The sequence below is a fragment of the Lipotes vexillifer genome, unplaced genomic scaffold (genome assembly GCF_000442215.2).
Source record: "Lipotes vexillifer unplaced genomic scaffold, Lipotes_vexillifer_v1.1 scaffold532, whole genome shotgun sequence".
Classification (NCBI taxonomy): domain Eukaryota; kingdom Metazoa; phylum Chordata; class Mammalia; order Artiodactyla; family Lipotidae; genus Lipotes; species Lipotes vexillifer.
In genome coordinates this window covers 536095-604057 of record NW_006798027.1, presented here as the reverse complement: position 1 = coordinate 604057, position 67963 = coordinate 536095, and the positions used below count along the sequence as shown (strand labels likewise).

General features: G+C 40.1%; 2 protein-coding genes and 1 pseudogene across 3 annotated transcripts in view; 2 read left to right on the top strand and 1 right to left on the bottom strand.

Moving 5' to 3' along the window:
• The first annotated feature begins 15010 nt into the window (after positions 1-15010).
• Positions 15011-62474, top strand: BTBD1 (BTB domain containing 1). Of its 2 annotated transcripts, XM_007470061.1 has the most exons (9): positions 15011-15105; positions 16199-16531; positions 26857-27013; positions 31200-31305; positions 40518-40715; positions 50795-50987; positions 57513-57600; positions 61274-61420; positions 61930-62161. In XM_007470061.1, exons 1-9 carry the CDS (start codon positions 15011-15013, stop codon positions 62086-62088), a joined length of 1476 nt encoding a protein of 491 aa, XP_007470123.1. In that variant the 3' UTR covers positions 62089-62161. The 2 variants fall into 2 exon arrangements, with proteins under 2 accessions (XP_007470123.1, XP_007470124.1); XM_007470062.1 differs by lacking the exon at positions 15011-15105 and having other exon boundaries at positions 16128-16531; positions 61930-62474.
• LOC103071270 (heterogeneous nuclear ribonucleoprotein A1 pseudogene) lies at positions 34877-35833 on the bottom strand (annotated as a pseudogene).
• A 5359-nt stretch (positions 62475-67833) lies between the features above and the next one.
• The window catches only part of CUNH15orf40 (chromosome unknown C15orf40 homolog), a 5834-nt gene continuing 5704 nt past the window's right edge, over positions 67834-67963 (top strand). The window contains exon 1 of the mRNA XM_007470059.1: positions 67834-67947. Coding sequence (XP_007470121.1) covers positions 67834-67947 — 114 coding nt within the window. The remainder of the gene's footprint in view (positions 67948-67963) is intronic.

Sequence of the window (67963 nt, the reverse complement as noted above, 5' to 3'; positions counted from 1 at the left end):
CACTCCTCTCTATGTCACATTGAGTTAACTTGGTAAACTTAAAAGGCAGTTCTCTCCCCTGTCCTTGAAGAGCCTCTAGTGATGAGAGTCAAGTGCAGAGTCCCTCAGAGAAGGACAAAGAAGAGGCAGCAGACCCACTGAGCATCCAGGTAACCCACCACCACTCAGCAGAGACCCTGGCAACCATGCACAGTGGGGCGTAGTGGTGAAGCCCATGGTGAATGAGTCTAGCCTAGGGAAGCTGGGACAGGAGCCCAAGAAAAGACAGAGGGGACAGTCAAGGCGGGGAAGGTGGGGAAGCGCTCAGGGAAACATGCCCTGCTAAAGCCTGAGGGGACATGAAAGCTGACAGGACAGTGGAGAAGGAAGAAGGCTGAATTGCCCTGTCCTGAGCAGGAAAGCAGAACATGGGAATTCTAGGCTAGAGGAGGTCAGTAGGGGGATGGAAAGATGGTGGGAAATCAAGCTACTTCAGACTAGAGGTGACCCTCTACCTGTTTGCTTTTTATTTTTTTTTTTATTTTTAATTTTTTTATTTATTTATTTATTTATTTATTTATTTATTTTTGGCTGCATTGGGTCTTTGTTATTGCACACGGGCTTTCTCCAGTTGTGGTGAGCGGGGGCTACTCTTTGTTGCGGTGCGGTGCGCAGGCTTCTTATTGCGGTGGCTTCTCTTGTTGCAGAGCATTGGGCTCTAGGCTTGCCACCTTCAGTAGTTGTGGCACATGGGCTCAGTAGCTGTGGCTCACGGGCTCTAGAGCTCAGGCTCAGTAGTTGTGGTGCACGGGCTTAGTTGCTCCGTGGCATGTGGGATCTTTCCTGACCAGGGCTCAAACCTGTGTCCTGTGCACTGGCAGGTGGATTCTTAACCACTGAGCCATCAGGGAAGCCCCTGTCTGCTTTTTAATTCCTGGGGCCATGCCTCTGGGAAAGCCTTCTCAGAAACCCTTGACCCTAAATGGGGAGGAGATGGTGGTTTTTAGGGCTTAGTTCAACCACATCTTTCTGAAAAGTGTTAATGCTCAGTTGGAAACAGGTGAAGTGTAGGGAGAAAATTACCCTATGGGCTCAGAGGTCTTAGAAATAAGTCTCTGCTGTTAATGTTATCATAGTGAAGTCTGGTGAAGTCTTGGACTGGTTTAAGGTTTATAAGAAGGGTGATCTTGGACCCTTCTGACTTTTACCCCTCCCCTCTTCCCTGGAGCTCAAACTCTGGTCACAGGCATAATTGCAGCCTTACGAGTAAAAGATTTTATTTCACATGCTTATCAGTCTCTGCTGAACACGTGAGTCTTTTTCTGCCTTTAGTTTCTTGACCTTAGCTTCTATTTATACGCACAATACTCATCCTTTCAAATACAGGGTAATCCAATAGCAGCTACTTTTTCACGCACTCCTGAAACATAAAAATCCTAAGGACATAATAATTGCCTTTTATATTTTTTAAAAGTCTTCTCTTTCTTTAGCATTAAATTAATTTCCAAAATAGAACTCTTCCTTCTTCTTTCTCCTGACTGCCTTTTCTAGAGTTTTACTAAATGTTATTTAGCCAATAGCTCTTTTTCTTATAAATCCTCCCATTTGTTCTAATTATAAACTAGGACACATGGTGACATATGTTACTTTCCTAGGCTGAATTCCAGAAAGCGATGACAAGCAAAGAAAGAAGAACTCCATAAATAAACTGAATTTAGTCTACAGGATGGCAAATTGCCCTTATTGTTGCTTTTTTTTTTAATCCAAAAAGAAATTTTATTTCTAGCTGAAGCAGGTCCCAGTGGGTTTCCCCCTCCTAATAAATTATTAGCTTCTTTGAGGAAAGTAATATGTTCTAGTCATCTTTGTAATGTCATCTCCAGTGACTTTCACTAGGAGTATGCAATGAGTGTTGAACTGAATTAAATTGCATTTAGTCAAATGAGAGGTGATACCTAACAGCATTTCAGAGGAAGACAAAGAAATAAACTGCATCTTATGATATAGACATGCTGGTGTCCTTGCTATAACTTACCAGTTAACCAATTCAATAATTGTATGCAGTCAAACCTCACAATATTTTTACCTCTTTCTTAATCTCCAATAAGAAAAGTAATATAAAGTGTGTGGAACCACTCACAGTCCCATCACCCTGCAATGTATCAGATTAACAACAGTGGTTATAAATTTTGTCTTTGTTATACATGTAATACAGATATTTAAAACAAAATGGTATACTCTGAGCCCATAGGACAAAATGGTACGCTCTACATCTTGTTCTGTAGCCTGCTCTTTCACTCAGCGTTATGGGTTGAGAAGACGTTCTCATACCAGTAAACATTCCTTAATAGATATTTATTGTTCTGTCATATGATTATACCACAATTTACCTAACCAATCATCTGTCTTGGGTGTTTCCATTTTAAAAATTTATTATAATGCTTTGATATCCTTGTTGTTGTTGTTGTTTTTAGTTCTATATTCTGCTCTTATTTCCTCAGGATAAATTACCATAGGTAGAATCGCTGGGACGAAAGATACATAGATTTTAAACTGGAACACACATTTCTGAGTCACTGTTCAGAAAGGTTATACTTCTATGCATTCCCTGTTCATGTCCTTTTTCCATTTATAAAAGGGGATGAGGGACTTCCCTGGTGGCACAGTGGTTAAGAATCTGCCTGTCAATGCAGGGGACATGGGTTCGATCGCTGGTCCGGGAAGATCCCACATGCCGCAGAACAACTAAGCCCGTGCGCCACAGCTACTGAGCCTGTGCTCTAGAGCCCACGAGCCACAACTACTGAAGCCTGTGCTCCACAACTACTGAAGCCTGCTCGCCTAGAGCCTGTGCTCCGCGACAAGAGAAGCCACCGCAATGAGAAGCCCGCGCACCGCAACGAAGTGTAGATCCCACGCATTGCAACTAGAGAAAGCCTGTGCGCAGCAATGAAGACCCAACTAGGCCTAAATAAATAAATAAATAAATAAATAAATAAATAAAAAGGGGATGAGTGGGTAATTATCTTATTGATTTGTTAGGGCTCTTTATTTATTAAGCACACTGTCCTTTTGTCATAAATTACAGAAACATTTTTTCCTCATCTGTGTCTTTACTTTTAATATTAATAGCTTTATTTGTAGATGGACACAAATTTAACATTTTTATGTAGTCAAATCTGCCAGTATTTTTATTTTATGGATTTAGTCTTGGTGTTATGTTTAGAAAGAAATTCCTGGTCTTCCCTGGTGGCACAGTGGTTAAGAATCCACCTGCCAATGCAGGGGATGCAGGTTAAAGCCCTGGTCCAGGAAGATCCCACATGCCGCAGAGCAATGAAGCCCATGCGCCACAACTACCGAGCCTCCGCTCTAAAGCCCGCAAGCCATAACTACTGAGCCCACGAGCCACAACTACTGAAGCCCACGCGCCTAGAGCCTATGCTTCACAGCAAGAGGAGGCATCGCAATGAGAAGCCCGCGCACCACAGTGAAGAGTAGCCCCTGCTCACCGAAACTAGAGAAAGCCTGCGTGCAGCAATAAAGACCCAACATAGCCAAAAATAAAAATAAATAAATAATTTTTTTTTAATTTCTAAAAAAAAAAAGAAATTCCCCACCTCAAAACCAGATCATTTCACTTGCACTTTATTGTGGTTCCTTTTGTCTTGTTGTTGTTCTTCTTCTTCTTTTCTTCTCTGTTATCAGTCTTCTTTAATATATAGATTTATTCTTTCAGGTGTATATTTTGGAATAGAGAGTGAAATATAATCTACCAATAAATGAATGTATATATGTAATCGAGTCTCTTTCTGGACTTGCTAGTCTGCTGTATTTATCTATTTCTATATCAGTAATGTATAATAAATAGTATTTATTGAGCACTTACTTGGGCTGTTCTAAATGCTTTCCATATATTAATTCATTTAGGCCTTATATCAACTCTATACAGAGGCAGATTTATCATGAAACTAAGGAAGCTTAAGCTTCAGGGCCCTTCACTTGCACAAACCTCATCCAAGAGTCTGGGAGGGGCCCTAGCAATATATTCACACAATGTTATGTTTTTGTAAAATTTGCAAAATAAGATATGTTAATGACTGTTGGTTCTGGTGGTTCTGATAAATCTTCCATCGCAATTTCTCTATGTCACCAGGAGGCATTGGAATGGCCTCTGGCCTTAAGGAGAACCTGAGTCAGGGATAGATTTAGTTAGGTTTAGTAGGATATCCTTATGTGGTTTTATCAGTCACTTTTGCTAGATGCCCACTGTAGGAATAGCTTCCAGGAATACGTCTACTGCCTTTTGTGCCAACTTACCCAGCATCATGACACAAAGGTACAAGCCAGAACTCTTATTACAATTTAAATGGATTTCCTGGGACCCAGCCCCAGAGGTATGTGGGCAGTGGAAAAAAACAAGGATAAAAATAAATAACAACAGATTTCTGTGGGAAATTTTTCCAATCTATCAAAATGTAAAACTGCAAATGGAAGATCTGGTTTTTATTAATACCTGGTCAAGAAAGAAGTCCTCTCTTTTTGGGAATATTCTTGATTATTCGTTGGTTACAATGATAGCTAATCATAGCCTTTTGTGACATGAATCACACAAAATATAATTTATCAGAATTCCTGGGTTTGTTGGACACAAACGTCTAGCAGTACTGTAAATGTCTGTTACAGCTCAGAGAGAGAAGAAACGACAGAGAGAGGTTCCCAAGTTTCACAATAATGCTTAGAATGTGCATATTATCAGTAACAGGTTCTGAACATGCAAAAACTTCTCTAAACAACCAATAATAAATTTTTTGATCCTGTTAAAGGAAAAGCATAATAATTTTTCTGTTCTCTCTCTAGAAAATGATGTTCCAAAATCATTTTCATGTCAAGAGATAAAGAGTATGAAGACAAAACTACAGAGGGAAAGTATTATAGAAGTTTTTCAGGCAGTTACTTAATTTAAAAGATTATGTTATTTTCTGGATTTGTGCTGTTTGTGATATTGGTCAGCTTTTTAAAAATGTGTGATTTCTTATGATTTTTTTCTCATTATAAATACTTTTCTAACTAATTTTTCTAATAATCTCAAACATATAGAAAAGTTTGAAAGACTTGTGCAATTAAGACCCATATACCCCAATTTTCTATCTGATTTTGCATTCTTTTTCTTAAAAAGTACCCCCCTCCCCCCCACACACTATTGTATTAGCTTCAGACTCCTAAAACCTTGGTCCACTCCTGACTCTGTGATATGACTTTTATTGATATAATAATAAATTTACAGATGAGGAAACTGAGGTAGAGAGAGGTCAAGACCAACAGTTGGATAATACATCGTCACATAGGATTTTTGCTATACACTATAATGCCTACTAAATTTTGTATTATTTCAGCTGTATAACTCATTTTATTTTTGTAATCTTCCTTTTTCACTGGACAATATAACTTGAATTGCTGCCATATTAGTACATATAATACTGCCTCATTCTTTCTAATGACTTCCATTATATGAATATATCACAAATTTAACTAGTTCTCTCTCTTTTTTTTTTTTTTTTGCGGTACACGGGCCCCTCACTGTTGTGGCCTCTCCCGTTGCGGAGCACAAGCTCCGAAAGCGCAGCCGCAGCGGCCATGGCTCGCGGGCCCAGCCGCTCCGCGGCATGTGGGATCCTCCCGGACCGGGACACGAACCCGCGTCGCCTGCATTGGCAGGCGGACCCTCAACTGCTGTGCCACCAAGGAAGCCCTAACTAGTTCTCTCTTGATGGAAATTCAAATCTTTTATTACACAAATAAAACTGTCATGATATCCAGGTACTTCTGTCATTTCACAAATAAATGAGTATATTTGAATCAGATAACTATCCAAGAGGAAAACTATTGTGTCAAAGGGTATTTGGAGATGTCTTTTTGATACTTGGGTCAAGATGTCCATACTTGAAGAGATAATTGCCAGTACCATTTCTTTATATTGAACTACCTTCGAATTACTACGTGAATAAATTTTACTTAGTTGTGGTTAATTATGCTTTTAATTTGTGCTAAATTTGATTTGCTGTTACTTTGAGATTTTCATATTATATTCATATATGAGATTGGCTGATAGTTTTCTGTGAGTTCTCTTGGTTAGGTTTTGGTATCAGAGTTAAGCAACTTCACAGTATGAATTTGGAAATCTATCATCTAAGCTCTCATTTATTTAGCATCTATTCTTTGAACATTTGAAGGCATTCCACTCCCAAACTGCCTGGCATGGAAGGATTTCCACAATGTACTAAGTGAAAAAAAGCAAATTTCAAAACAATATGTGCAATGTGATACCATTTTTATCTTTTAAAAAATTGCATTTAGGAGTATGCGTATCTATATAGATGGATGGATGGATGGATAGATAGACAGATTTAGATAGACAGATGATAGATGGTAGATAGATAGATAGATAGATAGGTAGGTAGATAGGCAATGTTTTCAAGTATACAGGGTAAAGTTTAAAAGTGTACATATATAAAAAAAGTGTACATGTCAAACAGATAATGGTGGTGACTCCCACAGAATGGTTGTACAGGAAAGAAGGGCAAGAATTGTTAATCTTTGTAAGTTTATATATTCTTTCACAAGTTTTTTACATTTTATTTACTTTTCTATTGAAATATAACTTATAGATAGTGAAGAACACAAGTCTCAAGTATAAAGCTAACAAATGTTTACATGTGTAAGCTCCTATAGCCGATTGTATTTTCTAAAGGTGACTTAACAATGTCTATAATCCCATGTGACTTTCCCACAGTGTGACTTGCCACTCCCCCATCAAGTGCAGAGTCTATGTCTCCTCCTTTTGCACCTGGGCAGGCCTTTGTGACCACCTCAACAAACTAAGTGTGGAGGTAATATGCTGTGTGACTGTCAGGGCTAGGTCATAAGAGATAGAGTCTTTTCCTGGCTCGCTCTCTCTCTTTCAGGCCACTTGCCCTTGGAACCACCATGCTATGAGGAGGCCCAGTCACATGGAGAGGCTCATGTGGAGAGAAACCAAGGTCCTGGGCCCTCAACTCCAACTGAGCTCCCAGCCAACAGCCTGCACCAACTTGCCAGCCACGTGAGTGAGGCTTCTTGGAAGTGGATCTTCTAGCCCTCAGTCAAGCCACCCTAGATGACTCTGGGCGGAGAGACAAGAGCCTTCCCTGCCAAGCCCTGCCCGCAATGCAGATTAAGGAAAAAAAAAGAATTGTTGTTTTAAGCCTCTAGGTTTTGGACAGGTTTGTTAACAGTAATAAATAACCAGAACAACAGCCCTATAACTACCACTAAATACAGAATATTTCTGTTACCCCAGAAATTCCCTCATATACCCTCCCAGTCAACAACCCCCCAAAAGCTAACTGCTATTCTGACCTATAGCCCTGCATATTAGTTTTGCCTATGGTGAAGTTTGATACAAATGAAATCATAATATATTCGTTATGTCTGGCTTCTTCTGCTCAACATGTTTTTGAAATTAATTCATATTATTTCAATATTAGGGTTTGCTCTTTTTCATCCATTGTATGAATATACCACCATTTATCCATTCTACTATTGGTAATTATTTGGTCATTTATTATGAATAAAGCTGCTATGCACATTCATGTATTTCTTTTGGTGGGCATAAGTACCCTGCTGCATATATACCTAGGAGTGAAATGGCTGGGTCATAGGATATAGGTATGTGTAGTTTTAGTAGGGTGGTGGTTTTAAAGCATGTCCATGAATTCTTAGATATTACTCCATCAAAAGGTGGGGGTCTGTGTCCCCCCTCTTTGAATCTGGACTGGTCTTAGTGACTCGTTTGTAACCAATAGAATGCAATGGATATGACCTTGCATCCTTGCATGACGTCTGAGGCTAGATCCAAAAAATTATGCAGCTCTACCTGGTTTTCTTGGGGCACTTGCTCTGGGAAATTTCCAGCCAGTATTTCTTCAAATACTGTTCTGCCTCATTCTCTATTCTCCTTCTAGTACTCCATTTTTCGTTCTGTCTCATATGATAAATAGACACATTCCTTTCTGTATTTTCTGTCCTTTTTTCTCTCTGTATTTCAATTTGGACATCTACTGACTTGTCTTCTAGTTATACTAGTCGTCTGTTCTGCTGTGTCTAATTTGCTATTAAACACAAAGTGTTTAGGTATTAATTTGTTATAGTGCTTTTCAGGTCAAGAATCTCCACCTGACTCTTTTTTCATGGATTCTAGCTCTCTGGTGAAATTCTCCATCTTTCGTCTATTTTCCTCATCATATTAATCATAGTTATTTTACAGTCCTCGTCTGATAAATCCAATATCTGAATCATCCATAGAACTGATTCTGTCGTCTATTCTTTCTCCTTCTCTATCTCTCTCTGTCTCTCTTTTTTTTAGCATGCCTCATAATTTTTATTTTTTTCCCAACAACACTATAGAAGAAAAAATGTTGAATCTCCAGATGACATATCTTTCTTCGAACAGGATTAAATTTCCTTACAGCAGCTCTACAGATCACCTTGAACCTGTCAAAGACAGGTTTTAACCTAGTTAATTTTTCTCTTACTACTAGTGTGTAACCCTTACTTCTAGGTCATGTCCTTATGGGATCTCAGCCAAAGTCCCTTGTAATCACTAAGGCTCCTCCATCTTGGCGGACCTTGAACTACAACCTCTGTCTCCCCAACACTGCAGCACATGTGAAGTCTCTCCTTGTCTCTGTTCTCTCAGCTGCTATTGTTTCTCCTTGTCCATGCAGAACTTAGAAGTTATCCAATAGCATAAAGTTAATTTGTATGAAGATTTTGTGGTTCACTTCTTTGTAGTTCCCTCCTTTCCAGGACTTTGCCCCAACTACTCTGGCAGTTTCATAGTCTGTCTCTTGAGTTCTTTCTGCTTGAGAAATAAGCAACAAATTAGAAAATGCCCTCAGGGAAAAAGCAGGAGTAAATCTCATGTACTTCCCTTCTCTTAAAGACCCTAGTCCCTCAAATCTTATCTGCATTATTTATTCTTTAATTCTGACAAAGACTCTCCTTGACCATACTTTAGTCAGGCTCCTCTGAGCCTTCTCAGATGTGCCTCAACCTCGGCCCCAGGCCTGTCTTTGGCCTCTGCCTAACTCAGTCTTAGAATCCTCTGAAGGCTCTCACCCTTTATCTGATTACCCTCAATACCCGATCAAGTTTCTCACTCCCTACCCTTGATATCTGATTACTCTGGCTTGCCTTCAGCAAAAATCCTAAATTAGTTTAACAAGAATCTCCTTACCCTTGATGTTTCCTTTTAGTAATTTTCCATTATTGACCCCCTCATTTTGCTTATTGGCTATAAATCCTCAGCTGTCATTGCTGTATTTGGAGTTGAGCCTGATCACTCTCCCCTACTGCAATGCCCCCATTGCAATGGACTTGAATAAAGTCTTCCTTACCATTTAAAAAAGTGTTTTGCAAATGAACAAAGAAAACAAAGCTAAAGAAACAGACATAGATACCTGGAGCAAACTGGTGTTTGCCAGAGGAGAAGGAGGCAGGGGCTTGAGTGAAATAGGTGAAGAGGATTAAGAGATACAAACTTCAAGTTATAAAATGAGTAAGTTACAGGGGTGTAGAGTTAGAGTTAATACTGTAAGGTTAATTAAATTTTAATTAAGAGTTAATACTGTAATGATTTTGTATGGTGATAGATAGTTACTGGACTTGTAGTGATCATTTCATAATGTATTTAATTGTTGGATCACCATGTTGTACACCTGAAACTAACACAATATTTTACAGTCAACTATATTTCAATTTAAAAAAAAAAGAAGAAAAAAAAAGCAGGGCCTTAGAAATTTTGGTTCTTTTTTCCTTCCCTGTTTCAAATTCATGTTATGGTTTTGGCTGGGTAATGGACAAGAAGTGTCATCAGTGGGCATGTTGCCCAAGGTGGGCTGACTGGTGGGACTCTGTCCAAAGGTGACCATGTTTCGATTCTGACACAGAATGATGAATAGGTCACAGTGGCTTTTTTTTTTTTTGGGGGGGCGGGTATGCGGGCCTCTCACTGTTGTGGCCTCTCCCGTTGCAGAGCACAGGCTCCAGACGCGCAGGCTCAGCGGCCATGGCTCAAGGGCCCAGCCGCTCCGTGGCATGTGGGATCTTCCCGGACCGGGGCACGAACCCGTGTCCCCTGCATCGGCAGGCGGACTCCCAACCACTGCGCCACCAGGGAAGCCCCCACAGTGGCTTTTTTTGTATTGTATTGTATTTGTTCATTTTCTTTTATTTATTTTTTAAATCGTGGGATCTCCCCGGACCGGGGCACGAACCCGTGTCCCCTGCATCGGCAGGCGGACTCCCAACCACTGCGCCACCAGGGAAGCCCCCACAGTGGCTTTTTTTGTATTGTATTGTATTTGTTCATTTTCTTTTATTTATTTTTTAAATAAATGTATTTATTTTAAATAAATAAATAAATGTGTGGGTTTTTTTAAAGACATTTGTTTAGGCTGTGCTGGGTCTTAGCTGTGGCACTCGGGATCTTTGTTGCGGCCTGTGGGATCTTTGTTGCGGCCTGTGGGATCTGTGTTTTTTAGTTAGTTGCAGCATGTGGACTTAGTTGTGGCATGAAGGATCTAGTTCCTGACCAGGGATCACACCCAGGCCCCCTGCATTGGGAGCACAGAGTCTTACCCACTGGACCACAAGGGAAGTCCCTTAAAAAAGTGTTTTAAAAGGTTTCTGTTGTTGTTTTGAGTTTTAGGAATTTGTCCATTTCATCTAGGATATCTAATTTTTTGGCAAACAATTGTTCACAGTACTCTCTTATAACCCTTTTTATTTCTGTAGCATGTAGTAGTGTCCCCAATTTCTTTTTTTTTTTTGCGGTATGCGGGCCTTTCACTGTTGTGGCCTCTCCCGTTGTGGAGCACAGGCTCCGGACGCGCAGGCTCAGGGGCCACGGCTCAGGCCCAGCCGTTCTGTGGCATGTGGGATCTTCCCGGACCGGGGCACGAACCCGTGGCCCCTGCATCGGCAGGCGGACTCTCAACCACTGTGCCACCAGGGAAACCCCCGGCCCACTTTCATTTCTGATCTTAGTAATTTGAATCTTCTCTCTTTTTTCCTTAGTCTACCTAGCCAAAGGTTTATCAATTTTGTTGATCTTTTCAAAGAATCAACTTTTGGTTTCATTGATTTCCTGTACTGTTTTTCTGTTCTCTATGTTATTTATCAGTGCGCTAATATTTATTATTTCCTTCTTTCTGCTAGCTTTGAGTTTAGTTTGTTCTTCTTTTTCTAGTTCCTTAACTTGTAAAGTTAGGTTGTTGATTTGAGATATTGCCTGTTTTTTAACATAAGCATTTATAGCTGTAAATTTCCCCCTTAGCACTGTTTTTATTGCATCTCCTAAGTTTTGGTATATATATATTTTTAAATTGATGTATAGTTGATTTACAATGTTGTGTGGTATATTGTGTTTTTTTTTTTTGTTGTTGTTGTTGTTTTTGCAGTACGAGGGCTTCTCACTGTTGTGGCCTCTCCCGTTGTGGAGCACAGGCTCTGGACGCACAGGCTCAGCGGCCACAGCTCACGGGCCTAACCGCTCCGCGGCATGTGGGATCCTCCTGGACTGGGGCATGAACCCGCATCCCCTGCATCGGCAGGCGGACTCTCAACCACTGCGCCACCAGGGAAGCCCGTATATTGTGGGGGTTTTTTAAGATTTTTTTTTTTTTTGATGTAGACCATTTTTAAAGTCTTTATTGAATTTGTTACAATATTGCTTCTGCTTTATGTTTTGGTTTTTGGTCATGAGGCATGTGGGATCTTAGCCCCCTAACCAGGGATTGAACCCACACCCCCTGCATTGGAAGGCAAAGTCCTGACCACTGGACCGCCAGGAAGTCCCTGGTATTTTGCGTTTTCATTTTCATTTGTCTCTAAGTATTTTCTAATTTCTCTTGTGATTTCTTCTTTGGTCTATTGGTTGTTTAAAAGTATATTGTTTCGTTTCCACAATTTTGTGAATTTCCCCATTTTCCCTTTGTTATTGATTTCTAACTTCATCTCTTTGTGGTCAGAGAAGACATGTCCCATGTTCACTTGGGAAGAATGTGCATGCTGCTGTTGTTGAGTGGAGTGTTCTGTATATGTCTGTTAGATCTAGTTGGCTTATCAGGTTGTTCAAGTCCTCTATTTCCTTACTCATCTTCTGTCTGGTTGTTCTATCCATTACTGTGAGTGGGATATTGAGGTCTCCAACTATTACTGTAGAACCGTCTATTTCTCCCTTCAATTCTGTCAGTTTTTGCTTCATAAGTTTTCAGCCATTATTTCTTCAAGTGTTCTCTCTGCCCCTTTCACTCTCTCTTCTCCTTCTAGAACTCTCACAGCGTTGTCTCTTTTATGAGGGCCTATAGTTCTCTTAGGCTCTGTTTGCTCTTCTTCAATCTTTTTTCTTTATGTTCTCTGCCTTGACGATTTCTATTGTCTTATCTTTAAGTTTGCTGATTCTTTTTTTCTGCTTGCTCAAGTGTGCCCTTGAATTCTACTAGCAAATTTTTCATTTCAGTTATTGTACTTTTCAGCTCTGGAATTTCTTTTTGGTTTCTTTTCAAGCTTCCTATCTCTTTATTGATACTTCTGTTTTGTTCACACATCATTTTCTCGATTTTCTCCACATTTTCTTAAGTTAGCCGAGCATCTTTAAGATAGTTGTTTTAAAGTCTGTCTAGTATATCTGCCATTAAGTCTTTTTCAGGAACAGTTTCTGCTGATTTATTTTTTTTCCTTTGAATGGGTCAAACTTTCCTATTTCTTTGTATGCCTTGCGATTTTTTTTGTTGAACACTGGACATTTGAATCTAGTAATGTGGTAATTTTGCAAATCAGATTCTCCCTTTTCCCCAGCATTTGCTATTTTTTGCTATTTTTGTTGTTTTGATTACTGTAAAATCTGTCTCTTTGCCAAGGATCAGCCTGAGGTATAAACTTAAGGTCTTCTCAGGTCTTTTCTCAGACTTTTGGCATGTATGGTTACTTTCTAATTTTCCCCATGAATACGGTTGCTTTTTAATATACTAGTCTTTAATACCTGGCTCCCCCAAAGGTAAAAAGTGAAAATGAAGGACGGGAGTGGGGGGGGTGGGGGGGTAGGGAAGGTGCTGGTCCTTTAAATCCCCGGGAAGTCACTTCAGCTAAAGCATCTTGCAACAATGGAGAGAGGTACTACAACAACCATAGCTGCCTCCTCTTTGTCTGTACATTTGTGTTCAGAAGCAGAAATCAGAGCACAGATCCCCAGTGTTTGGAGGATAGGTGCCTTTTTGCCCTCCCTGGCTCCTCCTACAAGCTGTTGACTGAAAAAAAAATGCACAACGTTAGAGTTGTGAGTTAAGCTTTATTTGGGGCAAAATGAGGACTATAGCCTGGGAGACAGCATTTCAGATAGCTCTGAGAAACTGCTCCAAAGAGTGGGGAGGTCAGTATATATGTAATTTTGGTGAAGGGGGAGTACATGCAATCAAGCACATATTTTTTGAAGTTTTCTGCTAGTCTTGTGAAGTTTACTACTAGTCACAAGGAGCAGACATCACTGTAAAGGATTTTAGTGCTTTTCTAGATATGAGGAGATACAAGAATTGGACTTCTGAAAATATCTAACTATCCGAAGACCTGTTCTGCCAGTTTTTCCCAGAGCACAGAGTGCCTCATTCCCGATCTCCACCCTGAACTCCTTTCAGGGGGTGTTGAAGGTCAGCAGCTACAGTGGCTCATAATTTGATCCTTATAGAGGTAGATGGCAAGTGCCAATTTGTAGGTGACAAAGCTGTGTGCAAGCTGCTCCAGGAACACGTGTACTGCCATGCAGCTGGTGGTGACGGATGGGTAGCTACTACTGTGCAAAGAGCTGAAGTTGACCAAAATTAACAGCGATTTACTGTCCAAGTCTTCCCCTAGAAGTTACCAGCCTTCAACAGAGTCCAGAGTTCCAAAATAAGTACATCAGACAGATTCAGGTAGTGGAATTGTTATTTAGGTGGGGATTCAGATTCCTGGTGCTTCCTACTCTGCCATCTTCCCAGATCCTCTATTTCACTTATTTTCATTGTTTTCATTTTGGTAAACAACTGCTTTTGGCTATGCTCTAGCCTTGAACTCAACTTTTGTGTTCCACAAGTTTTGATAACGCAGTGTCTTCATTTTTTTTGCTGTTAAATTATGACTTTATTGTCCTGTACCAGATAATGCAGCCTATACTACTTGTATTATTTTTGCTTTGGTACCTTTGAGGGTTGTTTTGAGATTTAAAATATGGTTAATTTTTGGTAATGGGTTAAAATACATTTTAAAAAATGCCTGAGTCCACACAGATACCAAAATTAGAGACAGAACAGGAAGAAGGAGGAAAGGGAAGGCTGTTAGATGCAGAGGGTCTCCAAGCTGTGCTCCAGGGGTACTACAGGAGCACCGGCCCTCTGGAGCGGTGACTTGGACGACACTGGGGGAGGGGGCTACGTGGAATCAGGTCGTCCCCTCCCACCTGCTTTGTCGGCCATGCCCTCTGGCCCCCTCCACTTCCAGGCGTGCGACTCCTAGAAGGAGAGCCTAGGGACCTGTCCTAGATACACGTGGGGGGCGCTGCAGCTGGCGACGAGGGGCCTGAAGGGAGGGAGAGGCGAGGGCTTCGGGGCCCGCAGGTCTGAGAAGGCGCCCGTGCCGGGCCGCACGTAGCTCACCGAAGTCCCACCACCCGGAGCACGGGGCTCGGGTGAGCTCGGTGAGCCCAGGGCGGCCCAGACGCCGCAGAGGTCACCGTCCCCTCCACGTCCGGCCTGGACGGCCACGCGCGCCTCCGCCTCCCGGCCCAGCGGGGACGCGCGCAGGGCAGCCCAGGGCGGGGCCGGCGGAGGCGCGCGGCTTCCGGAAGCGCCTTTCCCGGAAGGCAGGGAGGCGGTGCCGGCCTCGGGGGACGGCCTCGGCGATGGCGGCCGGGCGGCGGTAACGCTGTCTCTAGCCCGCAGAGCCGCGCCGCTGGAGGATGGCCTCGCTCGGACCGGCAACTACGGGCGAGCAGGTCCCGGGGGCTGAGGCGGAGCCGGGCGCCGCGGGGCCGCCGCCGCCACCGCCGCCGCCGTCCTCTCTGGGGCCCCTGCTCCCCCTGCAGCGGGAGCCGCTGTACAACTGGCAGGCGACCACCAGATCCTCTATTTCACTTATTTTCATTGTTTTCATTTTGGTAAACAACTGCTTTTGGCTATGCTCTAGCCTTGAACTCAACTTTTGTGTTCCACAAGTTTTGATAACGCAGTGTCTTCATTTTTTTTGCTGTTAAATTATGACTTTATTGTCCTGTACCAGATAATGCAGCCTATACTACTTGTATTATTTTTGCTTTGGTACCTTTGAGGGTTGTTTTGAGATTTAAAATATGGTTAATTTTTGGTAATGGGTTAAAATACATTTTAAAAAATGCCTGAGTCCACACAGATACCAAAATTAGAGACAGAACAGGAAGAAGGAGGAAAGGGAAGGCTGTTAGATGCAGAGGGTCTCCAAGCTGTGCTCCAGGGGTACTACAGGAGCACCGGCCCTCTGGAGCGGTGACTTGGACGACACTGGGGGAGGGGGCTACGTGGAATCAGGTCGTCCCCTCCCACCTGCTTTGTCGGCCATGCCCTCTGGCCCCCTCCACTTCCAGGCGTGCGACTCCTAGAAGGAGAGCCTAGGGACCTGTCCTAGATACACGTGGGGGGCGCTGCAGCTGGCGACGAGGGGCCTGAAGGGAGGGAGAGGCGAGGGCTTCGGGGCCCGCAGGTCTGAGAAGGCGCCCGTGCCGGGCCGCACGTAGCTCACCGAAGTCCCACCACCCGGAGCACGGGGCTCGGGTGAGCTCGGTGAGCCCAGGGCGGCCCAGACGCCGCAGAGGTCACCGTCCCCTCCACGTCCGGCCTGGACGGCCACGCGCGCCTCCGCCTCCCGGCCCAGCGGGGACGCGCGCAGGGCAGCCCAGGGCGGGGCCGGCGGAGGCGCGCGGCTTCCGGAAGCGCCTTTCCCGGAAGGCAGGGAGGCGGTGCCGGCCTCGGGGGACGGCCTCGGCGATGGCGGCCGGGCGGCGGTAACGCTGTCTCTAGCCCGCAGAGCCGCGCCGCTGGAGGATGGCCTCGCTCGGACCGGCAACTACGGGCGAGCAGGTCCCGGGGGCTGAGGCGGAGCCGGGCGCCGCGGGGCCGCCGCCGCCACCGCCGCCGCCGTCCTCTCTGGGGCCCCTGCTCCCCCTGCAGCGGGAGCCGCTGTACAACTGGCAGGCGACCAAGGCGTCGCTGAAGGAGCGCTTCGCGTTCCTCTTCAACTCGGAGCTGCTGAGCGATGTGCGCTTCGTGCTGGGCAAAGGCCGCGGCGCCGCCGCCGCTGGGGGCCCGCAGCGCATCCCCGCCCACCGCTTCGTGCTGGCTGCGGGCAGCGCAGTCTTCGACGCCATGTTCAACGGCGGCATGGCCACCACGTCGGCCGAGATCGAGCTGCCAGACGTGGAGCCCGCCGCCTTTCTGACGCTGCTGAGGTGAGCGGCGGGCACCGAGCCGGCCTCCCCAACCCCGCGGTGTCCTTGGGCATCGCTCTCCTTACCCTCCCGGCCTCAGTTTCCTCCCGAGTCTGTGATGCTCGGGAAGGGCGAAACCGAAATCTGTCGGCCGGGACGGCTGCCCGCCGGCTGTGAGAGTAAATATTAGTGTCTAGGGCCAATTAGCGTGCGTTTTCACATTCCAGTAGCGTGTTGTTGCCCACGCTTGGGAATTAGAGAAGTGGTGAGGACAGAGTATGGGTCAGGTTGTACTGATTGCCCATTTGCGACGTTTTAGGTTTTTGTTGGGGGAGAGGGATACTTGGGAAGTCTTGTAGATGAGATGACCTTTTAAATTTTTTTAAAATTTAGTTTTACTTTTATTTTATTTTTATACTCTTATGCCTTTTTCATTCGTGTTAGTTGTCATGATCCAGGACAGTGAATATCAAAAAAGTAAGTTTGGCTTTAGCTACCTTTTGTTCCTGCAGATAAGGTTATGTTTGCTTAAAAACGAATCTCCCTTTCGATGTTAAGAGTTTGCTTTTTGATTACTTGAGGATAGAAGATTGACTTCTGATTAATTTTATTTAATGGACGGGAGCTAATAGTTTGCCATTATTAGCTGTTATTCACGAAAGGCCATTTGGGAACGTATAGGTATTGTTTGCTACAATTTTACAAATGGGACTGCGCCCAGAGAAGTCAAGTAACTTGAAGAGGTAACAGAGCCAAGTCATACCAGAGGCCATGTGTGTTTCATTATACCAAGATGGTTTTATCTGCCTGAGTAGAATGTATCATTAAAATAGCAGTCTTTGTGGTACTGAGACAAAAACAGGTAGGTCAGATACAGATAAATACTCCACAAAGGCTCACAGCTCTCAGGAAGATCAAGAAAATTGAATACAAGGTTAACACAACACAGGTAGAAAAGAAATCTAAAATCCCATTAATAAGTGGATAAAGACAGGATAGATAACTTAGGGAAAAAAAAAATAATAATTAACAATGAGTGTTTAACTTCGATAGTAATTAAAGAAGTGCAAATTAAAAAATGTACTTTTCCTCTTCCATTAAACCCTCCAGTTTGTTTTTTTTTTTAAGATAACATCTGGGGAGCCCTCTCTGACAGAGGTGGTGGTAAAACAGTCTGGCACTGTAGATTGTTTTCCCCACAGGTAGGAGGTATTCAAGTACTGAAAATGTTCCCCACAAAAATATTTAAGGCAGGATTATTTATAGTAGTGAGGAAGTAGTCAAGCAGAGAGAATGCTTAGATAAACAGTGATAGGTGCCTTTGATGGAATGTAGTGTAGCAACTAAGTATGATATTCATGGAGACTAGGTAATAATATGAATGTGGAAAATGTATATAACTAGCATTTGAAACTGTGCTCACTATGATTAAAAACTGGGAAAAGAAACAGCAAATGTATACTTAGAGAAAAGGAGAGAAGGAAATATACCAAAATGCTAACCAAAGTTGTGTTGGAATGGTAAGATGATGTTGTCTTTTTTTTTTCCTCTGTTTCTCATATTTTTTGTAATTTAGTTCAATTACATTTATAAAGGGGGAAAAAACAACTCAAAAGCTAGGATCTAGATCATTTTGGTTTTTGGTTTGAAGTCAACCAGGAGGATTGGTTATAGCTCATTTACATTTTCTAAACTAGAAGTATTCTTTAATGAGCTGTTGGTCCACCTGCATTGTAATCACCTGGAGTACTTGTTAAATTTGTAGGTCTCTTCCTCCCTCCTTACAATATTGTAATATTTGGAGGTGGGATCTTGAGAGCATATTTAATACTCTCCCTAAATACTGATATGTGAGAGCCACTGATCTAAAAATATTGTTGGGTAGCTTTTTCCTTTAAAAAATATTGAGATTGCTAGGATAAGAATGTAGAGGGAAAATGCTGATTTCATATTTTCACTGAAGCTGTTGATCAGTCAGTCCTTTCCCATCAACAGAAAATAAGTGAATTAATCTGAGTCCTTGAAATTTTCCTATTTTCAGCGTAGTCATGGTATTTGTCCTTCAGGTTCTAGTCATTGTTCTATTCTGAAAGTGATTTTTAAACTTAGGTTATTTAACAGCTGGTTATGAAGCATAGGTGCTGTACTTACCTGTTATTGTGTGACAAAAAGATGTCTCACAGTACTTGCTGAGGTGGAGAAGCAGGTTAGCTTGGGCAAACTTTTATGTTTACAACTTGAATTAGTTAATATTATTTAAAGGCTTTTGAACTTGAGTTTGAAGCACCTTAAGAAACTGCTCACTTTGATCTGCCAGACCTTTAAGTGATGTTCTTTAGTTGCTCATTTGAGAAATACTGCCTCCCTTGTTATGGACTTCGTCTTCTTTCCCTCTTATATCCACATATCCAGTCCTGTTCATTCCATCTATTTAGTAGTCTCTTGAATCTTCTCTTTATCCCAAGCACCTTTACCATAGCTGAGCCACCTGCTGTAAAAATCTCCTCTTTTATTTCCCCACATGTACCCCTAATCCCTTCCAATCATTCTTTATACAATAGCCGAGGTAACTTTATAATTATACAGACCTTATTATATTCTTTTCCTAGTTTAAACCCTCCCAATGACTCCTGATTGTTCTTAAAATAAATCCGAATCCTTAATGTGGTCTCTAAGGCCCTATCTGGTCTGAGACCTGTCTGAAAAAAAAAAAAGAAAAAAGAAATACTGCCTCCCTGTGCCAGTCACTGTTTTAGATATTGGATACAGCAGTGAACAAGAGAAAGTCCCTGCCCTCGTGCAGTTTATAATCCAGTAGGGAGAAACAAAGATATAATGTCAAGTACTGGTAAGTATTTTAAGGAAAAATGATCAAGTCATGAGGGAAGGAGCATTCTAAGCAAGGAAAAACATGTTTAAGGCCCCAAATTTCTCCTGTTAGAGGAATTGCAAGAGTAAACCAGTGTGATTTGAGCAGATAGAATACAGGGGAAAGTGGTAGAAGATGAGATCAAAAAGATAGGCTGGCCAGGGTCATGCAGGGCTGTGGAGCCTGTGGAAGGACTTGGATTCCCCCTGGTGTCTGGTGGGAAGCATTTGAACAGGGGAGCGATATGATCTGGTTTACATTTTTTAAAAACTCATTCTGGCAGTTGTTTGGAGATTAGACTGTGGAAGGAGTAAAATAAGTAGCAGGGAATTGAATAAAAGAGGCTTTTGCAGTAGTTCAGGCAAGAGCTGATGGTGGGTTATATATATACCAGGGTGGTAGTGATGGACATGATGAGAAGTAGTCAAAATCTGGATATATTTTGAAGGTGGAACCAAGAAGATTTACCAGACATCCAAGGAGGGATATAAGAGCAGCCAGTTAGAAATACGAACCTGGAGTTTAGGGAAGAGCTGCTTGCTGAATATAAATTTGAAAGTTAAGCATAAATGGTATTTAAATCATGAGGCCAGATGAGATTACCTAGGGAAGGAATGTGTAATAGACTGTGAAGAGAAGGAGGTACAGGGATGAGCTCTGGGACCCTCCAGCATGTAGAGATGTAGTAGAGGAGGAGGAGCATAGGATGAGACTGAGACATAGCTGTTAGTGGAATTAGAAGGGAAAGCAAGGAGCCCACGTGGTGTCCTGAAAGTCCTGTTGAAGAAAGTGCGCCAATAAAGAGGGAGTTGTTGACTATGTTAAATGCTGCTGAGACTTGGGTAAAATGAGAACATTGAATTGATTATTGGTTTTGACAAAATGGAGGCTATTGATAGCCCTGGCAAGAGTGATTTCGACAAAAGGATTAGAGTAGATTGGGGAGAAAATATGAAGTGAGGAGCTGGAGCCACTAGTATAAATAATCCTCTCGGAGTTTTGTTGCAACGAGGAACAGAAATGGAGCAGTGGCTGGAAGGAGACATGGGTTCCTCAGGTGACAACTATTCCTCAGGTTCTGTCTTCAGCTGTCTTCTTCCTTTGTCCCATTAACCCACGGCACTACATACTCCCCCAGCTATATTGCCAAACTTGTACTCAGCCCGAACCCAATTTCCAACTGGACAATCACAAATGAATGTCTGGTACCCATACAGATGGACATGTCAGCAGTAAAAATATCTAACACTTAATGAGTGCTTGCCACGTTCTGCTTACCGTTTATTCCTAAGCACCTTGTGGGAACTGACATTTCAGAATAGTCTTTGAGGCAGGCACGCTTATTAGGCCCTGTCTCAGTCAGCTTTTGCCACAATAATGCTATAAAGCACCCCAAAACTCAGGGGCTTAAAAAAGACAATCATTTATTCTTCCTTTGAATATTCTTGTTCTGTGGGTCAGTTGGGGATTGACTCAGGTGGGCTTGGCTCCAAGCTGTAGTTTGGTTCCAGTCTGTTCCATGTGTTTCTTATCCTGTTTGGACCAGTCATGAAGGCTCAGCCCCCTTCTCTTAATTTTTTCCAGCATTGCTTCAGACAGACCACTGCCTTTAGACTTAGCTCTCTCCATTCTTCACACTGTTAACAAAGTTATTTCTCTCACATCCAGACATTATCAGGATTCCCCTGAATCTCTTAATGTCTTCTTTTTGCATACAGGATGCAGTTTAAACATTTCAGCAGGTATACAAGACTTTTATGATTTGATATCTATTCCCCTTCCTGTCCATCTGCTCAGTGCCCCGACTCTACTGATGGCCTTTCCCTTATTTTAATACTTGCCTTCTAAAGCCTCCTTGCCTTTGTACTTAGTCTTTCTGCCTAGAAGATTTCCACACTTAATTACCACCCTTCAGATATACTTCAGGCTTTATCTCCTCTATAAAACATCATTAATTTTGCACTCTGCCTCATCTAATCTCTTGTAGCAAGTTTTGTATCTATTGCTGTACAACAAACAGCTCCAACACTTAGCAGCTTAAACATGGTTTTATTATCTTTCAGGGTTGTGTGGGAGGTTCTTATAGCATATTCTTCAGGTCTCCTGTGCAGTCATAGTCTGATAGCAGTTGGGGCTGGAGTCATCTGGAGGTTTGATTCAGACTGAGTTGGCTGAACCTTTTTCTCTCTTTCTCCATGTCTTCTCCAGCTGATCTTTCCAGCAGGGTAGCTTGACTTCTTGGATAACAGCAGCCCATGGCTCCAGAAAGCACAAAAGTAGGAGCTGCCAGGCATCCTCAAAGTTTAGGTCCCAGACTGGCATAGTGTTAACTTCTGCCACATTCTGTTAGTTAACGAGAGGCAAACAGGATTAGCCCAGATTCCTTATGGGACAGATCTGTATAAGGGTATGGATAGTAAGAGTCGTGATTTATTGGTGCCATCTTTAGAGATTAGTTATCAAACCATGCCTAATGTATAATTCTGTTATAATTATGATATTACTTTTTAATCATTTTATTACCATACCATAAGCTTTTTATGGGCAGAGCTATCTCTCATATTTGTGTCTCAGTGTCTTGTTATTATATAGTCCCTCAATAAATGTTTTTGAGTAAAATGAAAGAATCAGTAGTGATACACAGTTTCTTGTACATGATCTTGTGATTTTTCTAATTTAAAATGAAATTTTTACCTTAGTCTTTTAATTTTTAAATTAGATTAAATGTAACCTAAGTTTTATCTTTTGGAAAGCCATTCATCTTTGGGGAGAAATCAGAAATAGTTTGATGACCTGTAATTATTTCTCTGTGCTCTTGTCCTTAGAGGTAGTGTATCAGGGCTGAAATGTTCACTTTAAAATACAAAGTATTGTGCTAATATGTTTAATTTTTAATTATATTTTGTAAACACTGGCTTACATAGTTTGTTTATTGTAGCAGTTTTAGTAATTAAATAGAATGTAGAAAAAACATGTATGTATTGATAAAATATGAATCAAGATGATTCTAGGATTTTCAAGTAGCCTTTTTTCTTATTAGAAATGAAAATGGTTTCCCTATCAATGATAGCTAGAAACCTGTACTGAATTGTCTAGTCAGCTAACATGTATTCATTAAGGCTTAGCCAGGTGCCCACACTGTGTCCGATGCTGTAGGAAAAGATATGGGGAAAAATATAAGAAACACAGAGTTCCCTTTCTTATTGTTTATAGTCTAGTATTTATTTATAACTTGCATTGCTCCAAAAAGAATTTAAAATGTCATACAAGAAACACAAGGATAAGAAATAAAACAGAGCCAAGATGAAGCCAATACAAAAATGCATGCTATAGGTACTCTACAAACTTAATTTTGATAATTTTAGTAACTATTACAAAAAGAGAAACCTGGCTAGTCAGTTACAATTCATAGTGTTTGTAGATTAAAAACAAGCCAACTGCTTAGGAGATGCACAACTCTGTCTGACAATAATATCAGTTAAAAAAAAAATTCCTGATGCAGTCCCCTCATAAAGAAGGCATTACTGGGACTTCCCTGGTGGTGCAGTGGTTAAGAATCTGCCTGCCAATGCAGGGGACATGGGATCGAGCCCTGGCACAGGAAGATGCCGCATGCCGTGGAGCAACTAAGCCCGTGCGCCACAACTACTGAGCCTGCGCTCTGGAGCCCACGAGCAACAACTACTGAGCCCGTGCGCCCTAGATCCCACGCTCTGCAATGAGATGCCACCGCACCACAACAAAGAGTAGCCCCCACTCGATGCAACTAGAGAAAAGCCTGCGCGCAGCAACGAAGACCCAATGCAGCCCCCCCAAAAATAAATGAAGGCATTACTGACATCAGTAGTATCCTCAATCTATGTCTTTAGATGTAAATGTTTCTTAAATATATTCGAGCCAAAGGTATATTACTGAGGTATAATTTCATAAAAGCAATTTGAATGGGGTTTTGGACCATATAGAATAGTCTGAAAACACAATTCTTTGGTTCCTGGAATGTTCTTCCTGCCCTCTTTTCATCTTTTAGTTCTCAGGTAGAAATTCTTGTAGGAAGCTTTTCCAGGTCTCCCTGTCAGGGACCCCACTTACAGATTCTTAAAGAACCATGTACTTCAACTTTGTGGAGCTGGTTTCCTTAAGTTTGAATCTACTCAAACAAATGGTAATAAAGGCCCCACATTTCAGCTCTATATTTTATAACTCTAGTAATTTTTGCTTGAAAAAAGATTAACACAGATGTAAAGACTTCTTCCTATCTTGCCCTTAAAACAAAAACTTCCTAGCTTTCTAGTTTAGGAAGGGAACTGAGCATGATGTTAGCCTTCTCTCTGCCCCAGTTAAACTGACTGTAAAGAAATACAAAAGAAAATAAATCCATTACAGTGAAGACAAAAAAAAGAGAGAGATTGGAAGCCAATGTAGAAAAGGAACAAAGCAGTTGGAAGTGTGTTGATGATGAAATGGAGTGGCCAAGTCTGGAGCCCAGAATCCAGAGCATGAGGAGCTACAGTGGTGGTGGGAGCTGCCTTTCCTGGCTGAGCCCCAGCACGGCTCTAGGTGGAGAGTTGGTAGTGAAGAGGGTGAAAATGAGAAGGTAGGGTTAAAATATGGGCATTAATTTAAAGCCTGTTTATAGGCCATCCCCTCAAACCCCCTCTTGTATGCTAACTCCTGGCGACATCTGACAGGCTCCTCTTTAAATAAACTAGACAAACCACCTGGGGAGAACTAGGGTGCTGATTTGGTTTAGGGACTCCAGGGTAATGGCATGGGTGGTGGTGGGGGTTGGTCTCTAACCTAAAGGCTGCTTTCCCACTCTAATGCAAGGTGCCAGTCAGCAAGCCTCCCACATGCACAGCTCCCAGCCACCCTTTCCATTTTGGAGAAGGTTTTAGCTGGAAAGCACTCCTATACTTACACAGCAGCAAAGAAAACATACCAGCTACCAGGATATTCAACTGGGGATAATCATTAATCTTTTGACATACAAGGAAAATCAGAATATGAAAAAGACCAAGAACAGCTGATCCTCAATAACAGCTGATCCTCAAGGAAATAGGTAATTCAGGGAACAGAAAGGAACTTTTAAAACTTGGAGACTTGAGAACATTTTTGCATCCATAAAAAGGAGACATAGTGCTGTGGAGTAAAAAAAAAAAAAAGGAACACTCAAGAAAGAAGCAAGAATTCTTAGAAATTTAAACATGTGATTGCTGGGGAGAAAAATAGAAGGGCTAGAAGTCTGGCAAGGAAACCTTCTGAAATGCAGAGGAAAATAGAAATGAAGCAATATAAAAATAAACAGCTAACATTTATTGAGGCTAAGTATTTGTCAGGCATTATTCAAAACACTTTGTGTATTTTAACTGATATTAATCCTTACCAGAGCATTATGAAGTAGATACTGTTATCCACATCTCTTTTCAGAGAGGAACACAATGATAACTTGTTTAAGGTCACATAGCTGTCAGGTGATGGAATAGGCTCAAACCCAAGCCATCTCTCCCTGAGTCCAGGCAAATTAAAACAGCCCTCACCTGATGGGCCTGATAGTCTAGCACTGAGAGCAGCCAGAAGCCCAGAAATGGCGTGTTATGGTAGACAGCTCTTGCATTTCCCCAGCCTCTGTTTCCCCATCTTTAAAATGCAGGTGGCAGCACCTACCTTCCTTGTGGGAGGATTAAATGAATTGGCATCTGTCAGATGGTAGCGACGTAACAAATGTTCATTATCTCTCCTTTTTATTCATTCCCCTACCCCTGACTATAAGGGACTAAGTGGTTTTTTCATTCCCTGTACTCATCACCAAGTGGCACCTGATGTTAAATGAGTATTATGAGGGTGATACAGATGGCTTACTTGAAAGGTTTTTGAAAAAATGTTTGAAAACAGTGTAATCTTGAAAACCAGCAACCTTCACTTTTGAACCTGAGACATAGGGAAGTATGAGAAAGCACAGGCTCCACTGGAGGTAGTTGTAAGGATAATGATATTATTAGAGGAATGCCAGCATTTGGTTAGGGTGGGATGTTGGGGGATGCAACAGGCTAGAATTTCATCTTGGGTGGTGAGTCTGCCCACCAGAATAAAAGAAGAAATTGAAAAGCAGTGGATAGGGACATGAAATAGAACTTCCTTTCCTCACTCACTTTACTGTACAGAGTGTTCTGAAAGATGTTAATGGGTTTTCTTTTTTTTTTAAATAAATTTATTTATTTTTGGCTGCATTGGGTCTTCCTTGCTGCGTGCAGGCTTTTTCTAGTTGCGGCGAGCAGGGGCTACTCTTCGTTGCGGTGTACAGGCTTCTCATTGCAGTGGCTTGTCTTGTTGCAGAGCACAGGCTCTAGGCTCGCGGGCTTCAGTAGTTGTGGCTCGTGGGTTCTAGAGCACAGGCTCAGTAGTTGTGGCGCATGGGCTTAGTTGCTATGTGGCATGTGGGAATCTCCTAGACCAGGGCTTGAACCTGTGTCCCCTGCATTGGCAGGTGGATTCTTAACCACTGCGCCAGCAGGGAAGCCCCCTAATGGGTTCTCTTAAACACTTATTTTACGACTTGGGTCCTGGGAATATAAGTGTAATAAGTGTTCTTTCTAAGTCTTTAGTATTGCTAAAATGAGGTACTTGTTCTTAATGCCTTATTTCTCCAGCACCCTCAGCTATCCTGAGTGTAGCTGAGAACTGGGCAGTAAGCACAAAGATCTCTGAGGAACCACAAAGGAGCCCTGAAGTGGATATGCAGAAGCTTCAATATAGTTCAGCATGAACTGCCCAGGCCTTCTCTGAGAATCTTATGCTTTATCTGCACTTCTAGGAATCTGATTTATCTAGTGACCTAGCAGTTAGAAGCAGCCAACCGGGGTGGGGGAGGAGGTATTGGTTTGATAGTATTTTGAAAGAAATTTGGATCTAAATACTCAAAAGCACATAGCAATATGGGGTCATTTAATATACTATTAAACTGTTTTATTCCTCCAAAGCCCCAATACTCTAGTCTTTGGTCATAATGCTAATTCTGGGATAACAAAGAAAGGTTAAAAGATGCCCGGAATAAGAAGACACCATTATCAGGAAATAAATGGATGTTTGACATTTAGAGATGTGAACTTAAGCCATCTGTAGATTTGCTTACATGAACATCCTTTGATGAAGGAGAGATAAATGAACCACTCATCCTAAGCTGCTGTAGGTGCTAAAAGACCTCTAAAAATTTAACTTGGAGACATGAAGATCCCATGATCTCCACTTAACTTTAGTCTCCTCTATAAATGGACACTGCCTACCTCTCAGGATTGAGTCAGAATAAAATGAGGTGATGTGTGTGCACATGCCCTTGTAGCCCTGGAAAGTTTGATGTGCTTTTCAAGTTATTTTTCACTTTGCTCATTATCTTTTAAAATATTCCTCAGAGGTTTAACACTGATGGATTGCTTATCTAAAACCCTACTGACCATCTCTGCAATTTCCACTTGTTTCCCAGATTTCTGTATTCAGATGAAGTTCAAATTGGCCCAGAAACAGTTATGACCACTCTTTATACTGCTAAGAAATATGCAGTCCCAGCCTTGGAAGCACATTGTGTGGAATTTCTCACCAAACATCTGAGGGCAGATAATGCCTTTATGTTACTTACTCAGGTAAGTAAATGTAGCTAAGGAATGTATCATTTAGCTTTAAAAAATGGGTACAACTATATATGAATATTTACTGTTCCTGGAAAATTAGTCCTAGATTATTATTTTAAAGCATATGAAATCTTCTGGTATAATTCAGGGAAATACATCAGAGTCATATAATTTTAGAATAGAAAAGCAAATTAGAGTTAATATATAATAGGTAAAGAAACTGAAGCCTTATATAAATAGGGCATTATGACTCCAAGTTATATAACTGTTTAGGATTGGAGTTGAGGTTAGTATCCAGCATTGTTCCTGCTATGATTGAGAGTATGATAGCATGAAGCTTTCTGGACATCTTTGTTCTTGATTTGCGTTGGGTCTGAAATTAAGATTGAATATTTCAAGTCCAGAAAAGTTGTAAGATTTACTGTCTTCTGTCTTTAAGCTTGCTGACCCACTTCTGGAGGAGTTAGAATGTAAGAATATCCCTACTTTGACATTTAAAAAAGTTTTCACTGAGTATACTATACATGCAGAAAAGTACACATATCATAAGTGTACAGTCTGATGAATGTTTACAAACTGAACACATCTATGGAACCATTAACCAGTCTTTAACTTATACTATTTAGCATCTGTTAAATGCCTGTAATCTGAGCTCCATACTTGAGATATAAATAAATTGTTGTTGTTCTTTTTAGACAATGTTATGATACCCTTTTACAAATTTGTTTTCAAAATCCTAAACTAGTCTATATAACCCTGTGCTAGAGGTTGAATTGTGTTCCCCAGAATTCATGTGTTGAAATTTTAATCCCCAGTACCTCAGAATAAGACCTTTTGGGGAGATAGGGTCTTTACAGAGTTAAGCAAGTTAAAATGAGGTGGGGGGAGTCTAAGCTGATAATATATAATCCTACTGAATATTAGTAATGGAAATAATCATGGCTGTTCCTTAGCTTAACCATCTCATTTTCCAAATGAAAAATCTAAAACCTGGCTAGTTAACTACCTGCCCAAAGCCTCACAACAGGCTAGGTGGGGCCAGAGCCCAGAGCTCAAGTTTCCCAGTTCTACATCCATTTTGTCATACCAGAAATGACTGATGGCATTTTTTTTTTAATCTTTGGCCATTAAGTATTTATAGTTATAGAAGAAAGAACATGCTGATGTCACCTCTTCTTAGACATCATCACAGAACTCCATGTCTGTATATATTGTATTCCAGACACTGAGCTAGTCCCTTTGTATATATTATCACATTTACTCCTCATTACAGCTGTGCTGTTGTTTATTATTATTATCCCCATTTCAAAGATGAAGAAATGGAAGCGTAAAGAGGTAAATATGTTATATAACATGAGACAGCAAGTGGTAAAAGTAAGGTCTCAACGTTAAACCAGTAAGATACGGTGATATCGATGATAATAATAGCAAAATGTATTGAGTGAGTATTGTGTGCCAGGTACCATTCTGAATACTTGGCATGCATTAATTCATTTTATCTTCACAATAACTTAAGGAGATGTAGCTATTCTAGGTGAAGATTTTCTTATCATCCTCATTTTATAGACAAGGAAATTGAAGCACAGGGAGGTGAAATAACTTGACCAAGATTATATAACTAGTAAGTGATGTCTCCTTGCATTTTTTTCCTCTTTTGAATTTGTGATGAAAATCCAATAAAGAAGTTGATAGTCATAAGATTCTTTATTGTCTAAAGAATTTTGTTGTGTGTAGAGAGGGTCACTTAACTACTCTTCTTTTTTAAATTCAGTCATGAAATTTAGAAACCAATAGGACTTCCCTGGCGGTCCAATGGTTAAGACTCTGCGCTTCCAATCCAGGGGGCGTGGGTTCATACCTGGTTGGGGAACTAAGATCCCGTATGCTGCGCGGTATGGCCAAAAGAAAAAAAAAAATTTAGAAACCAGTAAATTAAACTTTGACAATTAAAATACGCTTTCTAGGGCTTCCCTGGTGGCGCAGTGGTTGAGAGTCCGCCTGCCGATGCAGGGGACACGGGTTCGTGCCCCGGTCCGGGAAGATCCCACATGCTGCGGAGCGGCTGGGCCCGTGAGCCATGGCCGCTGAGCCTGTGCGTCCGGAGCCTGTGCTCTGCAACAGGAGAGGCCACAGCAGTGAGAGGCCTGCGTACTGCAAAAAAAACCCAAACCAAAACAAAACAAAAAACAAAAACAAAACGCTTTCTAGTTCAGGAGGCCAAGGTGGGGCCTGAGAGTCTGCATTTCTAACAGACTTTCAGATGTTGCTGGTGCTTCTGGACTACACTTTGAGTAGCAAGGGTTAACAGATGTCACTGAGAAGAAGAAACTTTTCAGTGTCTCATTGGTCTTAGAACTCAACATTACTCTGAAGTTTTCATGGTGGGGTCATGTGAATTAGCCCACAAATTGTCATGTGAATGTCTTGTTCCTGCCAAGTGAGTCATTTGAACTGAGCATGTTCATTTACTTGAGAGGACCTGTGCTAGCTTCCCTCTAAAACAAAGAGCCAGTATACTGTACCAGCATAGATTACAGAGGGAAAAACACTCTCTGTGAAGTGATACAATCATTAAAAATAGTGCTATTTTATCAGGTGATGCCAGACTCAGACTAAATTTAGAGAAAATTTATTTTACTCTTAAGTAGCAGCAGTAGATTCTAAAGGAAACTTGATACTGTATCTGAGTGACTGAAATATTGCTACTCTGAATTAAATAATTTTTACCAAAAATTGTTTTTCCTAGAGTAAAATATCAATTTTTGCGTGAACACTAACTCACCTATAAAAACTGAGTTGGCCAGTTAAAATATCTGCTGAAATTAGAATTTTAAAAATGTACTATTTTTCATATTTTAAAAATACAAAAACTATGATCCTAGACTGGATCCCATGCTAGAAGGAACAATGTTATAAAAAGCATTACTGGGCCAATTGAAAAAACTGAAATACAGACAGTAGACTTCTGTTTTGTCCATGCTGTTAAATGTAAACAGAGCTGACCCTAGGCCAGAAGGAAAATTGGTCATTGGCACACCTATCATCATATCTCCGTTTTCAGTGTTACAGTTTTTTAAAAATTTCAATTGAGTTTGAACACCCCCATTTTTAAACTTGTTTTTTTGAATTATAATATGCATCCTGATAAAGCACATATTTGTGCTTTATCAGAAGTCAGAAGTTTGACTTCTGACTTCTTAAAGCCTAGATTAGCTTTGCTAAAATCATACAGTATACAGTTGATCCTTGAACAGCATGGGTTTGAACTTTGTGGGCCCACTTATATGTGTAATTTTTTCAATAGTAAATACTATAGCACTACATGATTAGTGGTTGATTGAATCCAAGGATACGGAGGAACCTCGGATACAAGGGACCAACTATAAGTTATATGTGGATTTTGACTGCACAGAGGGTCAGTGCCCCTAACCGCCAAGTTGTTCAAGGGTCAGCTGTATACTCTTTTGCTCAATATATACAGTATCTTCTTTTGCTTACCATTAAGTTTGTGGGATTCCTTCATATTGTGTGTAGTTGTAGATCGTTCATTTATTGTGTAATATTCCATCACGTGAATTTACTTATTTGCTCCTCTGTTGTCAGGCCTAGTGTTTGCTTAGGTTCCCAGAACTTTCATGCTGTAAAATTCTTGTACTTTATTCTCTTCCCCCAATCAGAATAGGAAATGGAAAAAAAATCTGATCTGTTGGTACTGGTATGCTTGACAATTGATATTACCATTTAGTGAAAAGATCTTAAGACTTGGACTTAAGTACTGGCTTTGGAGCATAACTAGCTAGATGGTACTAGGCAAGTCAGTATACCTCTCTGAGCCTCTGTTTCCTCATCTGGATAATGGGATAATGTCTGCCTTAGCTAACCTAGAGTGTTTCATTAAGGATAACATAAGTGATGTATAAGAAACAAGGCAATGCATACATAGGCATATGAAAATAAAAATAACAGGGTTGTTAGTGGTAATATGAATTAATTGTTAGCAGGGCATTTGTGCTTTTAGCTGTTATTTCTGATGGTGGAACGAAAAGTTTTAAGCACATATAGACATTATAATTGTATTTTAAGTATGTGTTTTTATATAATTAGCAATTATAATTGTTTACAGTATTAGCTTGGAATATGTACAGCCTGAAGGTAAAATAACTATGAAAATAAAATAACTAGCTTTTTATGTGTTTAGGCTCGATTATTTGATGAACCTCAGCTTGCTAGTCTTTGTCTAGACACAATAGACAAAAGCACGATGGATGCAATAAGTGCAGAAGGGTTTACTGATATTGATATAGGTAAGTTCACTGTGAATTAAAATGTTACCTTTTAAGTACAGTAATGCCTTACGAGTCAGCCTTGTTGGCAGACAAGCTGTTTTTAAATTAGTGGGTTTTCCAAGTGATTTAAGTCTACCTCTTTAAGAGTTTTGCTTTCTTTATTTTGCTGAAGTATTCCTAAAAGTCTTAACTACCTCATTGCCTTTTAAAAGATGTCAGATCAAACAAATATTCATTGAATGTTCACCATATGCACGGCATTATACTAGGGTCCTATAAGAAATACAAAGAAGGGTAAGATGTGCATTTTCTTAAGGAAACTGTCATCTAATTGGAGAATCAGGGAACAGATATGTGAAAATTAAGATTTAAGACATTAAATAGAAGAGATGACATACAGCAAAATGTGACTTTCGCCTTTTCTGAACTAGATACATAGAAAATAATTACTATGCAAATCCAGAACATGAAGAGAGCACCTCACATTGGAGTGTTAGGAAAATCTTGACCCAGAAGGTTCTGACATGGGCCTTAGAGAATGGAAAACATTTGGTTGATGAAGAGGGGAGGGCATTAGAGGCAAGTGGAACTGCACGAAGAATTGTGTGTAGAGGAAGGGCGGTGCAAGGCAGGTGAAAGCCAGCTTGCGGAGGACAGTGCAGTGACAGGCTGAGGAGTTTGAATTTTGTCATGTAGGAGAGCAGAGAGAGCTGATCCAGGCTTATGACTTAAAATATTATCACCGTCATGAACCCATAATATCTATCTTTAATCTTATCTTCTTCTGGTCTCCAAATTTATATACCCAACTATTTACTTGACATCTTCATTTGGAGATTTTATAGGCATTTCCAACAACACAGCTAAAAGAGAGCCATTGATTTCCCCCAACTCCCTGTTAAATCTTTTTGTTCCTTTCCAATTTTCTCCTCATTCTTCCCTAATGGCACCACCATGTACAACTAAAAACCTAGAAGTTATTCTTGATTACTCTCTTTCTTTCATACCCCACATGCAGTTTATCAGCACATGCTCTCTGCTCTCCACTCAAAATGTATCCTGGGGGAATTCCCTGGCAGTCCAGTTGTTAGGACTCGGTGCTTTCACTGCCGGGGCCCAGGTTCAATCCCTGGTCGGGGAACTAAGATCCTGCAAGCAGCGCAGCGCAGCACAGCCAAAAAAAAAAAAAAACAAAGGTATCCTGAATCTGACCATTTCTTACCATATCCATTGCTCCCACCTAGTCGAAGCCACTGTTCTCTCACCTGGATAACCTCTGTGGTCTCCTGTTGTCTCCCTGCTTCCACTCACCCTTGCTCTCATACTGTCCATTCTCTACACAGCAGCAGATTGTATCACATCCTTGCTTCTAGTGTCTTCCCACTGCAGTTAGAATAAAATTCTAACTCCTTACAAAACTTACAAGATCCTATGTGATCAAGCCTTATATTAGTCAGGGTAAGCTAGGCTTGGCTGTGGTAACAAATAGACCCCAAAATGCAAGCTGAACACATTTGCACAAATAAACCCCCAAAATGCACACTGCTCCAACACAATAGAAGTTTTTTTGACACTCACGCAGCAGTCCAAGGCAGTGTTCCCGGCCAGTGAGTGGCTGTCTTCCATCTTGTGGCTCTGCCATTTCCTACAGCCTGCTTATTATCTGTATCTTGCTAGCAGATGGGAAAATGCCTGGGCAAGGAAAATACCCACATCTTAAAAGCTTTGACCTTGAAATGGCACCCTCATTTTGCCTCTTATTTCATTGGACAGAATTCAGTCACCAGATGCCACCTAACTTAAGGGGAGGCTAGGAGATGCAGACTACTCACATCCCAGGAAGAAGAGAAAACAGAATTTTTGTAAAGAGCTGGCAGTAACTACCTGCCTCTTCTGTATCTGACCTCGTCTCCTACCATTCTGCTTCTCATTCACTATGTTCCATATCCACTGGCCACAGTTATTTCAGTGTTTTTGATTTTTTGAGCCTTTGTATTTTCTATTCCTTCTGATTGGAATCCTTTTCCCCGTGAATCTTTGTATGGCTACCTCCTTTTAATCATTCAGATCTCAGGTTAAACAAGACCTGAGACGGGCCATCTCACGCCTACGTAAAGTACCACATTCCCCTAAACAGCCCCTGTTCTGTTACTCTGATTTATTTTTCTCATAATATGTATCACTCTCTGAAAATCTTATCTTGGTCTTTGTCTGAATATGTATATATTGATTGTCTACCTCCTCCTTCTAGATTGTACACTCCTTAAAGGCAGAGATTTTGTCTTGTTTACCACTGTATCTCCAGCACTGAAAGTAGTAGAACATAGTATGTGTTCAGTTAATATTTGTTGACCAACTGGGCTGACTGGCTGTGTCTAGAATGTTGCCTTTCCTTCCCACCTTGGCTAGTTCTCACTCAGTCTTAATGTCGTGGCTCAAATTATAACTTTCTTAAGAACTGCTGCCCTCCCCTCTTCCATGAAATTTAATATATTCCTGTTTCGATAACATCCCTTTCTTAGTTTGCCTGTCTGCTGCACATTACCTTGGGAAGGATTTGTGCTCTTCTTGCATTATCCTGAAGGGCAGGGACTAGATTTGGTTCCCCCACCCAGCACCTGCACGTTGTGTGCTATTGAATTTTTGTTGAGTTACTGGATGTTTGAGAGCCCTAAGCACTGCCCACGTTGGTAATGAAACATTGCTTAATCCTAGTGTCCTTCCCTTTAAGGAGCTATCAAGTGCTCCACTTCAGTCTACTGTCATTTGAAATAATACTGCCTGCATCTGGGTGACTCACTCCGAGAAGTTGTTTTGTAAATAGCTCCTCCATTAGGCATGCCATTGGATTGTGGGAATCTTTCTTTTTTTTGAGGGCATTAAATTGTTTATTTATTACACATGATAATGGATGATACACAAGCTTCATTCCCATCTATATCTGGTATCATAATCCAATTTAGATATATTGCATAGGATGTGCCAACAATCACATATTAATAACCAAAAAACTCCATGACTTTGCTTGGGTGACCCTTTTCACGGTGAACTCCAGGTCACAACACGCAATAACTGTCAGTTCAACTACACCAAGGTTGCGGAAGACAATAGCTTCTCCACCAGCACAGGTTGTAAATAAATTTTGAATGGAACCTGGCATCACCCTGAAGGAATACTAACTTCACACTGTTGGCATGGTTTACCAAAATGGCTTCAGGGTAGACTAACTTTACACAGCACATTTAAAAAAAAGACACATTTATTCAGCGTCATAATCAGACTATTAGATTTAGCAATCAGCGGCATGGGTGCAAAAAAAAAAAAAATCTACATTAAAACCCTTTGTTGGAATGCTTTACACTTTCCGTAGAACAGAAACTAAAATAACCTGTTATACAATTAGTCACAAATACAGTCCTCGAGTTTTTTTGCCCATACACATGAGTATTGTCTAAAACATGTCTTCTTTGTAGCAGCTAGGCCCTACCACCACTGTGCTTGGCTGAGTTCACAAATCTGTTGTAACCTGTAGCTTCCCTGTCACTTCTCTGGCTCTCCTCTCCTGCTAAGCTTTGTTTCCTGGCAGTAATCAAAACCTTCTGCCACTGCCATAGCTACTGCTGCTGCTGGAGCCACCATAGCCACCTTGGTTTCAGGGTTTGGCAAAGTATTGGCCTCCACCACCATTGGGGCCAGAACTTCTGCCTCCAAAGTTTCCTCCTTTCATGGGTCCAAAATTTGAAGATTGATGGTTGTAACTGCCAAAATCATTGTAGCTTCCACCACCTCCAAAATGGCTTCCATCATTACTAAATCCATTATAGCCATCCCCACTGCCACCATAGCCACCACCACCACGGCTGCCACCAAAGCCAGCTCGACCACTGAAGTTTCCTCCATGACCAAAGCTGTCATTCCCACCAAAACCCCCTCCACAACCACCACCAAAGTTTCCAGAACCACTTCGACTTCTTTGGCTGGATGAGGCACTAGCCATCTCTTGCTTAGTTAGGGCTTTCCTTACTTCACAGTTGTGGCCATTCACATTGTGGTATTTCTGAATGACAGTCTTGTCTACAGAGTCATGGTCATCAAAGGTTACGAAAGCAAAGAATCTCTTTTTGCCACTGCCTTGATCAGTCATGATTTCAATCACTTCAATTTTCCCATACTGTTCAAAATAATCTCTTAGATGATGTTCTTCAGTGTCTTCTTTAATGCCACCAACAAAAATCTTTTTCATCTGGTTAAGTGGGCACCAGGTCTTTGAGAATCTTCTCTTGAGACGGCCCTCTTTGGTTCCACAACTCTTCCATCCACCTTGTGTGGCCTTGCATTCATGGCTGCATCCACCCTCCTCCACAGTGGCATACGTGACAAACCCGAAGCCCCTGGAGCGCTTGGTTCTTGGATCCCTCATTACCACACAGTCTGTGAGCGCTCCCTTCTGCTCACAATGGCTCCTCAGGCTCTCATCGGTTGTTTCAAAGCTCAAACCTCCAATGAAGAGCTTCCGCAGCTGTTCGGGCTCTTTGGGTGACTCTGACTTAGACCTGACAGCAGTGGAGGGTGGGGAGACATCAACGATCCTTACTCAGCGGCGTCCACGGGCAGAAAGTAATCTACCGAATGTATCTCCCTGGGAATCTTGAAGTAGGTACCTTGCACGGGATGAAAACCCTATAAATATTCGTTGATTTGATTTGATTTGATTTGCAGTGGTTTGTATTAAAACCCAGTATTGTATGATGTTTAGAAATATAATCCTGTGTGTTTTTATGATCTTTATTAGGCTCTCAGCTGTCATTTCTTATTATAACACATCTATCAATAGAGGACCTATGTGTTTTCACCTCATAGTCTAGTTTGTCACAAATGTACTTGTTAAAAATTGGGAATGAAAGAGAATTCTAGGATCTGAAAGAAAGACCTGGCTTCAGGAGCTTTTTTTAAATAGCTATTTTAGGTTCTGGGGATGCTTTTTCTCCTCTGGCATTTGAATATGTGCTCCAGAGGGATATGCTTACCTTTTTCCAAGTAGACAGATACTGTTTCTCTCTTGTAGGTTTTTGCCGAAGGAAAAAGATAATATGTCACATTGATAGAACAGAATTAATTTACATTATGCCAGGGGCAGTATAATGTGCTTGTTTTTTAGTCTTTAAGTTTCTATGTTTACCTTTACTGAAGTTTTTAGCATACAAGGTAGAGAAATGGAGGTTCAAAGTTGTCTGTTTTTCTATTGAATGATTAAATATTATGGTCATGGTATATTCCTAATCCTACAAGTATTGAGGTATGTTGACTTTCATTCATTTATCTTTGAAAAGGTTTCCTGGGACCTTAGTTTATACTCATCTGCTCAGCTACAAGAGAAGGAAAAAGCTTGATTTTTAAAAAAATTATGTTTAAACTCTTCATTTTTAACATGTTGTTGGGCCCCTTCTGTGTTCTGGGGACTGTGATATCTTTGCTGTAATGATACCTATGTTTGTTATTAAACAAATATTTGGTTCTGGTATGAATGTGTAGACCATTGCATAGTAGAATTTTGTTTTTAATACATTTTTCTTAGGTGTGTGTTTCTGGGCAATTTAATTATATTTTAATGTTTTCATTGATTTCTGGTCTACTGTAGTTTAAAAATAACAGCCTATTTTAATTTTGCCTATGATTAGAGGGAAAAGGATTCTGAGTGAGGGCCTGAGTTATGGTCATGACATTTATACTTGGATGTCAGATAGGGCTTTCAAACTTAATATGTCCAAAATTAAGCTTCAGATCTCCCCTCTCACCACCCCCCACCCTGCTTCCACGTAGTAGTCTTTCTCATCTCAGTTGATGCCACTGTCATCCCTCCATTGCTTAGACTATACACCCGGGAATTATCCTTTACTCATGCTCTCTATCACCCCCTATATCCAACCTGTTAGGAAATCTCCAGTCTCCTTTCAGAGTATACCCTGAATCTGATCATTTTTCACCACTTCCGCCTGGTCCAGGCCACCATCACCTCTGACCTGGATCAGCGCAAGAGCCTCCTAATTGATCTTGTTTCCACTCTTGCCTCCATTACTGTCTCTTCTCATCACAGCTGCCAGGGTGGTCGTTTTAGAACATAAAATGTCACAGCTCAACATAGTTTTGGAAGTCCTAGCCATGGCTATCAGAGAAGAAAAGGAAATAAAAGGAATCCAAATCGGAAAAGAAGAAGTAAAGCTGTCACTGTTTGCAGATGACATGATACTATACATAGGGAATCCTAAAGATGCTACCAGAAAACTACTAGAGCTAATCAATGAATTGGGTAAAGTTGCAGGATACAAAATTAATGCACAGAAATCTCTGGCATTCCTATACACTAAGGATGGAAAGTCTGAAAGTGAAATCAAGAAAACACTCCCATTTACCATTGCAACAAAAAGAATAAAATATCTAGGAATAAACCTACCTAAGGAGACAAAAGACCTGTATGCAGAAAATTATAAGACACTGATGAAAGAAATTAAAGATGATACAAACAGATGGAGAGATATACCATGTTCTTGGATTGGAAGAATCAACATTGTGAAAATGACTCTACTACCCAAAGCAATCTATAGATTCAATGCAATCCCTATCAAACTACCACTGGCATTTTTCACAGAACTAGAACAAAAAATTTCACAATTTGTATGGAAACACAAAAGACCCCGAATAGCCAAAGCAATCTTGAGAACAAAAAATGGAGCTGGAGGAATCAGGCTGCCTGACTTCAGACTATACTACAAAGCTACAGTAATCAAGACAGTATGGTACTGGCACAAAAACAGAAAGATAGATCAATGGAATAGGATAGAAAGCCCAGAGATAAACCCATGCACATATGGTCACCTTATCTTTGATAAAGGTGGCAGGAATATACAGTGGAGAAAGGACAGCCTCTTCAATAAGTGGTGCTGGGAAAATTGGACAGGTACATGTAAAAGTATGAGATTAGATCACTCCCTAACACCATACACAAAAATAAGCTCAAAATGGATTAAAGACCTAAATGTAAGGCCAGAAACTATCAAACTCTTAGAGGAAAACATAGGCAGAACACTCTATGACATAAATCACAGCAAGATCCTTCTTGACCCATCTCCTAGAGTAATGGAGATAAAAACAAAAATAAACAAATGGGACCTAATGAAACTTCAAAGCTTTTGCACAGCAAAGGAAACCATAAACAAGACCAAAAGACAGCCCTCAGAATGGGAGAAAATATTTGCAAATGAATCAACTGACAAAGGATTAATCTCTAAAATTTACAGGCAGCTCATGCAGCTCAATAACAAAAAAATAAACAACCCAATCCAAAAATGGGCAGAAGACCTAAATAGACATTTCTCCAAAGAAGATATACAGACTGCCAACAAACACATGAAAGAATGCTCAACATCATTAATCATTAGAGAAATGCAAATCAAAACTACAATGAGATATCATCTCACACCAGTCAGAATGGCCATCATCAAAAAATCTAGAAACAATAAATGCTGGAGAGGGTGTGGAGAAAAGGGAACACTCTTGCACTGCTGGTGGGAATGTGAATTGGTTCAGCCACTATGGAGAACAGTATGGAGGTTCCTTAAAAAACTACAAATAGAACTACCATATGACCCAGCAATCCCACTACTAGGTATATACCCTGAGGAAACCAGAATTCAGAAAGAGTCATGTACCAAAATGTTCATTGCAGCTCTATTTACAATAGCCCGGAGATGGAAACAACCTAAGTGTCCATCGTCGGATGAATGGATAAAGAAGATGTGGCACATATATACAATGGAATATTACTCAGCCATAAAAAGAAACGAAATTGAGCTATTTGTAATGAGGTGGATAGACCTAGAGTCTGTCATACAGAGTGAAGTAAGTCAGAAAGAGAGAGACAAATACCGTATGCTAACACATATATATGGAATTTAAGGAAAAAAATGTCATGAAGAACCTAGGGGTGAAACAGGAATAAAGACACAGACTTACTAGAGAATGGACTTGAGGATATGGGGAGGGGGAAGGGTAAACTGTGACAAAGCGAGAGAGAGGCATGGACATATATACAGTACCAAATGTAGGGTAGATAGCTAGTGGGAAGCAGCCACATAGCACAGGGAGATCAGCTCGGTGCTTTGTGACCGCCTGGAGGGGTGGGATAGGGAGGGGAGACGCAAGTGGGAAGAGATATGGGAACATATGTATATATATAACTGATTCATTTTGTTGTGAAGCTGAAACTAACATACCATTGTAAAGCAATTATACTCCAATAAAGATGTTAAAATAAAAAAAAAAATGTCACAGCTCAAAACCCTCCAGGGGTTCCCTTTTTCACTCAGAGTAAAAGCCAACTGATCTACAGCATGCTGCATGATTGCACCCTGCTTCGCACCATGTTTCTGGCCTCGTCACCTACTAATTTTCCCTCTTGCTCACTCCAGCCACACTGACCTCCTGGCTGTTCCTCAGATATGCCAGGCACACTCTTGTAAGTGAGCCTTCGCACTGGCCAGTCCTGGAGAGCTCTTTCTCTTGAGGTGTGTTTGGCCTACTGACCCCACCCCCCTCGACGACCTTAAGGTCTTAACTCAAGTGAGGCCTATCCAAACTATCCTATTTTAAGCTGCATTTCTGATTCCCCTTACCCTGCTATCTTTTCCTACATTTATTATGTAACACAGTATAATTTACTTATGTTTATTGAATCTGTTTCCCCCATTAGAATGTAAGCTCCATGATGGCAAGGAATTTTTAACCTTTTGTTTAATGATGTATCCTCGGTGTCTAGAATAGTGCCTGGCGCATTGTGAGTGGTTAATAAGAAATATTTGCTGAATAAATGAATGAATTGTAATCTGTAGACTTTATGAATTTGTTCATTACTGATGGGGAGCCTTCTTCTCTGACTTACTATTCTTGTTCTGAATATTTGAGTTTGCTTGCTGAATGGCATGAATATATAAGGAGATACTGTATCTAAGCTTCCATGTATGGTAAGTAATAAGTTGAGTGTTAACCTTATAGTAATATTTTAAAGAAAACTTTGCTGTTTAATTCCTTTAATTCTTTAATATTTTTAAGTGTAGACTCTGTGGTTTTAAGTATCGTATTTTTATTGAGATTTGAAAATTTTATATAAGCATGTTAGTATTTTGTTAAAGAGCAAAATATTACTGATTTGATATATTTTTGTATTTTACCTGTAGACACACTCTGTGCAGTTCTAGAAAGAGACACTCTTAGTATTAGAGAAAGTCGACTTTTTGGAGCTGTTGTACGGTGGGCAGAAGCGGAATGTCAAAGACAACAATTGCCTGTGACTTTTGGAAACAAACAGAAAGTTCTAGGGAAAGCACTGTCCTTGATCCGGTTCCCGCTGATGACCATCGAGGAGTTTGCAGCCGGTAAGGCTGTAACTTGTCCAAAATCTACTTGAAACTATTTTAATGGCCAGTCTCCCTGTGCGAGGGAGGAAAAGAAGCTGTTTATGTATGTGCATTTGTGTGTATAATTTCATTCAGTTCTCCTAATAGCCCTTCAAGATAACATTGTAGGTTATATATTTATGTATTTTAAAATTATATGTATTTTATATCTTTTAAAATATTTTGTATATTATAAATATATAAAAATTATATGGTATTTTATAGGTTTAAGAACTGAACCTGAGAGAGGTTAAGTGCCTTACCTAAAGTTGCAAAGATAGATCTTTCTGACTCTTAGGGTTGATGCTTCTTAGTTCTATGACCAGTTCTTGTTTCCCATATTAACATTGAGTATCATCTGCTTTTAAGTCATGGCCAGATTGATTTAAAAGAAAAAAAAAATCTCATAATGGTTTAAAATTATATTTCCTTATGTTTATTGGCCATTTGTGTTTTTTCTTTTTCCTTTTTTTTGAATTTTTAAATTTAATTTTATTTATTTTTTTATACAGCAGGTTCTTAGTCATCCATTTTATACACATCAGTGTATACATGTCAATCCCAATCACCCAATTCACCGCACCACCAACCCCCCCACCACTCCTCCTCCTCGGTGTCCATACGTTTGTTCTCTACATCTGTGTCTCTCTTTCTGCCCTGCAAACCAGTTCATCTGTACCATTTTTCTGGGTTCCACATATATGTGTTAATACACGATATTTGTTTTTCTCTTTCTGACTTACTTCACTCTGTATGGCAGAGTCTAGATCCATCCACGTCTCAACAAATGACCCAATTTCATTCCTTTTTAGGGCTGAGTAATATTCCATTGTATATATGCACCACATCTTCTTTATCCATTCATCTGTCGAGGGGCACTTAGGTGGCTTCCATGACCTGGCTATTGTAAATAGTGCTGCAATGAACATTGGGGTGCATGTGTCTTTTTGAATTATGGTTTTCTCTGGGTATTCGTTCATGACTTTTATTCTTTTGGGGTATACAAATTTTTCTTTTTGATTTATTATATATATTCCAGTATTCTCACAAGTTTTTGTTTTTGCTGATCAGAATCAATGTTTGTTTTTTCTTCTTGTAAACTTTTTAAATTAAAATATGTACATAATAAAGTGAACAAATAGAGTGAACGCACCTGTTGAACCACACATATCAATTTACAGTACATTACCATACCCCACCAGTCTCCATCATGCCCCTCCTAGTCCTTAATCTCCCTTCCAAAGGTGACTGCTTTCTGGCTTCTGTAAATGAGTTTTGTCTGTTTCTAAACTTAATATAAAGGAAGTCATACATTCAGCATGTGTTCTTTTGTGTGTGGCTTCTTTCTCTTCACATTATGTCTGTTAGATTCATCTGTGTGGTTGTGTGTGGCAGTAGCTCATTCTTTTTCATTGCTGTGTAATCTGTTGAATGGATGTGCCATGATTTCTTTATCCATTTTACTGTTGTTGGACATTTGGGTTGTTTGTTTGGGGCCATTAAGAACATTGTTATACCTCTCACTTGGTGTACATATGTGAACATTTCTGTTGAGCAGGTGGCAGTGCAATTGCAAAGTCATAGAGTATACATATGTTCAGCATTGGTAGATCCTACCAAATAGTTGCCCAGTGTAGTTGTAATAGTTCACACTCAGCTGCCAAACTAAGAGAGTTAAGAGTTCATTCCAGTTGCCTCACATCCTCTCCATTATATGTATATAATCTGACAAAAGACTTGTATCCAGAATATATTATAGAAACATATAATGTATATACTTATAGCTAATACCCCAGTCTGTGGATTGTCTTTTCATTATCTTAATGCTGTCTTTTGATAAATAGAAGGTCTTAATTTTAATGAATTAACTTATCAGTCTTTTCCTTTAAGGTGAAGGCTTTTTATGTCTTAAGAAATTTTGCCTGCCTCAGGGTCATGAAAATATTCTCTTAGGTTTTCTTCTAGGAACTTTATTGTTTTACATTTAACTTTTTGGTCTGTAATCCAGTTGGGTTTTTATTTTTTGTGGTGTTTTTTTCACACATGTGTATGGTGTGAGGTAGAGGTCAAGGTTCATTTTTTTTCCCCACATGACTATGTATTAAAAACTATCCTTGCCCCCATACACAGCAGTGCTAACTTCGTTGTAAATCAGGTGACTGTATATGAATGAATCTATTTCTGGAGTGTTTAGTCTGCTCTAGTGTTATATTTGTGCATCCTTGAACCAATTCTGTGGAGTTTTCATTTCTGTAGTTTTAAACTGAATCTTGAAATCTGGTGGTGAAAATCCTCTAGCTTTGTTCTTCTGGATTACCTTGGCTATTCTTGGTCTTTTGTGTTGGTAGTTTCATATACCTAAATGTTTTAATCAGCTTGTCAGTTTCCACCAAAAAAAGTCATGGGATTCTGATTGGAATTGCATTGACACCATAGATTGGTGTGGAGATAATTGACATTTTTATAATATTGAGTCTTCCAATCAATGAACATTGATTTAAGTCTTTTTAAAATTTCTCTTAGTAATACTTTGAGTTTTCTGGTAGAGATCTTGCATATTTTTTGGTAGGTTTATTCCTTATATATTTTACTTCTTAAATATTACTACAATGATTAGTTTTTTAATTTCCATGTCCTAACTGATTGATTGCCAGTATATAGAAATACAGTTGATTTTTCCTGTATTGACCTTGTATCTAGTGATCTTGCTAAATTTATAAATTCTGATAATTATTTGTAGATCATTGTGCATTGTCTACATGTACAGTCATGTGATCTGCAAACAATAATAATTCTATTTCTTCCTTTCTAATCCTTAGACATTTCTTTTTCTTGCCTTATTGTATGACCTAGGACCTTGAGCATATTAAGAAGTATGGATAGTGAACATCCTTGCATTATTCTAGTCTTAGGCAGAAAGCTTTCAGTATTTCCCCATAGAGTATGCTTGCTGTAAATTTTTTGTAGATACTCTTTATTGGATTAAGGCAGTTTCCTTCTATTACTAGTCTTGTAAGAGTTTTATCATGAATTTTACCAAATGTTTCTCTTCTTTTGAGATAATGATACAGTTTTCCCCTTTGTTCTCTTAGTATAGCTTAATATAGCATTGATTGATTTTCCAAGTTAAAACTTTGGTTTCCTTACATAAACCAGACTTGGTTGTCATGCATTATTCTTTTTATATATTACTAGATCCAATTTGCCAGATTTAAAAAATATTTTTAGGACTACTTCATGAGAGAAATTAGGCTATAATTTTTCCTTTCTTGTAATGAAATTGTCAGATTTTTTTTTTTTTTTTGAAATTGTCAGATTTTGATTATCAAGGTTATGCTGGTCTCATACAAAAGTTAGGAATATTTCTTTTTTCTGTATTCAAGAGTTTATGTAAAATTAGTGCTATTTTTCCTTAAATGCTTAGGGGGGAATTCACCAGTGAAGCTGTCTGGATCTAGTGTTTTCTTTGTGGAAGATTTTTAATTAGAGATTCAATTTCTTGAGTAGAGTAGGACTTTTCACATTTTCTTTCTTTTTGTAACAGTTGCATCTAGACCTTTAATTTGTTAACATGAATTGCATAACATCCTTTTATCATCTGTGTGTTTGTGAAATCTAAATTTTGTCCGCAGTTTCATTTCTGATATTGGTATCTTGGGCCTTTAATCGGCCTTGCCTAGGAGTTTATGCATTTTATTAATTTTTTTCCAAGAACTAACTTCTGGCTTTATTAATTTTCTCTATTGTGTATGTGTTTTCCATTTCATTGATTTCTGCTTTTTTCTTTATTATTTCCTTCCTTTAATTTTAATTTGCTGGGGGTTATTTACTTAGTCATTATGACTTTTTTAGATAAATACTCAAAACAGCGACTTTCAACTTTATTTTTTTGTGTGTATACTTAAGTAAGTCTATAGTTTTCCCTCTAAGCATCCTTTTCTCCCAAGATTTTTTTTTTTTTTTTTTTTTTTTTCCTGTACGCGGGCCTCTCACTTCTGTGGCGTCTCCCGTTGTGGAGCACAGGCTCCAGATGTGCAGGCTCAGCGGCCACGGCTCACGGGCCCAGCTGCTCTGCGGCATGTGGGATCTTTCCGGACCGGGGCACGAACCCGTGTCCCCTGCATCGGCAGGCAGATTCTTAACCACTGTGCCACCAGGTTAAGCCCATCCCCACAAGTTTTGATATGTTGTATTTTCATTGTCATTCAATAAAAAATATTTTCTAATTTTCATGGTAATTTTTTTCTTGACCCATGGGCTATTAAGTATATAGCTTAATTTTCAAATATTTGGGAATTTTTCTCCCTAGCTTTAAGACAGAAATTTCTGTTTAATTCTTTAGTCTCTTAGCAGCGCCTTTCTGCCTGGTGTTTTGGTCTCATAGTTTTCTCTTGCTTGTGCATAGCTTAGGAATTGACAAATACTTTTTTTTAATTTTATTTTTGTCTGTGTTGGGCCTTTGTTGGGTCTTTGTTGCTGTGCGCAGGCTTTTCTCTGGTTGCGGCCAGCGGGGCCTACTCATCATCGCGGTGCGTGGGCTTCTCATTGTGGTGGCTTCTCTTGTTGCGGAGCACAGGCTCTAGGTGCATGGGCTTCAGTAGTTGCAGCACAGGGGCTCGGTAGTTGTGGCACACGGGCTTAGTTGCTCCACGGCATGTGGGATCTTCCCAGACCAGGGGTCGAACCTGTGTCCCCTGTATTGGCAGGCAGATTCTTAACCACTGCGCCACCAGGGAAGCCCAGGAGTTGACAAATACTTCAAGGAGAAATTATGCACAAAATGTTGGTCTTGTTTGTCTATTAAGTATTCTCTTCCAGATCATTGTCTGGCTGCCTTGGTAGCTTTGAATTACAGTTTTTGTCTCTTCAGTCAGTTGAGGACTACCACAATTTCTAGGTTGCCAGTTTCTGCGTGGCATTTATGCCCTGTGAAGCAAATCAGCAAATATCCCAAGGGGAAAAGTGGTGACAGATATAGGGCTTCATCTCAATACATTTCCCTTCTCAAGCACTGACTGCCTCAGTTGTTCTCTGTTAACATGAAATAGCTATTTTATGTACTGTTTCATGTATAGTTGTTCTCTGACATAGGCTCTTCCATCTTACAGACTTCTTAATATTTTTATGTAAGTCAGATAATGTTTCTTTTTTTGCTGTTATGTATGTTCTTTTCTGTTATGCTTATTATTTCTGTATTATATTTTTCAAAGATGTTTTAGGGAGAGCTCCCTTTATGTTCTCTGTTTTGCTGTTGAGTGTGTGTGTGTGTGTGTGTGTGTGTGTTTTCTGTCTAGAGATTAGGAAATAATAAATTGTGCATTTACTTTTTCCCCTCCAATTTTCTTAATTCATTTCATAAAACGATATTTATTGACCTTCCCTATTGAAGATAAGAATGTTAGCCTGGTGTTCCATCCTTTCAACCTGTCCAGCATACTTTATGGTAACTGATTATACACCCACATAACATACTACAAAAACACAACTGTATTAGACTTAATTATAGGTTGTATTGGATTTAGTGTTTATCACCAGTTCTTTTATGATACACCTTCTTGAATTCTTTACTTTGATTCACTCATTTGTTGAGTTTATTCTTGATTACTTTCTTTAAATAGGTATATGGTATATATGGGATATATCTGAGAACGTTTTTCATGATCTGAAGACTTCTTTTTTCAACTAAGGAAATTTTATAATACAGGCATACCTTGGTGATATTGTGTGTTCCAGACCACAACAATAAATTGAATATCGGAATAAAGTGAGCCATACAAATTTTTTGGTTTCCCAATGCATATAAAAGTTATGTTTACACTATATTATAGTCTGTTAAGTGCAATAGCATTATGTCTAAAAAAAACAAGGTACATACCTTAATTTAAAAAGACTGTATTGCTAAAGAATGCTAACATCTGAGGCTTCAGCAAGTCCTAATCTTTTTGCTGGTGGAGGGTCTTGCCTCGATGTTGACGGCTGCTGACAGGTCAGGGTGGTGGTTGTTGAAGATTAATATGGCTGTGGCAACTTCTTTCTTTTTTTTTATTTTCATTTTTTTTTCATTTTTGGCTGCGTTGGGTCTTCACTGCTGTGCATGGGCTTTCTCTAGTTGTGGTGAGCAGGGGCTACTCTTTGTTGCAGTGCACAGGCTTCTCATTGCGGTGGCTTCTCTTGTTGCGGAGCATGGGCTCTAGGTGCGCAGGCTTCAGTAGTTGTGGCACGCGGGCTCAGTAGTGGCGGCACGCGGGCTTCAGTAGTTGTGGCGCACGGGCTTATTTGCTCCGCAGCATGTGGGATCTTCCCGGACCAGGGCTCAAACCCGTGTCCCCTGCATTGGTAGGCGGATTCTTAACCACTGCGCCACCAGGGAAGTCCTGTGGCAATTTCTTAAGATAATAATGAAGTTCGCCACAGTGATTGACTCTTTCAGGAAACATTTCTCTGTAGCAGGCAATGCTGTTTGATAGCATTTTACCCACAGTAAAACTTCTTTCAAAATTGGAGTTAGTCCTCTTTCACCCTGCCACTGCTTTATCAGTTAAGTTTATGTAATATTGTAAATCCTTTGTTGTCATGTCAACAGTCTTCACAGCATCTTCAACAGGAGGAGATTCTGTCTCAAGAAACCACTTTCTTTGCTCATCTGTAGAAGCAACTCCTCATCTGTTCAAGTTTTATCATGAGGTTGCAGCAATTCAGTCATATCTTCAGGCTCCACTTCTAATTTTAGTTCTCTTGCTATTTCCACCACATCTGCAGTTACTTCCTCCACTGAAGTCTTTGAACCCCTCAAAGTCAAGCATGAAGGTTACAGTTTACTTCCTCCAAACTCTCTTTAATATTGATATTTTGAACTCGTTCCATGAAATATGGATGTTCTTAATGGCATCTAGAATGGTGACTCCTTTCCAGGTTTTCAGTTTACTTTGCCCAGATGCATCAGAGGAATCACTACTCTCTGTGGTAGCTATAGCCTTACAAAATGTTCTTCTTAAATAATAAGGCTTGAAAGTCTAAATTACTCTTTGATCCATGGGCTATGGAATGGATGTTCTGTCAGCAATCATGAAAACAACTGTACATCTTCATGAGTGCTCTTGGATGACCAGGTACATTGTCAAGGAACAATATTTTGAAAGGAATCTTTTTTTGTGAGCAGTTGGTCTTAACAGTGGGCTTAAAATATTCAGTATACCATGTTGTCAACAAATGTGCTGTCATCCAGGCTTTTTTGTTCCATTTATAACACAGGGTAGATTTAGCATAATTCTAAAGGGCCCTAGGATTTCCAGAATGATGAATGAGCATTGGCTTCAACTTAAAGTCACCAGCTGCATTAGCCCCTAACAAGAGTGTCAGGCTGTCCTTTGAAGCTTTAAAGCCGGGCATTGACTTCTCTCTAACTATCAAAGTCCTAGATGGCATCTTCTTCCACTAGAAGGCTATTTGTCTACACTGAATTATCTGTTGTTTTGTGCAGCCACCTTCATTAATGATCTTAGCCAGATCTTCTGGATAACCTGCTGCAGCTTCTACGTCAGCACTTGCTGCTTCCCCTTGCACTTTTACATCACGGAGGCAGCCTCTTTCCTTAAACCTCCTGGACCCCCTTTTGCTAGCTTCAGACTTTTCTTCTGTAGCCTCCTCATCTCTTTCAGCCTTCATAGAATTGAAGAGAGTTAGGGCCTTGCTCTGGATTAGTCTTTGTCTTAAGGGAATGTTGTGGCTGGTTTGATCTTCTATCCAAACCACTCAGACTTTCTCCATATCAGCATTAAGCCTGTTTCGCTTTCTTATTATTTGTGTGTTCACTGGAGTAGAACTTTTAATTTCCTTCAGGAACTCTTCCTTTGCATTCACAACTTGGCTACTCTTTGGTGCAAGAGACCTAGCTTTTGACATGCCTTCTTACTCAGCATAATCATTTCTGCTTTTGATTTAAAGGGAGAGATGTTCGACTGTTCTTTCACTTGAACACTTAAGAGGCCACTATAGGGCTGTTGGTTTCTCTTTTTTTGTAAATTTATTTATTTTATTTTTGGCTGCATTGGGTCTTCATTGCTGCACGCGGGCTTTCTCTAGTTGCGGCGAGCAGGGGCTACTCTTCATTGCGCTGCACGGGCTTCTCATTGTGGTGGCTTTTCTTGTTGAGAAGCACGGGCTCTAGGTGCGTGGGCTTCAGTAGTTGTGGCACGTGGGCTCAGTAGTTGTAGCTTGCGGGCTCTAGAGTACAGGCTCAGTAGTTGTGGTGCAGGGCTTAGTTGCTTCGTGGTATGTGGTATGTGGGATCTTCCCGGACCAGGGCTCAAACCTGTGTCCCCTGCATTGGCAGGCAGATTCTTAACCACTGTGCCAGTAGGGAAGCCCAACTATAGGGTTGTTAATTGGCCCAATTTCAATACTGTTGTGTCTCAGGAGGAGACAGAGAGAGATGGGGAACAGCTGATCAGTGGAGCAGTCAGAATACACACAACATTTATGCAGATACCTGCATAACTTAATTGTTCGCTGTCTTATGGGTGTGGTTCATGGGGCTCAAAACTATTACAGTAGTAACATCAGAGGTCACTGATCATAGATCATAACAAGTATAGTCAAATGAAAAAGTTTAAACTATTGAGAGAATTACCAAAATGTGACACAGAGACACAAAGTGAGTAAATGCAGTTGAAAAATGACAGCAACAGACTTGTTGATGCAGGGTTGCCACAAACTTTCAATTTGTAAAAAATGTATCTGCGAAGCATAATAAAGCGAGGTATACCTGTAGTCTTGAATTATTGCATCATCCTATTTCTTACTGTTAGTTCTTCAGGAACACTAGTTACCTGTATGTTGGTCTCTGCTTTTTATCATCCATTTTAATCACCTTAAACATTTTAATTCTTTTGTCTTATTTGTCATCTGAGAAAGATACATGAGTTTTCACCCCCATCTCTCTTCTGATCTTATGCAGTTCCAGTTACGTTCTTTTCTTTTTTTTCTCTCTAAAATGCATGTTTTAAGTTTGTAATTGTATTTTTTCTTCTTTACAGTCTTTACTTATCCAGAGATTGCACATGAATCATGGGGCCAGGTCTGGCAGGTTGATATATTTTGTGTGTGATATTCTAAAAATTTATATTACAAATTAGGGCATTTTACATTAAAATCTGATTTATAGTTTCTTAAACCAAATTTCTAGTGTTTTGCAGTCTCTTATTTATATTGTTTTTACCAGCCTTGGAAGGAATCTCCTGGCGTCTTTTATGAGGAATAGCATTTATTCCTGGTTAAATTTAAGCTGTTTGGAATTTTCTCTTCCCAGAAACAGTGAATGAGAAAACTATAGCATGTGATATGCTGCTTCCACAGCTCTTCCAATCTTAGCTCCTGACCTCTGCTAATTTCAAAATCCCACACTGAAAGCACTGTGCCATCTATTTCTACCTCTAAATATTCCATTGTTTGATTACAGCCTCAGACAGATGGGGAATGGAGAGGTGACGATAGCTCTGGCTGCCACTGTAAGCACTTCTCCAACTCTCCTCTTTCTGGGAAACAGAACACTCAGGGCAAATGGATAGAGAAATCCAGGGATCTTTCTGTGATCTCAGGGTTTCATCTAAGCTTTGATTTATTAATGATTTTAACACTTACATATTAGGTTAACCTCAGATGAATTTAGTAAAACTTTAAAATTAAATATATGCTAAAATTAGGGGCTTCCCTGGTGGCGCAGTGGTTGAGAGTCCGCCTGCCGATGCAGGGGACACGGGTTCGTGCCCCGGTCCGGGAAGATCCCACATGCCGCGGAGCGGCTGGGCCCGTGAGCCATGGCCGCTGAGCCTGCGCGTCCGGAGCCTGTGCTCCACAACGGGAGAGGCCACAACAGTGAGAGGCCTGCGTAACACACACACACACACACACACACACACACACACACACGCTAAAATTATATATACTCATTGTTACTTTACATCTTTCACATTTGAATTCACATTATCTTGGGGAGAATTACAAAGTTAGGAATTGCAGTGAAGTTACTTTTATTGAGGTTTATGTTTTTATTTCTACAGGTCCTGCTCAGTCTGGAATTCTGTCAGATCGTGAAGTGGTAAACCTCTTTCTTCATTTTACTGTCAATCCTAAGCCCCGAGTTGAATACATTGATCGACCAAGATGCTGCCTCAGAGGAAAGGAATGCTGCATCAATAGATTCCAGCAAGTAGAGAGCCGGTGGGGTTACAGTGGAACGAGTGATCGAATCAGGTATCTGCATATTGTAGATTTGGGGGTGGGGTGGGGTGGGGCAGCGGCTCACATTTGGCTTTTATGTTCATATTGTGGGAGATAATTAACCACATTTTATTTTATACTTTGTTTAATACATTTCTAACTTTTGATACAACAGTCAAGAAGTCAGTGAGTCTTACTGGTCTCTCCACTGAATTATGAGTGAGGGAATCTCTTAGGAAACAAGTAGAGTAAGAAAGGATTGACTTGGGCCTTCTATTTTGTGAGTTTTGTTTGGATTGCCACTGCTGGTGAGCTGAAGTCTAGACCTTAATTGATCAAACATTATTTTTACAGCCTTAGGGCTATAACATTTAATCTTACTTGGTTTAGTGTGAGATTTTTATTTGCATAGATGTTGCATGGAAAATATCTCAGTATACATTTGTAACAACTTTGGGAGAATTTTTTTTTAATTTTAAAAGATGCATGCATATAATCCTTTTGGAATTTATATTTGCTCTACCGTGTTTCTTTAGGTTAAATGTCAAAATAGAATATTTACCTGTTTTCATAAAACATGCCTTTTGAATTTTCATTAATATTAATAGCACTTTGGTATAAAACTAGAAACTAACAAGAAGTTTGTTTAAAACTAGAACTCCAAGAGGGAGAGGACTCTTACAAATATTGGGTTAAAATGGAAATAAAAATGCATTTGTAGACTATTTAGTAATAATTCACAATGAGAATACTATATGTGAGAGCTTAGGGGATGAGGCCAAAGTGTCACACAGAGAATTAGCAATAATTAACTACTTTTATTAAATAAATTAGAGTAGAAATAAATGATTTCAGCATTAACCCAAGAAGCTAGAAAATGAATAGCAAAAGAACCATATGAAAAGAGAAAGGAAATAGGTAAATGTAGAAATTAATGAACTAAAAATAGTAGGATTGTTAAATATAAGCTGGTTCCTGAAAAAGACCAATAAAATAAGCAAACCTTGGGCAAAGGTAATAAAACATACTTACATCTACAAATAATGGAATATAATAATATACTGAGGAAATTTTAATTTTAATTCTGGGTTTACTCTGTGCTAATAAATTGAACATCTTGATGGAATGGATCATTTTATAGGCAAATATAAATTATCAAAATTGACTGAAGAAGAAAGCCTGAATAGACCAATTACCATGGAAGAAATTAAAAGTTATCAAAGAACTGTCCCTTCACAAGGTGGTTTTGACAGGTGAGTTTTATCAAACATTCAGGGAACAGGTTGTTTCATTGAACATTAAAAGAAGAAAATACTTTTTGGTTAAGTACTGAAAGAAGCATAATCCTTATACAGGAATCTGACAAGGCAAAAAATTTTCTAGGTCAATCTCACTTATATAGAAAAGAAATAAAATAGCATTTTGAATCTAGCAGTACCTTAAAAGAATAATACTATAACAGCAAATAGATGTAAATCAACTATAGTCCAATTTTTTAAAAAAGTGATAAATTAGGGTCGGAAAAATACATCCAGTGGAGATAAATATGTAAGATCCATGCTCTGACATCTTAAGTTTAGTTCTAAAGCTATAAAGTTACAGAAATTGAAAAGTTTATCACATGAAAAGTACACATACTGCTCAGGAGGAAGGGTGGCTGTTTCAGATACAGAGACTTTAGAGAAGTTTCTCCTGTGGTTTCTTAGAAAGGGGACACTGAGCAGCAGTGCAATGAACATCATTTAAAATAACATCCATCCAACTGAGTTTTGTAAGGCTATTCCTAATAACGTCCATCAATGCAAAAGGAGTGCAAAAAAAAAAAAGGCAGATAAGAGTTTGTTTGGAGATTGAAAGAATGGCGCAAAACTATGAAATATATTACTATAATTCACCACAGTAGCAGATCAAAGAAAAAAAATTTATTTTGATAGATGTCAAAAAGACTTGATAAAATTTTACCCTCGATCCAGATATAACCATTAATAGGCTAGGTCTAGAAGAATACTTCTTTAACATGATGGGCTATTTTTGCTGTTTTTCAGTAGTGTTCTTAAAACTCTGATGGATGTACGTATAAAGATAAAGAAATATAGGTAATTAATACAACGTTGTAAATCAACTATACTTCAATATAAACAAAAAAGAAAAATTGGAGAGGAAGAGGTGTTTTTCATTTTTTGCAGATAACATCTATATTAGTAGTTCTTCGCTCCATCAGACCTAGTTCTCCCTTTTTTGTAATATTTTGTATTCCCCCTTTATTAACCTTAAATGAAATTCATAGATAATGTGTTTCATTTTTTTTAAATGATATAATGGCCTAGTTGTAATGTAAAGGACAGTAAATGTAACTGATAGTAAAATCAAATGTGTACTTCAATATGTAGACACTTGGGCAGCACCGGAAGACAAACAAGCAATCAGAGATAGTACCTGTATGCACCAGCACACTCAGACAGCTGTAGGTGCAGGGAACAGGTGTATTATACTCATGTCCCAAATACTATGAGCAGCACTGCTGCCAATTTTGTCATTTTCTTTAAAAGTTTCAACTAAAGCAAACTATGGTCCATCCTGTTTATCCAGTTTCCATATTTGAGAACTCATTTACTCGCTAGAATTTATTTGTAACCCCCAAATCAATACCAGCAGTGCTTTCTTAGTCATTCACAGGAAAGATTTTAGTTGCCTGGGAGCATGCTCCTGTGTGAGATCAAACAAGGGGGATGCTCTACCTTCTTATTTTCAGCGCTCATACAGAGATGGAGATGGTAGGGGGCAGTGCAGTGCAGGACACTACAGCTCTGTGGCCATTGGACAGTTTGAATCCCATCTCTGGCATCTGTTAGTAGGGTGGCCTCAGGCAGGTCACTTAACACTCCTTAATTCCATTTCTCTTTTGTGAAACACAGAAAATGGAATATACTAGAATGAGTCGTTCTTAGGATTTAAGATTATAATCCACGAGTGGTGTGTGAGTGTGTGTGAGTGTGTGTGTGTACACATTCCCCCTAAGAGCAGTGGTTTAGTATTTGCTAATTCTGTGTTTGCACCAACTATAAAATATAACTACCACAAATAATGAGAAATGACTGTATAATATTTCCTCGATTTGTATAGTAGTCACCTCTTATAAAAGTCAGTGAATATTAAAATTGCTGTAAAAATCTTGGTTTATTAATAAAAAGGGATTAAGTTCAAGTCTCATAGTTAAAAACAAGTTTTTCATCTACATGAATTCTGACAGGACACTTGAAAGTTGGTTGGGATTCTTTGTTTTGGGAGACTTTCCTAAGTATTGCAGTGAATCTGGTGTCCCTGGCTCCCTGTCAGTGGTGCTTCATATCCTTTGTGAAAACAGAGCCTGCCTCCTTGGGCACAGAACTCCTTTTGAGAACAACTAGTCCACTCAGACAGCCTCAGGATCAGTAAAAATGTATTAGAACCAATAAAGAGTAGTGGTAACTTATAAAACGTATGTGCAAAAACCAGTGATGTTCCTGTGTCATTAAAATTCATTTACAGAGGTGGGTGGTGTTGATGGTTAACAACAGTGTGAATTACTTAATGCCACTGAATGGTGCACTTTAAAATGCTTAAGATGGTACATTTTGTTATATATTTTGCCACAATAAAAAAATTTTAGGACATTCCCTAGCAGTCCAGTGGTTAGGACTTGGCACTTTCAGGGTGGTGGCCCGGGTTCAATGCCTGGTCGGGGAACTAAGATCCCACAAGCCATGCGATGCAGCAAAAAAAAAAAAAAGTTAATGTTTGAATTTTCAGTTAAAATGGTGAGTAAAAACAGATCCCACTTGCAATAGTAACAAATAACATAAAGTAGCAGGGGTAAATCCTTTAGGAAATGTACAGTATGGTATCTTTATAAAGAATTGGAGAACTTCGACTAGAATCAGACAGTGTCTTTCCAAACTAAACTTTCTGAGTTAGGCAGTTCCTTGTAGAAGTCACATGTTTTTGGTAGGGAGGAGTGGGTTGGCAAAATTATTCTAAAATTAATCTGCAAAAGTAAAGGTTTCTTTTTTAAAAGAGTGGTATTAATCAAATATGAAAAATATTGTAAAGCTGTAAGAGAATGTTGTACGGAACATACTACAGAGTTCAGAAACCAACCTAATGTAAATGAACATTTAGAATGTGAGGAAGGATTAACCACTGGGAAAATAAAGTTAGATCTTTACTGATCTTTACCAATATTTGTATAAATTAAAATTTTAACATTAAAAAAAAAGGAAACAGTGAAGGTGCTGGAACAGAATGTTTATTTATTATGAGGATGAGATAGGCCTCTGAACTTGGCATAGATCATAATTTGACTACAAATAATTCAAAATGTTACATCCAAAACCACCATAAAGTTAAAAGATAAATGACAAATAGGAAAGTTTTTGTAATGGATGTTACTGACAAAGCATATAATAACTATATAACATGGTCTTTCGAATCCACATGAAAAAGACACTCATCAGCAGAGAAAAATGAGAAAAGAACGTGAGTGGGTTTTTCATTAAAGAGAAAATCCAGTAGATATTAAGCATATGAGCAAATGTGTTAACTCAGTAATCAAATATAAACAGAATTTGTCAGTCATCAGTTTCTCAACAGCAAAAAGAAATGAAGATACTTGTGAGATAGAAATGATCTTCATTCCTTGTTGGGTGTAAGGTTTTATAATCTTCCCAGAAAGCAATTTGATAAAGTTCATCTAACGCCTTAAGAATATGCCTTTCAGGGCTTCCCTGGTGGCGCAGTGCTTGAGAGTCCGCCTGCCGATGCAGGAGACGCGGGTTCGTGCCCCGTTTCGGGAAGATCCCACATGCCGCGGAGCGGCTGGGCCCGTGAGCCATGGCCACTGAGCCTGCGCGTCCGGAGCCTGTGCTCCGCAAATGGGAGAGGCCACAACAGTGAGAGGCCCGCATAACCCAAAAAAAAAAAAAAAAAAAAAAAAAAAAGAATATGCCTTTCATTTTCCCCAGAAAATCTACTTCCAGGAATTTATTCTAGGAAATAATGAAGGCACTGTGAAATGATTTAGCTATAAGATTGTTCATCATGGCATTGTTGTCTAATAACAAAAACTGCAAATAACCTAGATTATTTAACAAGTAGGAATTGTTTAAATATAATGAATCAGTAGTAGTTTTTTACCTTTTTACATGAAGTTACAAAAATATATATATTCTGACATGGTTTTTTAAAATAATACATATATGTTCATAGAAAAAAGTCTGTTTTTCTGTTGTTTAAAAACAGAACTAAAAGTCTGAAAAGGAAGTGCACCAAACTGAAAATGAAGTTATCTCTAGATGGTAGATTTAGAGATGCTTTAAATTTTTCCTCTTGTTTGCTTAGCTGCATTTTCTGACTTTTTTTAAACAGAGAATATATTGCTTTTTTATAATAAAAATTATAAATAATATATTTTAAAAATTTTAACGTGATCCTCATACTGGAAGTTTAACATAGTGATTAAGAGTGTGACCTTTTGATCCATGCAGACCTGGGGTTGTGTCCCATCTCTGCTACACATTTTGATCCAGGCAAGTTAATTTCTCTAAATCTCAGTTTCTTCAGCTATAAAAACAGGATGATAAAAATCATACTGTGTTACTTAGTTTATAGAGCTGTTATGATGACTAAAGGAAATAATTCATGTAAAGAACTGAAGCTTGGTGCCTGGCACAGGAAGTGCTCATAAAGTGGCAATGTTATGGTAGTAATAATAATAAAATTTGTTACTTCAGTTCTTAAAGTATGAAATGTTGAGGATAACTGCTTTATATTATAGATTATCTCTTATTATACAGTTATTTAATGCCATTTGTGCTTGATGCTAGTTTTTATACATTTATAACATGGAGTAAGGTGGGTCTGTTTCTTAACTATGGTGACTAAACTGGATCTGCTAATTGTTCTAGTGTGAAATCTCATTCTGATCTACCTGTGTAACTTAGGTCCTGTCCCCAGACCTCCACCACCAATTCTGTTACAGCAGCCTGCTTCCTTCACAACTCTTATCACAATTTATAATTAATGATTTATCCTTTTGTTATTTATTATCAGTGTCCTCCATTAGGCCATAAGTGCAGTAGGGGCAGAGACTGTCTTGTTGACCATTATTTCCCCAGTGCTAGGCCCAATAAATACTCATCGAGCTGAAGAATTGTCAGAGTTTGGGATGCTGCACATCAGGTCTGATGGCTGACACATCTCTGTTCATGAAGGAGATGTGCAGACAGATTTGGACTAAAATTATCATCACAACAAAAGTAGGTATTTAGGTTAAATAAATTGCTTGGCTCAAAAATGCACAGTACAGAAAACAGATTCTACTTAAGTTCCCAATAAGTTACTCTAGCAAGAGTTTTTTGGTAAGCAGATGACATTTCCAAGGATGTTTAATTTTTGATAGTTTTCTTTATTTATGAGCAAAATTAGATGTTCTGAGTAACACTTAAAAAATGTATAAGCCTTTGGAGTATGAATGCTTACTGAATTATGTATGTTATTTTATATTTGGCCTCATTCTCTCAGGTTCACAGTTAATAGAAGAATCTCTATAGTCGGATTTGGTTTATATGGATCTATTCATGGTCCCACGGATTATCAAGTGAATATACAGGTACACTTTTTTTTGCCCACTGTATACCATCTGAAATATATAACAAGTGTCATTTTATGATAAAATATTGTTTCGAACGTAAGGTAGATAGCCAGTGGGAAGCAGCCGCATGGCACAGGGAAACCGGCTCGGTTCTTTGTGGCTGTCTGGAGGGGTGGGATAGGGAGGGTGGGAGGGAGGGAGACAAAGAGGGAAGAGATATGGGAACATATATATATGTATAACTGACTCACTCTGTTATAAAGCAGAAACTAACACACCATTGTAAAGCAATTATACCCCAATAAAGATGTTAAAAAAAAAAAAAAAAGGAAACCTGGATAGAAAAAAAAAAAAAAAAATATTGTTTCGGCAAAATCCAAATTTCAGTATAATTATCACAGGCATCAGAAAGCCTATTAGTATTTTAAGCCTAGAGGGTTCCATTTTACAATTGATCTAAAAAGTGTAGTTTCAGAAAATTGAGGTCCTGGGGTCCTTAACAGAAGCATTAACATACAAGGAGCTCTCCTTTGTCCAGGAAACCCTTCTATTAGTTCTTCCTGCTGTGCACTGACTGTCTAAAAACACCCACCTGCTTTTTTCATGGTACTTTGAACTCTAGGGCTTGAGACTGTCTAATTTCCTATAACTACTGGTAACACCTCTGATTTCTGATTGTCTGACCATACCCTGCCCCATTCTTAGGTCTGCTCCACCTCAGTTCTTTCACATATGACACGATTACTTAATCTCGAAGAAAGTGAAGCACCTCTCTCCTTCCGTTCCAGTCAACCAGTGTTCTCCACACTTTTGATTGCACATCCCAGTTAGTGAAATTATTTTTGAAACACATCTACATTGTACTTTTATTTACTATACACATATACCTATGCAATACTATACTTATATTATACATAAATTAAAACACAAAAAATAGAAATGAAAAAAGGAAGTAAACAATGTTTCAGACTTCTTTCAGCTGAAAAAACTGCACTCTCTAAAATGTTAATTAATATACTATTTTTAATAGTAAAAACATTGGTGAACTTAGTGATCAAAATGCATCATTGACTTTCAAGATACACAACAATTCAAAGATCTGGTCTGGTCCAGGGACTTACCTGGTGGCACAGTGGTTAAGAATCTGCCTGCCAGTGCAGGGAACACGGGTTCGAGCCCTGGTCCAGGAAGATCCCACATGCCGCAGAGCAACTAAGTCTTTGTGGCACAACTACTGAGCCTGCATGCCACAACTACTGAAGCCCTTGTGCTTAGAGCCCGTGTTCCACAGCAAAGACAAGCCACCGCAATGAGTAGCCCGCGTACTGCAACGAAGAGTAGCCCCCGCTCGCCACAACTATAGAAAGCCCGTGTGCAGCAAGGAGGACCCTACGCAGACAAAAATAAAGATCTGGTCTGATGACAGCCAAAAAAGATACTTTATTACCTCACAAAGACACCTTGTTCCAAATGGAAGAATTGCTTTATTGGCTGTGCTAATGAAATCATGCTCATTTTTAAATTCTGTCCACTAACGTTTATAGTGAAATTCAGCTATAAATTAAATCATTCATGTCAATTCGTTGCTCTTATAAACCAAAGCCACTGAGATTGTTTATTTGAAAGATTTTAAAGGTTAGGAAATTTTGTTCCTATAATTTTTAATGCCAAAAAACCACAGCAGACCTCTCAGGGGTATAAAAGATTTTCATGATCACTCCCTGTTTTACCTTTTTTTTTTTTTGCGGCACGCGGGCCTCTCACTGTTGTGGCCTCTACCGTTGCGGAGCACAGGCTCCGGACGCGCAGGCTCAGCGGCCATGGCTCACGGGCCCAGCCGCTCCGCGGCATGTGGGATCTTCCCGGACCAGGGCACGAACCCGTATCCCCTGCATCGGCAGGCGGACTCTCAACCACTGTGCCACCAGGGAAGCCCCTGTTTTACTTTATATATTGTTAAGATCCTATCCATAGGATCCATAAGCCCCCTTAAGCAGGCTGTATAGTCTGCAGGCCTGGAAGGAGTGAGGGCCCCACAGTCATTCTCTTCAATTGTGGAACCCCTGGCTTCCTTCAGTGCCCCTCCCATATTACATGAGACACCAGATTCCTTGTGTACAGTCTGAGGGAGGGCATCGGGGTTATGGGTATATTAAAATGATATAAAATGAATAGAAGTAGGACTTCTCTTTATTTTCTTCTACCCGGTGGCTAGTCCCATGCACCCTCTAGATAACACTACCAGATAGACCTACCTGGGTTTGAATCTCAGCTCTACCGTCTCAAGGGTGTGTCTGTGGGCAAATTAGGTAACCTCTCTGAGCCCCAGTGTCCTTGTTTACTTTGACAGTAGTGGTACCTCCATTATGTTTTTGTGAGCAACGGTTGAGATGATGCATGTAAAGTGTTTGGAACATAGTCTGTTGCTGTCGTTGTTGCTGTAGTTTTATAATTTGAGTCTCACAATAGCCTTAGGAAGAAGGCAAACAAGTTTTTTTCCCAAATTAAAAGATAAAACTGAGGCTCGGAGAAGTGGTTTACTCTAGATTACACTGCCACAACGAAATCCTGTCTTACTACTTTTCCAGGGCACCATCATGTCTTTTTTTTTTAATTGAACTGTGATATACTGTAGTCCCTCAGTATCTTCAGGGGATTGGTTCTAGGACCCCTTGTGGATACCAGAATCCATGGATGCTCAAAGCCCCTTATATAAAATGACGTAATACAGTCAGTCCTCCACATCCACAGGTTCTGCAGCCGTGTATACAGGGGGCTGACTGTACATACAGAAAAGTAGACATAAGTGGTACGTATGGCTCCCTTTTCATAAACTGTGAACACACTTGTGTAACCAGCAGCCTGATTAAGGAACAGGGTATTACAGCACCCCAGACATCCCCTTGTGATCTTTTCTGGTCACTATCCTGCCTGAGGTGGCCACTGTCCTAATCTCTCGCTGCATGTCCTGGTTCAGCCTGTTTTACTATTACCATTTTTACCTGATGTATGCAGAAAGATGGCTTTATGAGCCTTGGCCTCCACACATACTGTTCCCTTGCATGAAGAGTTTTCTCTTTAACCTGGTAACCTCTGAGTTGAGCTTTTAAAACTCTCTTCTGTGGAGCCTCCCCCCTTCCTGACGAAATCAGTTTTCCTCCCCTCCTCCTCTTCATCTTATGCATAGCTCTCTACTGCAGGTGCTATACTGAATTGTCATTGTTTACTTGTCTTCTCTAATGACTAGAAGCTCCTTGAGGGTGTCCCTCGGTGCCTGGCACAGGTTATGGAACTAAATCGAAAAGACGGAATTTTCATATTTTATCCACATAGGAATTGCTACAGGAATTTCCCAGCAACAAGACATAGGCTAGCAAGGAGTAAAGGCTCATTTCCCTCAGGTGTCTAAAATCCACACAGTCTAAAACACCAGTTCCCAAGCCATGTGTCTTCTTTAGAAGCTCCTCTCTCCTGCAGCCAAAGCCCAGTTATCTGACATCCTCCCCATCCTTACTGCAGTGAATGCATTTTCTGACAGCGTGTTTAAAGCCATCTTTAGTGGTTAGAGACAGTAGAGAAAAATTACAGCAGAGAGATGTAGTAGTCTATTCTGCTGTGCCTAAGGGCTTCATACTCTCTTCTACGAAACTTTGTTTTAACTTAAATTTAATTTTTCTTTTAAAAATTACAGATCATTGAATATGAAAAAAAACAAACCCTGGGACAAAATGATACTGGATTTAGTTGTGATGGGACTGCTAACACATTCAGGGTCATGTTCAAAGAACCCATAGAGATCCTACCCAACGTGTGCTACACAGCATGTGCAACACTCAAAGTAAGAGTCTTCCCGAATGTTCCAGGTGGTGAGCTGGCGGGGCCCACGGTTTCCTCTTGCATGTTATAGAGAGCGTGTTTCAGTAGAAGCTGAGAGTCACTAACAGTACAGCCTTGTCGGAAGCAGAGAAGGTAGGAAGGTGGGAGCTAAAATATTCCACTGCTTTGAGAAGAGCAGTGCCTCTCAGCAGAGCTCTGCTCTGAAAGAAACAGTTCTTCATAAGAAATAGCCTTTTGTTTGAGTAGGAGATTGTAAGTTTGACAGAAGATAAAATAAAACAATTATTTCCTTAAAACCATTTCACTGTCCTCTAATAGCTGAGCTCTACATTCATTATTTTTAGTCATTAATTAGCTTGTAGCAAAAACTACCTTTTTTCTTAAATGACTTGGCATAAATTTTTATACAAGAGCCATAACGAAATACAGTAGATCGGTAATATAATTAAAATACCACATTAAATTGCTTACTAAATGAAAATTACTAATGAACCTTTTGTTCTCATTTAGGGTCCAGATTCCCACTATGGCACAAAAGGACTGAAGAAAGTAGTGCATGAAACACCTACTGCTAGCAAGACTGTTTTTTTCTTTTTTAGTTCCCCTGGCAATAATAATGGCACTTCAATAGAAGATGGACAAATACCAGAAATAATATTTTATACATAATTCAGCATTATAATACATACTGGCTAAATAGTACCATACAGTCTAGTCTCAAAGGCATAAAAAACTGGCCACAGAAAAGAGTTTGCGTGTTATGAATATAACTGTAAGATAAGAGACATTTTAGTTTCTTAGAAAAGATAGATAAGTGTTGACTTAAATCTCTGCATGATTTAAAGGGAGATTTTCCATTTTCTTATAACCTTAGGGGAAAAAAGAACCGGTTTAATTGTTTAAAAAAAACAGCTATTTCAGCTTTATCTTGCATAATTTCATAGATTAGCTGACTCATGATCTTTCAGCAGTTTTATAACTGAAAGATTCTTGTTTTATATAGCTGGTTTGTTTTTTTTCCTGTTTTAACTGTTTTGAAGGTTACATGAAATGAGGTGGGTCAGTATTCCTACAGAATTCCTATTAACTCAAATAACTAATTTCAGAAAATGAAGAAAACTGACCTCATCTTTGGAGTTTCTAACTATCTGGTGGTTAGCATTTGCAATATTGCTAGAAATAGGCTTAACAAATGCCAAAGGAAATCTTCAGTGCATTTACAGAAAAGGATATTTTATAATAGTATAATACGTTACATAGTACAGCTTTAAACGATAAATGAAATTTGTACGAATTCACAATAATGTGATATAAACAAAGGATCTAAAGGTGTACTCCGAGACTGGCTTCTTTATCACTAAGCTGCACCACTGTACGTGTCTCTCTCTGGGGTGGATGCAGTTGAGTTTTCCCAAGTTTGAGATGATGGCGGTGGTGCTGATGGTGGCGGAGTAAACAGACATCAGTTCAGCTCTGTGGCGATAATCTTAACACAGCAAGAACTGGAATGAAATACTAACATCTCTAACAGCTGCTTTGAAACTTTAAAGATACCCAACAGAATCACTCCTGAAAAGTATACTTTCTGTCACCTACACAGTCCTATCCAAGAAATAAAATATGTTTTAACATTCATGACCTCACTGTCACAGGTACAGCTGCCTAAGGAGGGGATAGGAAGTATACTGGCAGAATGACATTTATACACTTTTATAAAGCAAAATTTTTATATAAAATTCTTTTCCTTTCCCTTCAAGATGATTATCTCATTAAGAATATATGTGTGATTAAGCTATATCAAATAGTTGTGGAAGATGTGTAGAAATTTAAGTATCAACTTAAGAATTTTTTCTAAATGGTAATTAGGATAAAAAAATTTTCCATCTAAAGTAGTATTTGATATTTTCAAGAAGGTAGTGAGGTGTGGTGGTGGCAGAGGTCTCATATAACTGAAGGTAGTCATACAAGGGACAAGAAATGGAACCATTTACTGACATGGGACATCCCCTGGAATTTTTAAAAAATAAATATTGTACTTTTATTAATTTTTTTGTCATTTGTCTTTTCTAAAAGTTGAGTGTAAGACACCATTTTGGAACAAAGCTTCTAATTAATTGAGGTTGAACTTTATTTTTAATTTATGGAAGTAATGCAACCCATAGTAAGAATGCCTTACTGTTGCCTCAAAGCAACTATAGCAGCAACAACTGCTGCTTCATCAGTTTTTTTCAGTCTCAGGTTTTTCTCCCCTGTTCTACTCTCAGTAGGTGAGAGAAAGGAAACTGTTCTTGTTATTTACTCTGATATAGTGTAAGGACCATCTCGCCATCGTTTAGTATTAATAGAGCTTACCTGAGTGACTCCTGGGTACCAGGCTCTGCACTGAGTACTTTACACACGTTCTCATTTGCTTCTCACATCAGTATGAGGGAAGTACTATGATAATACCCATTTCACAGGCCAAGAAATTCATGTTTTAAAAGGTCCAGTGGTTGGAAGCAGAATTTAAACCCAGATCTATCTCCCAAGCTACAAAGCGGGAAAATATTATTTTGCTGGGTCCCAAAATGCCACCATTCTCAAACTTTATAGTGAGACCCAAAAAGATACTTGGCTAATCTGTATTTACTGTAGAATATAAGCAATTTCTATTTTTTAAAAGAGTGATTACTCCAGTATCTACCCAACAAATTGTGATTATTTGTTTGCATTATCAAAGTGTTCGTTCTTTTTTTTTTTTTTCGGTACGCGGGCCTCTCACTGTTGTGTCCTCTCCCGTTGCAGAACACAGGCTCCGGACGCACAGGCTCAGTGGCCATGGCTCACGGGCCCAGCCTCTCCGCGGCATGTGGGATCTTCCCGGACCGGGGAACGAACCCGTGTCCCCTGCATCAGCAGGCGTACTCTCAACCACTGCACCACCAGGGAATCCCCCAAAGTGTTGCTTCTCTAAGGCCCACATAAGTAGTACTTTTAATTTGCAAGAAAAAAATTTACCGGGAAACAGACAACTTTATAGGGCATTAGAGAGAGCCAGGTCTTCAAATGCAGTATGTTAAATGCAATACGTTTTAGACAAAACATTGTTCCCTTTCAAGTCCTGTCTCCTTCAAACAGTCTCCTCCTTTTTGCTTCTCTGTTCTAGTTATCCAGATTCAAAACCTGAAAATTGTCCCTTGAATTAGACAATGCATCATTCATAAGAGAGGACGGTGCTATAGTAATCCCAGCCCCAAGAGCTACACGGCTCATTTAGTCTTTTGCCGAGTTTGCACACTTAAAAAATCCATCTTCTCCATTGGCAAAGGCTAAGATAAGATTGAGTTTCTAAATAGAACTTTACTAAAACCTGAAAGAAAGGTAAAAGAAAATAGGGACCAGTATAAACATTTATAATGGGTTTTCTGCAATTTGGATCATAGCCCCTATTTTTTTTTTTTTTTTTTTTTAACCCATTGGGCAGTATTTTTTCCAACTCTTTCCTTTCCAGAGGCAAAGATTCGGGGCAGAAGCAACAACAGATGTACAGTTTGGGTGGCAAATGGAGCTGATGGCTTTTCCCCTCCCCCTTCACTCCTCACTCCTGAGTGACCTTTGGGAAAGCCTGAATGGTCCTTGCAGGGCACCTCTTGCCTCTCTCTGCCTTCGCTCATCTAGTCAACTGCCAGATAACGTAATAATCCACGATTGCAAGTGGCCCCTTTATTTCCATCTAAACTGTCAAAGCTTTAACTGAGGCTGTCATGACTTCACCCCAAACTAATTCTATATAATGCTGATTCAGCTTTTGTGCCCCAATTCTTAACTGATTTCAAACAAAGAAAATATGGCTTTGGTTTAACACCTGGTTCACTTTCTTCTACCAAAGCCTTCACACTGAGTGGCCTCAGTATCCAAGTGGGTGGACAACCCAGCCAAACCTAGCTTTCCATTTTCTTCCTAACCTCCAGTAACCTTCACCATTTCATGTCAATCACTCCTGCTCATGACCACACCATGTACCTCGTCATATGGACTTGCACTACCTCTGAAGTGGTAAGTTCAGACATTACACTCTGACCACAACCTTCGATGCCTCTTCAGCTCTCACACATACTCCCATACATGTGTCCTTGCACCTCAAGACTGCCATTCCCTTGACCTCTCCGTCCTTTCTGTCAACCCTCTTCCTTCCCTACTCTAGTAGACTCCACCTTCAATCTTGTTTTTTTTCCTTCTCCACTTCTGATCTTTGATCACCATTAACCATTTCAGTAACCCTCAACCCCCTCATGCCCACCTGGATGAAACCAGTTGTCTGCCTTATCTTCAACTTCCTGGCTGCTGGGTCCAGGCATTTAAAAACGATATAACTGGGCTTCCCTGGTGGTGCAGTGGTTGAGAATCTGCCTGCTAATGCAGGGTACATGGGTTCAAGCCCTGGTCTGGGATGATCCCACATGCCGCGGAGCAACTAGGCCCATGAGCCACAACTCACTGAGCCTGCGCGTCTGGAGCCTGTGCTCCGCAGCAAGAGAGGCCGCGATAGTGAGAGGCCCGCGCACCGCGATGAAGAGTGGCCCCCGCTCGCCACAACTAGAGAAAGCCCTCGCACAGAAACGAAGACCCAACACAGCAAAAATAAATAAATAAATAAACTCCTACCCCCAACATCTTAAAAAAAAAAAACAAACGATATAACTGTACAAGACTGGGGTCATGATGATTTCATGGTCTCTAAGTTCAGCTAGACCATCAGTGTTGCAGAGTGAGAGTTTCAACAGTTAGCTCTTTGACATTCTCCAGAGTATTTAAATCTGTTCCACTCTCACATCTTCAACACCTCCTCTCCTTCAGCCAATGAAAGAACTCCAGCTCCTCGCATCAAACCTATACACACAGCTACATGTGCACATAAACTTTTCCTTCTCTTGTGAAGGAAGGGGTGTCTGAGTAAGGCTTCTTGTAGACAGGTCAGTCTCCACCTGTGCTCAGAACCCCACCACCTCCCTCTGTTGTAAGGTCTCCTCTCTTGGCTTATTCCTATGAATATCCAAATGTGGTTAATTCTCATCCAGTTTAAAAAAGAAAAGACGTCTTAACATCATGTGCTCCTCCAATACCAGTTACTCCTTCACAGTGAAATCGAATTATTTTCTACACACATTATCTCTTTCCTCTTCTGCACTGAAACTGCTAGCACCTAGGTTGCTAACACCGCTCATTTCTGTTTTACATGCCTTCTCTGTGGCACTACTCCCTGTTGACTACTCCCTCTTGAAGTACCCTTTCTTGGCTGCTACGTACTCCTACATCTGGCCAATGTCATTTGGTGCCTTCTCTTCTTTACATTTTCTTAGGGTTCTGTCCTGGGTCCTCATGCTCTGCACACTCTCTGAGTCTTTATCTCATCCACATTCATGGCTTCAATTACCATCTATTTTCAGAGGGCTCCAGAATCCATCATCAGTCCAGATCTCTCAAGCTTCAGTTACAGACATTCAGTTACTGCCTTAATATTTCTACTTAGTGTCCCACAGCTATCTCAAACTCATTATGTCCCGGACTGAACAACTCACCTCAGACTCCCAAACTTGCTCCTCGGGCCCCAAACCTGGGCATCTTCCCTGACTCTTCACTCTCATTCCCACATCCAGTCATTCCCCAAGCTCCGATCATTCTAGTTCTTGAGTATGCTTGAAATGATCAGCTCTCAGTTCTCCATTCCCACTGCTACTACTCTGGTTCAGGCCACCATCTTCCATTTAAGAGGGAGGTCTCCCTACCTCTATTCCTTTATTGGCCACATTGCAGCCAGTGATCTTTCTAATCTCAACAAATGTGACTCTACCAATCCTTTGCTTCAAACCCTTCAGTGACTCTGATCTTGCCTCCGCCTTCTTCAGTTTCATCTTTTGCCACTTCGCACATCACAATATATTTCCTCTCCTTTTACATTGTGTCATCCTCAGCGCCTGGCACAAGGTAGATGCTCCATCAGTACACGGAAGGTACGCAAAGGCTAAAGCATCAGGATACTCTACATCCACTTAAGGGCCATAGGAAGCAGCGTGGGGCTCTGACTTGCTGGTTGACTGCAGCATCGAGAAGACACCTGGCCCTGTGCGCTCTTTGCCGCTCACTCCAATCCTTTCTCCCCATGAGGAAACAAGACCAGAGGGGGTTGGGGGGTGGTCACGACTCGACCAGAGCCCAGCTCCCCATCTCTCGGTCTCCTGAGCCGCTTTTTTAGGTGGCGAGGGTCCCGCGCAGGTCCGGGAAAAACGAGGGGTCTTGCTTCCTCCAGCCGGTAGGTGTCGCCCTCGTGCCAGAGCAGAGGCGCAGGCCAGAGAAGCCGCTCCCGCCCGCTGCGTGCGCAGGCGCAGAGGGCTCTTCCGGGGACGGGCCGCCTTCCCTGTCGCCTCCTTGGCGCGGATGCTGCGGCTCGGCTGTGGGCTGAGGCAGCTGGGTACAGGACCTGGTGCTCGGGCTGCTGCCCGGCTCCCTGTGGGCACCGAGATGCCTAAGAAAGCTGGTGCAATGAACAAGGCCAGTGGCAAGTCCC

Coding starts and splice junctions, on each gene's coding strand:
- BTBD1 (XM_007470061.1), top strand. CDS start 15,011: ATGGCCTCGCTCGGACCGGCAACTACGGGCGAGCAGGTCCCGGGGGCT. Junction 15,106..16,198: donor CCGCCGCCACCGCCGCCGCC/GTCCTCTCTGGG, acceptor GGGCGCCGCGGG/GCCGCCGCCGCCACCGCCGC. Junction 40,716..50,794: donor CATCGAGGAGTTTGCAGCCG/GTAAGGCTGTAA, acceptor TTATTTCTACAG/GTCCTGCTCAGTCTGGAATT.